The 72,089-nt window shown below is 39.1% G+C and overlaps 2 protein-coding genes and 1 pseudogene across 2 annotated transcripts; 2 read left to right on the forward strand and 1 right to left on the reverse strand.

The window, feature by feature from the left end:
- Positions 1–13,294: 13,294 nt before the first annotated feature.
- LOC104415143 lies at positions 13,295–15,127 on the forward strand (annotated as a pseudogene).
- A 7,692-nt stretch (positions 15,128–22,819) lies between these two features.
- On the reverse strand, positions 22,820–23,355 carry LOC120288116 (acetyltransferase At1g77540-like). Its single transcript, XM_039301498.1, has 2 exons — positions 23,131–23,355; positions 22,820–22,997 (listed from the first exon to the last, which is right to left on the reverse strand). Exons 1-2 carry the CDS (start codon positions 23,348–23,350, stop codon positions 22,990–22,992), a joined length of 228 nt encoding a protein of 75 aa, XP_039157432.1. The 5' UTR covers positions 23,351–23,355; the 3' UTR covers positions 22,820–22,989.
- A 28,377-nt stretch (positions 23,356–51,732) lies between these two features.
- LOC104417513 (inositol 4-methyltransferase) lies at positions 51,733–53,808 on the forward strand. Its single transcript, XM_010028776.3, is given in 6 exon segments — positions 51,733–52,185; positions 52,478–52,788; positions 52,910–52,974; positions 53,318–53,389; positions 53,391–53,546; positions 53,548–53,808. Coding segments are annotated over 6 exon segments (1,095 nt in total). The 5' UTR covers positions 51,733–51,775; the 3' UTR covers positions 53,629–53,808.
- The last annotated feature ends 18,281 nt before the right edge of the window (positions 53,809–72,089 follow it).

The raw sequence follows: 72,089 nt of genomic DNA on the forward strand, positions 1-72,089 counted from the left end.
ATAACATAACAAATAAAATAAACTAAACTATAAAAAGTAAAACAGAATAAAATAAAAAGAACAAAAACTACCAAAAAGGGGTAAACCGACGATGGACGGCAGTGCATCGTCGGGGCTCTGCGAGGGAGCATTTGCAGTGGACGGTGGCGAGCGGGCTTACGGCGGCGTCGTCGGCTGCGGTGCGAGTCTATCGGGCGAGCGGGCGGCGAGGGCTGAACAGCAACGTCGGGCGCGGATCTGGACGTCGGGGTAGAGGAGGGTCGCGGCGACGGGGCACGGGCTGAGGCGCGGCGACGGAGCTGCGGACATCGTAGGCGCGGGCGAGGGCGGCGTGGCGGGCGAGCGAACCAGCGAGGTGGCGGTGCGGAGCGCGGTGGAGCTCGGAGATCGACGGGCGGCGTCGCGGGCGGAGCGGGGGTGTTGCAGCGGCGCGGCGTCGGCGAGGTGAGCGCGGTCGTCGGGGCGCTGGCGTCGGTCTTCTGGTGCGGTGAGATCGGGAGCGACGGGCTTGGAACCCCGGTGTCGGGCTGGGCAGCGGTAGGTTGCGAGGCTTGCGGGTGTTGGTGCGCGGAGGTGGGCGTCGGAGGCGCGCGGCAGCGGCGTCGAGGGGTTGCTGCGTCGGCGGCAAGGCGCGGCAACGATGCTCTCGGTGGCGCAGCGGCGAATAGGCTTCGGGGGGTGTCAATGAGCGAGATCGGCGCGTCGAGCTTCGCAGGGAGGACGCGGTGATTGGGTGCGAGAGGAAGAAGATGCACGGTGATTCTTTTTTTCTTCTCTCCTCACCTGTCTCTCACGTCACTTCTTTGTCTCTTCTCTCAGCACTTTTTACTGACTTTTCCTTCTCTTTTCTTTTCTTTTTCTGAATTTTTTTTCTCCAGAGAAGCCCCCTCCAAAAGAAAACCCTAGAAAAGCCTCTCCTTTTATAGAGCAAGAACAAATCAACGAAGATTTCATATATTGACTCAGCGATTGAAGCTAATCCGAAATTTTTTTTGTGAAGATTTTCTAGATAATTCACTCAAGATAAAGCTCCATTAACCAACTTTAAAATCTTTCGAAATCTCTATCCGCAACAAAATATTTTAGAATATTCCTTATCCTCCTTAATATTCCCAACAATTTTTAAAGATAAGATCACAATCCGATTTTCTCAAATTCCAAAAATCCTCATTTCAAATCTCAATGTCATAAAATGGGCTTGGGCTAATTTGTACTCTTCATGGGCTTAATCCGACCTGTCAATTTAAAACTCAAAAACACCAATTCGACCCATCACCGGTCCGAAAATAAAATGCAAAATATGCAAACTAAATGTAGCTATGCAATTAATATCTTTTTTCAAGGATAAAAATTAACCCCTAATTTTTTTATGCAATAAATGACTAAATAGATCGCCAAAATTTAGGTGTCAACAGCCGGCAGATCTTACTGCTGAGAGTACAGAAGCTCAGAAAGCTCATTTTACTGCCTGAGAAAAGAGTAGTGAAATTTGCTTACTGTCTATGAAGCGTTCCATTCTAGAACACTTGAAAAGTGGTTTGCTTGCGAACTGCACTACTATAAGATAATAGAAGTCTTAGTGGCTTCTAATTATGTCTTGTCTAATATCGAATTTAAGACACATCAAAACAATTACAATTAGTCTTAATAGGTTGTCAGGCTTAATAGTGGTTGTGAGTATTTTTGCAAGTATGACAATGCGAATTAGCTTAAATGGTCATTTGTCAAATATTTGGTAGATTATGGGGTTGTAACTTAATTACTATGCCTGAAAATCCTGACAAAAAGATTTGGCCAAAATGTATAAATGCACCATATTAAACATGGTGATGAGTATGATTAGTAAGATTAATTTATCCGGTCTTCTGTGGGCTAATATTTGAAAGCAACCTTTTTACATACAAAATGCGTTTCTTATTAAAGTTATTTCATAAACTTCTTTTAAGTTATAGACTTGACATAAATTACTTGAATCATATTAAATTTAGAGGTGTCATGCAGAAGTGAGGTTATCTAATCCAATATTAAGTGCGTTGGAATTTAAATCCACTCGGAATTATTTTATATCTTACCAAAATTGTTAAAAAGGTACAAGTATTATGGAATCACATACTGTAAAGTTTCTACAGTTCGATGTAATTGTAGATGATAGCTGCTCTCAGATTATTAAGGATAATAGTACGATGGAAAATCACTATGTCTTTGTCTTTGTCTTTGCCTATATAGATAATTGTGGTACAGACAATTATGGAATCTCCTATACTATAGACTAAACTTGTTGAGATTTAAGATACTATTTTTGATATAGTTTATGATGAAATTTTTTTTTTTAAATTTCTCAAGTATAGAATAAAGTGGTTGTAGCTTTACTCGGAAGATTTGTTAGGGAAAGATGATCAGTTATTCCATTAGACTATATAATCTATTTGTGAGAGTATGACTACAATAATTACATGATTGATTTAGCGACATAAATAAATGTTGTTTTTTACCTTCAATCAAGTATGTGATTAGATGTCATAAAAGACAATATACAATCTATGAAATATCATAGTGTTTAGAAACTTATTGACTTGCCTAAAGATCACAAGTTCATTAGTTGGAAATAGGCGTATAAAATTAAAAGGATGTCAAAGAAAGATTGTGGAATTTAAATCCAAATTGGTAGCTAAAGTTTTAACTTTGAAAGAGGGATGGATAGGTAGTGAAGAAATAATTATTTATTTATAGTATTTGTTTAAATATTCTTTCAAAGTGAACGTGGCATTAATAGCTCTTTTTGATTTGGAGTTACGTTAAATAGATACAAAATCTATATAGTGCAACTGGAGGATTTTGCAGCAGATTCAAGTAAATTTGTTTGTAAACTGAAAAGTTTTATTCATAATTTTTAAGCAAGTTTCTAGACACTATTATTAAAGCATCACAATGTTGTTATTTTGTTCAATTGAGAACAAAATAATTCAATATACTGCAAAGGTCAGTGGGAGGAAATTTATTTTTCTCATACCCTATGTATATGATATTTTATTTACAAGTAGTGACCTTGATGCATCTTTTGTCTTTTGTACTGAGATTCGTAAGGATTGTTCTCGCCATATAAATATTGGATTTTATTAGATTTATCTTAGAGGACATTTGCTGATTATATTTTGGAAATATTCAATATACGTCATTACAAGTCAGGAATTGTTCTTATCGTTAAGGGTGATGGACTGAATCCATTACATTGTCATTATTTAGATATTGAGATAATCTAGTTAAAAATGTACATTGTGTTAGTGCACTTATAAGTATAATATATGCTTGAATTTGCACTAGATTAAATATTATCTTTACGATGAAACTTCTAGGTAGATATCAGTCAAATCTAGGACGCGATTACTGGGTTGCTGCCAAGAAGGTTTTAAGGTACTTAAAGAGGACAAAAGATTATATGCTAATTTATAGACATGTTCAATTCCTGCAGCTAGTAAGGTATTCAGATGTAAACTTTGATGGCTGTTAGGATGACATGTGATCAATAACGAAATACATATTTATGTTAGTAAGAAGTGCAGTAAATAAAGTTCTATGTTATCTTTTACTATGTGAGCAGTGTTAGTAACATTCTTTTAAGCTGTTACTTGGGCTATTAGGCTCCAGAATCTCATGAAAGAGTTGATTGTTGTAACTTTATGGATAGACCATACGGTTGTATTGAAATAATAAATTTGTAGTATTATTTATTTACTACAAAGGTTTCAAGAGGTCTAAATATATGATGGTCAAAGATTTTTTTTACTATAAGGAAACAATACAGAAATGTGACGTAATAATATAACATATTTTCACAGATGATGTGATGATAGATCCACTAACTAAAGGCCTACGCCCATGTGTATTTGAGCAATATGTCATTAGCATGGGCCTAGGAGCATTATAAGATGCTGTTGTTTAATGGGAGCTATTTTGGCTTTACTCTGATAAAGATTTCATCTGTGTTTGTTACACTTTGTGACGGTTTGATATGTATCAACTTTTGCATTCAATAAAATATTTTTGGATGTGTTGTTATTATGTTGAATACATATTAATAAAGTCTCAATGTACTGTATAAACCTTAAGTGAAGGCTAGGGGCATTCGGTTATTAGCCTTGTGCATATACTTTGTTATACATAAAGAAAGGTTAATCATAAGGATAAGGCATATGTGGGTTCATTGGATCCATAAAAACATTCTTTAGTGGCATAAGTTTTTGTGTCGCTTAAGGTAAGAGAATTGTGACTGACAAATGGGATCTCTCTATGAGAAATGTTATCAGTATTCATGACCACGGAAGGCTCTGTGTGTATACATGCAGTTACCGCCATGATTCGGTGTTTAAGACTTTATGGGATAGGATTGACTATTAAGAATTATCTCTAGACCAAATGTGTGCACACATGGTACGATTTCAATTAATATAGTCCAAGTGGGATAATGTAAGAGTTTTCTTAATGTGGATGAAATTAATTGATATTGTAATTTACTGTTTTTATGGTTACCGTAAAACATGGTTGGTCTAAGGTGAGATAGAATGTTTCTTAATTAGTCTAATATGGGGCTGGCTAGTGTGGGTTGAGTTGAACCTGGCTCGTAATGAGGGGGCATAGCTGGAAACTCTATAAATAGTGCTCAAGTCTCTCCTCTAACCCTAATTCTCACATGTATCCTCACCTAAGGAGCGTTTACCTAACGCTAAACGTGAAGGCAGCCGCCTCATTGAGCCAGTAATACGGAGGGCAATAGAGGAGAAGGGCTTGCGCGTGGAACATTGTGTTTCCGCTTCCGCTTCAAGAACGATGGATCCCAAAATAGGTGTGTTAATCTTTCTACTCAACTATGCATGTTGTTGTTCTAATTATGGAGATCTTAGGATGGCGCAATTTGCGTCCAATAGAGCAATGATGATGCATAAGCTGTTTTATGTGTGACTGCTACTTCGTCAGAAGATGAATGGGTGCTAGATTCGGGGTGTTCTTATCATATGATGCCTCATAAGAACTGGTTTACTACTTATCGGACTGCAGATGGTGGTAGGGTTCTTTGGAGAATAATGCAGTCTGTAAGGCTGTGGGGATAAGGACAATTCAGATTTGGATGCACGATGGGGTGGTGCGCACATTGACAGATATGAGGCATGTATCAGGGTTCAAGAAGAACCTTATTTCTCTGGGGACACTCGATGACATCGAGTGTAGGTACACCGCTGAAGGTGGAGTACTAAAGATCTCTTGAGGTGCCATGACAGTGATGAAAGGGAATAAAGTGAATACTCTCTATCATCTAGTGGGAGAAACCGTGACTGGAATCGCTGCAGTTTTATTAGGTGAGTCAGACTCTAACTTGACTCAATTATGGCATATGCGATTAGAGCATATGAGTGAGGCAAGTATGACGATGCTGAGTGAAAGGGGGTTGTTGAAGGGTCAGAAATAAGGGAAGTTGGACTTATGTGAACACTACATCTTTAGGAAGCAGCATCGAGTTAAGTTTACTACAGCTATTCATTCGACCAAACGATCAATTGAATATATTCATTCAGACATCTGGGGCTCTTCTTTGGTTCCTTCAAAAGGAGGTGCCTGATATATGCTGACATTTATCGACGATTATTCAAGGAAGGTATGGGTATACTTTTTGAAGCACAAATATGATGTGTTTGATTGGTTCAAGAAATTTAAAGCATTGATTGAGAAGCAGTCAGATAAACAAATCAAGTGCCTGAGAACCGATAATGACATGGAGTTCTATGGTAAAGATTTTCCTGAATTCTGCGAAAAAGAAGGTATTGTGAGACATTGCATAGTACATGGGACACCATAGCAGAATGGCGTGGCAGAACGGAAGAACAAAACTTTACTTGAGGGAGCTCGATGCAAGCTTTCGCATGCAAGACTTGGCAAGGAATTTTGGGCCAAAGCAGTGAACATGGCATGTTACTTGGTTAATCGATTTCCATAATCTGCTATCGAGTGGAAGACTCCTGAAGAAGTATGGTCAGGGAAACCTGTTGATTATTCCAGATTACGTATATTCAGATGTCCTACGTAATCTCATGCAAGTGATGGTAAGTTTAAGCCAAGGCCGAAGAAGTGCATATTTCTGGGTCTGCACATAGGGTGAAAGGCTACCGATTGTGGTACACTGATCCAAGATCACCTGATTTTCTAATCAACAGAAATGTGATCTTCGATGAGACTGCAATGCTTAAACAAAGGAGTTCTAAGACACAACCAGCAGAGAAGGCAGATCATGGTGTCATTAGTGAGATGGAGTTTCAGGTGGAGACTTCGGAGACCTCAAAGGTAAGAGAAGATGAGACTGCAGATGAAGTTGTAGTTCCTAAAGTCGGTGGTAGTGAACAACCAGCAAAGCCGCATCACATTATAGCCGCAGATAGACAGAAAATGCAAATTAAATCATCGGTACATTATAGTTATACATATATTGCTTATGCATTAACTGTAGGTGATGAGGTGGAGACAGATGAGCCTTCGTCTTACTCTGAGGTGATGACTAGTTCGGAATCATTGCAGTGGCTAGGGGCTATGAGTGAAGAAATTGAATCATTCCATCGAAATTAGACATGGGAGTTGGTCAAAGTACCAAGAGCCAAAAGATTGTCGGAAGTAAATGGGTCTTTAAATGGAAAGAAGGCATTCCCAGTGTTGAGATAGAGAGGTATAAGGCGAGACTTGTGGCGAAGGGATATACACAGCATGAGGGCATTGACTACAATGATGTGTTATCTCCTGTAGTAAGACATACTTCTATTCATGTTTTACTTGCTTTAGTTGCTTTGCAGGATTTTGAGTTAGAGTAACTATATGTAAAAATTGTGTTTCTTCATGGTGAGTTGAAGGAGCAGATTTATATGAGGCAGCCAGAGGGATTTGCTATTCCAGGTAAGGAAGATCATGTTTGCTAGTTAAATAAATCTTTGTATAGGCTAAAATAGTCTTCTAGGCAGTGGTATAAACGTTTTGATATTTTCATGGCTAGTCAAGACGACACAAAAAGTCAGATGGATAGCTATGTCTACTTTAGGAGATTGGAGAATGATTCTTTGATTTATTTACTCTTATATATTGATGATATGCTAATAGCAGCTAAGAATATGTTTGATATCGATGTGCTGAAGAGACGGTTAAATGCTGAATTTGAGATAAAAGATTTAGGTGCTGCAAAGAAAATTTGGGTATAGAGATTTTGTGTGATAGGACTACAGGAGTTTTACGTCTATCTCAAAAGAAATATATTGAGAAGATTGTTGCACGTTTTAATATGGTAGTCAGCAAAATTTGTAAGTACACCTTTAGCGGAACACTTTAAACTTTCAAATAAATTATCACTGCAGATTGAGGAGGAAGAGGATGAGCATATGTCTCGTGTTTCTTATTCTAGTACCGTGGGTAATATTATGTATGTTATAGTGTGCACTAGGCTTGATATTTCACAAGCTGTGAGCATGGTTAGTCGCTATATGAAGCGTCCTAGTAAAACTCATTAGGAAACTATGAAGTGGATTATCAGATATTTGAAAGGGACAACAGATGTGGTGTATAGTGTATCGGAAGGACAGCAATGGCAGTGAGACCACTGGTTTTGTGGGTTCGGATCACGCCGGTGACTTGGATGATCGCAGATCTTTAGCAGGGTACGTGTTTATGCCAGCGGGTGGTGCAGTTAGTTGGAAAGCATTCTTACAGGATCACATTGCATTGTCTTCGATTGAGGCAGAGTACATGGCACTAACTTTTGTAGCGAATGAGGCGATATGGTTACAAAGTTTACTCTCGGACTTTGGGTTAGAACAGAAAAGTGTGGATATAAATTGTGATAACCAATGTGCGATATATTTGGCGTATAATCTAGTTTATCATGAGCGAACGAAACATATCAACATCATGTACCATTTCATCCAAGATGTCTTAGCTAATGGTAATGTTATTGTAAAAAAGATTGCTACAGCAGATAATTCGGCAGACATGATGACTAAGTTTGTTCCTTTGGCGAAACTCAAGCTCTATTAGCGTCTGTGGAGAGTGAGCGCCCATCAGGGCGTTGGGAGAGTAGCAATGGCTTCCTCTCTCTCCTCACCTCCACTAGCAAAGTACCTTTGCTTTCCCTACTAATCCCCGCCGCTAATGTCTAGCTCAACCTGATCGGCAATTTAGTTGCCTTTGATTGGGCTTGAACAAAATTCGGTTTGATTACCTAATCTACGTCAAAAGTGCAATGACAATTGATTTGTTACCATTTGTCCCTAAATTTAGCTTGCTCGATTGAACTGAATGGTAGCTATTTGATGCTGCCTAGGATTTTATTTTTTCTACCATTACAGATGTTTCTTTTATGTGCTTTTGGTTGTAATACTTTCCATGATTGAGCTTGTTTTGAGTAGATTAGTCCATGCTATGATTGATGGTTGCATATACGATAGGTAATGCTGTATGATGATATCAAGCAACTGTTGGAAAATAGGATTTTGAAGATTGATGAAGTTATTTATTCCAGTGAGTCAGTGAATTTCAATAGTTATTTGGTTGATGTTGGAGAGCCTCCAGATGATACTTATATTCATAGCTTGATTACTGTTGGACAATTGGATTTATAAGTTCCCTTTGCTTAGGGTATTGCTTGCTTGTCTTCTTCGTCATAGTGGTTTTGTTGGGTGAAATTATTAGTAGGTGCAATGTGATGAATGCGAAGTTCTTGGGTTTGGTTTGTTAGAAGTTCGAATGGGTTTATATTACTTCTTGTTTGTCTTGGAAAACGGTGTGTTGCTCGCATATATATGCGCATAGATCCTCCTTTGTGATGCTTTGCTTGTTGTTCTTCTAGAACATTAAATATTGTTCTTTTGCTTGCTTAGAACAGCTTCTTGGGTACGATTCAATATATATTTAATTGATTTAGAACCTGAATGTGAACATTTGCAATTGCTCTACTATTGCTTTTGTTCAATGTGCAACTAGTCTTTTGAAACTCCATATTTTTTTGCTAACCTTACTTTCAACTGATGCAGAGTATTGGTTGAGTTTCTGGTGTGAGGTTCACTATGATCCCCTCTTTGCAATACAAGGTGTGTTTTCCTTTTGGCTACTTAAATCCCGTGGCATGGAATATAGAGTTGTATTGCCTACATAAATTTTCATTTTCTACGGGTGCTCCAATTCCTTAGAAATCGGAAAAGAAACATTGGTTATTTTAGAAGTTGGTGGCTCATGATGTTGCAACCTATAGGAAAATGGGAACCAAATATATACCGTCTTTATACCTCACATGTATTGATTTTGTATTCCAAATAGCATAGCTTGCTTTAAAATGCGTCATAAAGACTCCTAACAAGTAGCCTTCCAGGACTGAAGTCATGGAGGAACTGGAATCAATAGAAGCTTCCAGTGCTAATAGAATACTACGGGATGATGCTTTAATTCACTTACTATGTCATTCTTACTTCATGTGATGTAACCAAAGTCTGTTGCTCCACACTTTTCCATTTTTCCCGGGATGAATCTTGGGCTTCGAATGTTCATTTTCATTGTACCCAACAGTTACTAGGAGTTGTCTTCTCTTGTAAGTTCTTTGGAATATGCATGACATGTATATCAATATGCGCGTCGGCTAGTGAATTGAGACGTTGTGATTGTACTATTATTTAAGAGAGGAAGAATTTTTTTAATGCTAATCCTCAATTTTGTCAGCAATATGAGATTCACAAAAGAAGCCCGTTGCTCTTCAAGAGTTCGAGCTCTTTAATTTTCTTGCATGATAAGGCTTTGAACATGAGCAATAGCTCATTATTGTTGCCATCACGAATGTGTTCATGTGGTGCTTGCTTTGCAATCATTCTCCAAGAATATTATGTTGTTTGGTTCATTCTAAAGAGTCCGAAACACTTAGAGTGCCAAAATTTGGCACGAATTGATACTTAAGTGTCAAAAGTCAGGAAAATGACACTTAAGTGTCAATATTGGAGCAAAATAGATTAGTTAAGTGCTAATAGTAAGAAAATCTAGCCAAACAATGATGTGGTGATTTTCCGGTGAGCCAAGTGCAAAATGACGTCATTTTGCATGCTAGCATGGTTAGACAAGTAACAAAACAGCGTTGTCTTGCTACTAATGTGGATAAATAATTAATATAAACATTTATTAAATTTAATTTAAAACCAAAATTTTAAAAAAAAATAAAGAGAGAGAGAGAATGAGGTTCAACTAGTGGTTGAAGGCTGAGCCCTCGCCGAGGGGCCAAGTGGCCGACAGTAGGAGGAACCCTAACGGAAGATCAGAGCCTCGCCACCGTCATAGGAGGAGGGGAAGAGCATCAATGACGCCTCTTCTTCCTCCCTGTAGCAAAGCACGGCAGGAGATGATTGCGAGCCGAGAAGGCCGGAGAGAGAGAGGTTGTTGCGATGAAATGTAGAGAGAGAAAGAGAGAGGAAGATAAATTGACGTTATTTTGGAGTGTAATTGCGATCTTCGTTTTCCCCTTTTCTTAATTTTTCGAAATAATATTGATTAAACGCCTAATTGGGAAAGAAAAAAAAAAGTAAGAAAAAACCGACTGCAACGGGATGCGGTAATTATGTGATTTTGTTAAATTCTTTTTTCTTTTTGCTTTTGGCCGAATGTAATTTTGCCAACGTCTCGTACGGACGAGAAGACGACGAGGCGCTTCGGACGGGCGCCATTTGCTGCGGTTTGGAGTCGGAGGAGAGACGCGACGGGGCCCCACCGTTTGGAGAGAAGAAGTTGCCGCTGGACCAGCAAATTACCACGTTCGTTTCCCCCAAAATTTGAAATTTCATTGCATTCACGTTGTGATTATTTTGCCAAAAAAGAAAAAGTTTCTTTGATCCGTATTTGGAAAATTATTTATCGATGGTGTCATGACGGACGATTTTACGATTTCGATAACACACATCAATCTATTAACATTGTTGATGGAAATTTCTTTTTTCCACGAAAGATGAATGTTGAAAATAAGAACTATAGTTTGGGCATTTTTTTTAAAACTTGTTATGTAAAGAATTGTCACCCATCAAGAAATCCTTGGTTATATAAATTCATGGTTCAATGTGTTAAGGTAATTCATCATAAGAAAAAATGACAAAGTAAGGTAATATAATAAATTCTACATCTATTAATATTATAAAGGTTAGTGGAATTTAGATGCAATCATCTAATTTAAGATTTAAGCTGAAACAGAAGGATAATTATACTACGAGTCTTTGAACTTTTGGGTAATGTTTGTTGTTGTTCACAATGAGGTTATTCCTTTTAACTAAGTATCACCATATTTTGTTCACAATGAGGTTATTCCATATAATGAGTAAAACTTAGTAACAAACATTGTTGGCTCGATGAAAAAATGGATTCTTTCAAAAAAAATAATAGAAAGTACATATTTTTTTCTCTTTTTCCTCTTCCTTTTCTTTTTATTTTTATTTTAAATTTCTTTTGGTTTGTATGAGAAATTTCTTTAAAAAAAAGATGGGAATATACTTTTACCTCTCATGAGTCAACAAGCGTTACGCATCTAACCAAAAATATAACGGAGGGTTCACAGCCACTTAAATGAAAATTCAATTCAATCTTCAATTGGTGAAAGTTTGTAGGCAAACATATATCGTCCCAAAATCGAATCGATCTTACGTAATTAAACCCTCCCTCTTGGGTTATATTGTCGATTTTTTGTAATTTTTTAGGTGGCTTCCTTAAAAATCATGTTAGATTTGCCTATACAACAATCGCATGGTAGAAAATGTGGGATCTTGTGGTGAAATTTACGCACCGAAGCAGCACGAGCCTGATGCAATTTTTCAATAAGGTGTTGTGCATTCGACTAGATGTGCGTGCGTGATTGCTTGACGTCATTAAATCCTATTTCTCCAATTTAACATGGATAAACTCTCAAATTCAAAGCCAAAAAAAAAACACGTACGAGCTTTGTTTCTAGAAGAGTAATGCAAAAAGAAAGAAGAAGAAGAAATGTCATGTCGTGACGTCAAATTCTACAAGTCAGTTGAATGATAAAATCAAATGGAATTATGTGAAGTAATTCAACGTTCATATTTTCAATTTAAAAAAAAAAAGAATCGTTTACTTGAAAGTGAAGTTGGGGTTTCCAGGACAGCTAAGTCCGTACAGTGCACTCAAAGCGGGACAAATATATGTGTACAAAAAATAATGTAATTCCTTTTTGGGGACGGCAAGCGATTTTTAAATTAAAAAATAGATTAATATTACGAAAAAAAATTGAATTAATATAAATTTATCACAAGTTCACTCCAAATATCACTAAAAAAATTAATACAATTATGACAAGTCTATCTAAAATTAATATGAATTTTTTGAATTAATCATGAGTGTACTAGTTTAGAGTTTGTTTTTGTTATAGGTATATTAATTTAGAATTTTTTGTGGTATCAACCCTAAAAGGATAGCAACATTGCTCACACCATTTCTTCCTCACTCCTACAAATTGTCTATCTCAAAAGAAAATTGAGATCGGTTGGCATTCATGATGGGAATATGGAAGTCATTTCAAAATTAAGTAATTTAATACAGAATAGGACAAGCCCATGTGGGGCTTTTTTTTCTTCTCATTTTTTGAGATTGGAAATCCCAATTTCCAATTTATCATAATCGTTTCTTTTTTTCATTTTATTAATTTATCAGCTATAGTGGGCTGTCATTTTTGGTCAAAACATTTCGTGTACCTACGTACCACTTTGGGGAACAAAACATTTCTTTTTTTTTTTTTTTTTTTTGGGCGCACGGGATATCCCGAAAAAGAAGGGGAAGAAAAAAATACTTTATTTGGATAATTAGCTTATATTGTAAAATAAAGAAAACGATCCAGACAATGATTTTTCGTTAGGTTTGATATTTTTGGATTTTTTTTTTTTTTGGTGTTTTGAATTAAACTAGGAGTTGCGTGAGAGAGAGACTACGGGGAAAGGCCAGAGAATCTAACTGACGAGTCCTTAATCATCTTAACAGGTGATTCGAGTAGGCTTTATAATTATAGATAAATGTAATTTTTATAACCTTTTTATAATTTAACTATCTGGAATTATAATTTTCCTACCCAAAAAAAAAATATCTAGAGTTATAATTCCACTATATAATTCAGTGAATTTATTTTGCAGAAAAGGACAGTTCAGCTATATAGATAGATGAAGAAGTCCAACATAATTACTCACAAGCCTTAAGAATTGTCCCTCTCTACTCTCTCGTCAGTGCTCCTAGAAACCCAACAATGGCCAACAACCAAGAACGCGAAGGGCGCGATCAAGAAGACGAAGTCGGGAAGCTGGCGGTCCGGCTGGCTGGTGCGGTGGTGCTTCCGATGACCCTCAAGTCGGCCCTCGAGCTCAGCATCATTGATGCCCTTGTCTCCGCGGGTGGGTTCCTCTCGCCCACCGAGATAGCGAGCCGGGTTGGCGCCAAGAACCCAGGGGCCCCGGTCCTGGTGGACCGGATGATGCGCCTCCTGGCGAGCCACGGTGTGATCGAGTGGCGGTCGAGGAGGGGCGACGGGGACGGAGATGGAGGGGAGAGAGAGTACGGTCCAGGACCCATGTGCAGGTTCTTTGCCAAGGACCAAGAAGGTGGAGATGTTGGTCCTCTGTTTCTGCTCATTCACGACAAGGTCTTCATGGAGAGTTGGTAATATTATTTTTATTTTTGGACTATCACCAGTCAAAAAAGTAGTTTCTATGAACAATGGCCTCTGTGCTTTTGTTCGGCGATTCCAACGGTGAATATTAGGTTACTTGTTGAACGGCTGAAACTAAAATATGATCGCAGCGCTTGATGGGGACAAGTCGCACAGTGTCGTCGATTGTGATTTTTGGAAAAATGCTCAATTCAATGAAATATTTACGATTTTCTTCTGAAGATTATGGATTTCTACTTGTACAGATCTACGGCTGCTTCATTTTTCCGGGACTAATCTTAGGTACCACTTGAACGATGTCATCATGGAAGGAGGGGTTCCGTTCGAGAGGGCATACGGGATGACGGCGTTCGAGTATCCTGCCATTGACGATAGGTTCAATCAAGTTTTCAACCGGGCCATGGCGAGTCATACTTCCCTCATCATGAAGAAAATACTCGATGTCTACAGAGGGTTTGAAGGCATCGAAGTGCTGGTCGATGTGGGAGGCGGAGTCGGGTTCAATCTCAAGATGATCACCTCCAAGCATCCCCACATCAGGGGCATCAACTTCGACTTGCCTCACGTCTTGGCCGATGCTCCTTATCCAGGTAAATCAAATCCAGGACTCCAGCACTCTGCAAGAACACTGAACTCGTTGTTTCTCTTGGTTCTCTTCTTGTGATTATGTGTTGATGTCTCGTGTTTTAGGTGTCGAGCATGTTGGTGGAGATATGTTTGAGAGTGTTCCTAGAGGAGATGCCATTTTCATGAAGGCAAATACGTCAACTTATCTAATGTTCATCCAACTTGTGATGCGTGAGGCCGTGTAGTTGTTTTTTTCATCACTTTGCGAAATTCCTCTTTGACTCTTCAAACCATTTCAAGGACAATAATCTGTTTTTTCCTAAATAGTCTCCACAAATGTCGCTAGGAATCCAGAGAAACCTTAAGGCGAGGGAACAATAGTAAAATTCCCATTACTCGAAAGAGTTGCACCATATCTCTCAGGATTAATTCGTACTATGATTTCAAGATTCTTTTCAACATCAAAACTCATTGGCCTTCACAATCACATTACTTCTTTACAATTCTCTAATCTATGGACATCTAAGTGCAGTGGATACTTCATGATTGGAGTGATGAGCATTGCTCGAAACTTCTAAAGAACTGTTTTGAGGCTTTGCCTACCAATGGGAAGGTGATCCTCGTCGAGGCGATTCTCCCCGCGGTTCCAGAGAGAAATGTCTCTTCAAATAATGTGTTCCAGCAAGACCTCTTCATGTTGGCTTAGACTCTTGGCGGTAAAGAGAGGACGCAGAAGGAGTATGAGGCCCTAGCGGTGCAGGCAGGATTCACCGGCTGTGAAGTCAAGTGCTGCGCTTACAACAGCTGGGTGGTGGAGTTCCCCAAAACGGCGGGTCATTAAGTCTTTCGAGGCCTATTCCTAATTTTTTTGGTAAAGGTAAGTAATATAGATAGACAAGAGAGCCAGGAGGCCATACAAAGAACAGCAGGGAAGAGCCGGCACCAAAAACTTGCACTCAAAATGTCAGAGTACCACTCGAGTGGAAGGGTGCCAACTCGAGCTGCAAAGAAGGAAAAAGGAAACAGAAAAATAGGCAGCTAAAAGAGGCTGACGAACAGCGCAGCCAGGGCAGAAAGCAAGCCAAAAACGAAGAGGGAGGGCAGAAATACAACCCCACAACACCAGGAAACAACCAAATGAAAGCAGCAGCCGGGTGAACTGGAAGCAGCAACAACAACGACTAAAAGACCAAGGGTAAGACGAGATAGAGAACCACCCAAACAAGGGGGAAGAGGGGGCTACCCACGAGCATCATCAATGCAAAGAAAGACATGAACGGAGACGGCCAAATGATCTCTTCGGTAGGAGGCCGAAACGCTTACTCAAAGATAGAAGGGTGGATACCCCAACTAAGCTAAAGACGTTTGTTGCGTGGGATATCCGGGACCTTGGAGAATGTAAGGGCCTTGTCTTTGACAGCTTTGATTAGATGGGCTTTCATGGCTGGGAGGGAGAGCTGTTGGTTGCGGAAGATGATATTGTTTCTCTCCTTCCGACAAGATAACATAAGGTACCAAAGGAAAACCTAGCCATTGATTGATGGAACCCTGAATTAGATAAGTGATTAATAGCCCACAAAAGGTTCACTTTCCAGGTCTGGTTTCTCCAAGGAAGATTAAACTTCGCTGCCCAAAAGGCCGCAAGGCTGCGAGTAATGGAGCAGCCAAAGAAAAGGTGATCGATTGAATCCGGTCTAATTGAACAAAATGCACAAGACACATCTGGGATTCTTCCATGGGTGAGCAACCTCACCTGAGTTGGTAGGCGATTGCGAGTAATTAGCCACGGAGTTTGATAACGAGGAGGGAGAGAGGGGCTCCAAATAAACTTGTAGCAGTGACTAAATGGCTTCCTCGTCCTCAGGAGATTCCAAGCAGAAGCTGAAGAGTAGGTTCCAGACGGGTGACCCAGCCAAACCAGTCGATCATTTTCCCCATTAAGGATCGGAAGTGGCTCCTCCCAAGTCGCAATAACACCCACAAATGAGGAAGGGGTGGACAGGGCTGCCAAACCAGTTCTAATTGTAGCAAGACGTGGAATATCGGAGCTATAGATATCACGATTAGAGAAGATCTTATAGAAAGGGCCACGTGGATGCCAATAGTCAAACCGAAGGAGGTCAAGAGCCATCGCCAACATTCCATCTAAACGAAGCTGGATCAAGTCACGGAGACCAAGTAATTTCTTCCAAGCCCATGAACAGGACGTTGGCTTAGGCACTATCCAAAAATTCTTATGCTTTAAGAAGTTTGAGTGGATCCATTTACACCATAGGGACTCTTTATCAGTAAAGAGGATCCATAAGTGCTTGATCATTGCCGCCAAGTTACTTACTCGAATGGATCGAATCCCAACCCACCTTCCTCCTTAGGTAGGCAAACATCCTCCCAAGCCACCTTAGCCCCACCCGAACTCAAGGTAGGCCCTTTCCAAAGGAATTGTCGAAAGATTTGTTCAATTCGCTTAATAACCGAAGAAGGCAATATAAAGACACTCGATCAATACACCTGGATGGAGTGGAGGACCGATTTTATCAATTGCAACCTGCCTGCCATGGACAAGAATCGGTTGGTCCAAGATTGGACTCTCGAGGTGATAGTATTCACCAACGCAGCACAATCTACTTTCCTAAGTCTAGTAGAAATAATAGGCACACCAAGGTACTTAAACGGAAGAGATCCTAATTGGAAGCCTGAGGCATTTACCAGGGCATCCGTAAGAGAAGGAGGCCCTCCAGAGATAAATATATCACTCTTGCGAAGATTGGGTAATAGGCCTGACCAATCGGCAAAGAGATGGATCCCATCCATTAAGATTCGCACCGAGGTCAAGCTGGCCTTCGAGAATAATAGGACATCATCCGCAAAGAAGAGATGGGAGAGCTTAGTGGCTTTGCATCTCCAAAAGTAATCGAAGCCTGGCTTATTGGATTGGCGGTTAAGGATACCAGTGAATACTTCCATAACGAGAGTGAAGATGTAAGGAGACATCGGGTCACCCTGACGAATTCCCCTTCCGCTTGAGAAAAAACCATGAAGCTCACCATTTAGGGAGATGGAGAACATGGGTGACCGGATACAAGCCATGATGCGGTCAATAAACACACCAGGGAAGCCAAAAGCTTTAAGGGTTAGCTCAATGAAATTCCAATCCACCGAGTCAAAAGCTTTAGAAAAATCAACCTTAACGATGCATTTAGGCCGGTACGGTTCACGATGGAATTCACAGAATAATTCCTGGGCTAGCAGGATATTATCGCTAATCCTTCTGCCTTTAACAAAGGCGTTTTGAGGAGGGCTGATGATAGAAGGAAGAATAGAAGCTAACCTGTTAGCAAGAATCTTGGTGATGCATTTATATATAGTGTTGCAACAGGCTATGGGGCGAAAGTCATTGACTGTCGAGGCATTTGGGATTTTAGGAATCAAGGTGATGATAGTGGCATTCATCTGTCGAAGGAGTTGGCCCAAGTTGAAGAAATCGCGAACCGCCAAAATCACCGAAGGACCAACTATGTCCCACGACCGCTTAAAGAAATCTGCGTTGAATCCATCCGGGCCAGGGGCTTTACCATTTGCAAGGGAGAACATGGTTTCCCGAATCTCATCATCCGTAACAGGTAGAGAGAGGCTAAGAAAATGAGCATCGCTGATAGTATGATTCAAATGAGCACGAATATCATCAGACGAAGGCTTTACAGCAGGGGGGGAAGCCGCCAAAAGGTTACGAAAATGGGAGATAAAGAGTTGCTGAACTTCGGAGGGGTCAGTAATCTGGAGATCTCCATCCATAATTGATAATATTCTATTCCGGAGATGGCTCCGCTTGACCGAGTGATGGAAGTATTTCGTGTTTCGGTCACCTTCTTTAAGCCAGCGCACTCTAGACTTTTGTCTGAGGAAGGACTCTTCTTGGATGCGAAGATCTGAGAAAGCCTGCAGGCGATCCCTCTCTGTATCAGCTAAAGATTGGTTGAGCGGGTCTAATTGAATTGCATTTTGGGCAATCAACAGCAGACTTCTAGTTTCCTCCGTACGAGTTGAGATATCCGAGTAGGCTGTCCTGTTTAGGCCTTTAAGTCTGTACTTTAGAGCACGCAGTTTGCAGCAAAGCGAATACATGGGCGAGCCAACGTAGGAAGAATCCCATACCTGTGCTACCAGCTCAAAGAAGTTCGGATGGACCATCCAAAAGTTGAAAAACTTAAAAGGCTTACGATTGTTTGGAGTAGGGAGGATCCTAACGACCATTGGGGAATGGTCCGATACACCCGGCGCCAAGAAGGAGGCCTCAGAATAAGAGAATGTAGAGTTCCAAGCTGAATTTACAACAACCCTGTCGATCTTCCTTTGCTTGCGATTAGGTCCAGAGGAGGCTGCCCAAGTAAAGCGATTACCAACAAACCTAAGATCATCCAAGCCAGCTTGAATGAGACAATTGCCAAAATCTTCAAAAGCTGGAATCCAGTAGTTTGATCTATCCGCCCTATCAGAGGCATACCGGATAGCATTGAAGTCTCCCACAACGATCCAGGGCTCATTCGTGTACAAAAGGCTGTAGTGATTCAACTCAGCCCACAACGGTCTTCTCAAAACAAAAGAGTGCTCCGCATAAACCACCGATAAGTAGAAGGAAGTGCCATCAGTGATAGATCTCAAGTGGCCATGAATGGCCTGAGAGGAGCAGTCGGACATAACAAAAAGGGCATAAGCAGGGTTCCAACCCACCCAAACTCTACCTCTTGCCGAATGCACATAATTGAAGCACCAATTCCAACTTGGAAGCAAAGCGGCGAGATATCATGAAAAACATTAGGCGAGATCTTAGTCTCCAAAATACCAATACAGCAAATGTTATTGGTTCTCACAAAATTCCTAATTTCGGCCTGCTTAACAGGGGTGCCAAGACCCCTAATATTCCAAACACCAAAAAACATGGGAGCCAAAAAGGAGAGAAAGTTACCTTTTCTTGCCACCTCGCTTTTCGCCGAGGGTGGCATCGGTTTAGACTTCAAAGGGAAACGCACATCACCGACGCAGTCGAAGATTTCCTTTTTGCCTCACAAGTCTTTGCAAGGGTCGGTTCGGGGGAAGATGGGAAGGGTCGGGATCCGCAGGGATGGATGACGCTACTACATCGGGAGAATCCGATTCACTTCCACTAGAACTGATCTCATCTGGGACTTCAACATTCGAGAGGGAGGCGGGATCCACCATAGCATCGCCTGGTGCTCCAATAGTACCGGCTTGGGGGTTATCATCAATACTTATCTTTAGGGGAGCAATTACCTTAGGAACAAGCTCGACTAGAACCATATCTTGAGGTTGCTTGCCACGAGAGGGAGGGATAACATTATGAACCAGCGAGTCTTGATGAATGGCAGGATTTTGAAAGCTTCTTTTACGACGAACTTCACGCCATTCATTAGTGGGCAGAGGAATGGGCCTTCTAGCGGGTGTATTGGCAGCTTTAGGAGAGACCGGGATAGCAGGATCAGCACATCGATGGCCAAAACAAACACGGGATGGGCAAAGGAGGGAACCCATTCGTAATAAATGCACACGGGCGGGGCTCATCATTTAACGTGAATTCAATCACTTCGGGAGAGTAGTCGAAGCATCAATCTCCACACATACACGGGCAAAAGCCACAACAGTCATTTCTTCAGTTCGACTATCCACATAGAGAGGCTTACCTAGAGCACTTGTAAGAGCACTAATACCTAAGGCTGACCAAAGAGAGACCGGAACATTTCTGAGTCGGACCCAAATAGGGACTGAACTGTGGCTGGCCTTCTTGAGTTCCATCGATGGATACCATTGTTGGAAGACCAAGGGAATCTTGGAAACCATAATCGGTTCTCCTTCAAGAACCTTCCGCCTAAAAGCACGATCCGGTATATGGAAGAAGTAGTAACCGGATCATCGGTATTACTTCAACTAGCTGGTGACCCCAAGCAAAGCCGAGAGCAGCCTTTGTCATATGAAGGGGGAGTCTCTTCCCAATATAATGGCCAACAAGGCATTCCTCCCATTTTGGGTGAGCAGCTTGCATAATCTCCTCAGAGATTTGCACAACAATTTTATTATCAATAACGGCAGGAGGAAAATAGGATAAGCTATATCCTTTTGTACTCGATCGAGTAACCGCCGCCCAAGAACGGGTGGGGGGAGGCTGAGGAGCTTCTGTAGAAGGGCCTTGTTGAGCGACAAAAGCCTTACCAGAAGTGGAAGTCGATCCTTGATGAACAGCAGTGCGCTGAGCCTGAGGAAGACGATAGGAAGGCACGGGAGTACCACTTGTGGTTGAACCTTTAATCTTTCCATTCGGAATCATGGAGGTGGAGGGGTTCGCACCACTAGGTTGAGTGAAAGGAAGCCCATCAAGCCGAAATCGAGCTTTCCTTGCTCTGCTTCGACCTCTGCTTTGCGATCGGCCTTTCTGGCCACGGGCATCCCTCAATGCAGAATATTGATGGCCATGAGGGATGCTAGAGGAAGGGGGAGGGGCGGAGGTTTCCTTCAAAGCCTCAGGAAGAGGCTTACCCAGGATTCCATCCGGGATCGAGGAGGACGACGCCATTACAGCGGGCGTAGACCAAAACCCGGAAACCTAATCACATAGCTCATGAAATCCGAAAGAGGAGGCCATACCGGGCGAAATCCTTCGGTGAAGATGTAGATCGGGCACAGGCGAGGTTCGTCTCCGAAAACGAGCTCAAACGGATGGGCGAGCTGGCCGGAGCCAACAACGGCCATCCGGTGAACGGTAGCGTGCGAACCGAGGTAGAGAGAAAAAGAGATGAACAGTAACTCTTTTGCGGGTTTAGATAATATATATAAAGTTGCCTATTCCTAATTTTAGGATGCATGTTTCGCAAAAAACTCAATAATAAAGGAAAATGTTTTCTCAGAAAGCATTTTCCATGAGTAAGATTTGTTTTTATTTGTTTAGTAATGTATAATTGAAATGTTTCACGTTGTTTGGATCCTATTAGAAAATAATTTCACACTTTATCTCAACAACAAAAAAAATCAAAATTTTTAATTTAAAAATTCGTATTACTTATTTATTTATTATTATTATTTTTTGTTTCTGTCTTTCTCTTTTCCTTCTTCTTCTCCTTCACTCCTCTACTTCCTCATGTTATCCCTTTTGCTTCCTGTGGCGGTTCATCCCTAGCCGCTTACGAGTGGCAAGCTCGAGTTGTCACTAGAGGCCGCGAGCTCGCCTATTAGGTGAGGCTTGAGGCTTGTCATCAAAGGCCGTGAGCTCGCTAGCGTTAAGTGAGCTTGAGCCTCACCACCCAAGGCCGTGAGCTTGCCCGATCTAGCAAGGCCCTAGGTTCACTGGCCTTTGGTGGCAAGGCTCGAGCCTCACCAGCTTGCCGTCAGAGGTTGCAAGCTCACCTAATTTGGTGAGGCTTGAGACTCGCCATCAGAGGCCATGAGCTTGTTTGATATGGCGAGGCTTGAGGCTTGCTGGCCTCGAGTGAGCTTGAGCCTCACTATCGAAGGCTGTGAGCTCGCCCAATCTGGTGAGGCCAAAGCTCGCCAATTGTCTCCATGGCTGGTGATAGGTGGAGAAGAAGCAAAAAGAAAATGCAAAGAAAAGAAAAAGAAGAAAATAAAAATAAATAATTGATTTTTAAAAAAAAAAGAAATTCGAATTTAAAAAAAATAAAAATAAAAATATATATATTGTAAACCAAACACCAAATCTAACCTTTGGTAGATTCAGAGAATGTTTTCCGGTTCTTTCAAATTGGAAATTATTTCCTTAAATTTAAGCTTTGGTAATAAATTTTTTCTTGTTGACTAGGAAGGCGATTTCCGCTAACTCATTTTCCTGAACGAATCAAACGCTGGAAAATGATAAAAATGTTTTCCCTGAAAATGTATTCCATCAAACAAACACACCTTTAGTTCAAACTCTGATAGATGCGGAACCAATTGTTGGATTGGATTCTGTTTTTATCGTCCCGTTGGTGGTGCGAAACAGATAATCGCCTTCTGTAATATTTAAAGCGTGACTCTTCAAAATGTCATCCCCTACAAATTGGCCAAGAAGTACTTCACACTCAATCCTCTTAGCATTGTCTCCCACTATACTATACCATACCATAAAGACAGGTGATAACATCTAGTAATCAGGGCCATGAGAAATTCCCAACGTTCCGTTGCAAAAGAGAAAATGGGATATCTTGTAATCAGAGCTTAAATAGCATTACAGAAGAGAAAAAAATAGAGAGCTATTTAAAACTAGAATTATAGCAAGTTTTTAATCTCTCTCGAAGAATCTGTAAATGCGATATGGGGACAAGCATCTTTATGCGGGGGGAACCATTCCCTGCTACAAGTTATGGGACAGGTTCCCAGGAAGACCTCCGAATAGAGCAGTTCAAGCTAGCGGCTACATCCACTAGACACTCAGAGACTTGCCTTTATTTTCGCCGAACATTTAGAAGAAAATTTACATATGAATAGCAATTCCAAACAATTCTGTACATGGTGATTGAAGAACTCAATGCAGTAAGAGTAACCAACAAGAGAAGATATGGATCCGCGTCTACTGATTATAAGTAGAGAAAGGGGATTAGGGAAAGAAACAGCACGGACACGAGCAATTCTGTGGGTTACAGGAAGAACGAGTGATGCTAGACAACAAAAACAGGAATTGAACTACAAAGTTGGATTGCTTCATTCCTTCAAATCACTAAGCAACACCAAAGAAATTACAAAAACCCAGGTCCATCGTCAGATCAATTTCATCAAACGGTTCGTGGGCATAACAAGGAGACACGTCCGGAAACAGAAAGAGAGGACAAAGAAGGGTTTCGAGAACGGACCGAGACGTAAGAGCAGGTAGGGACGACGGACATGGAGTTGGTCTTGGCGCGTCGGAATGCGGAGACGCAGAGGTGGGAGGCCAAGCCCAGGCCCCCGCTTCGAGGGCGGGACGAAGGTGTGGACGATGTCCATCACCCTGCCCCCGTCGCGGAGCGCGTACCGGAGGTAGGCCTTCTTTTCCTCCGTCTCGAACCTCTGCTGGGGCTGGTTCCACACCATCTTCGGGCCCTTGCCGGAGGTTCCGCCTCCGGTGGTGGTGGTCGCCGCCATCTCTCTCTCTCTCTCTGTGGGACTTCCGCTTCCTCGGTCCGGTGAGCGTGGAACTGCAAGTATGCTGTTCCACGGCGGTTCCACGGCGGTCAGGAAGACTGGATCAACGAAGGTGCCTCGGTCAGTTTTCGGGAGACAGGACATGCACCCCACCACGTGAGCATGCGTGGGCGCTGTAAATTGCAATATAAATTCTTGTTTCCTTTTTCACCTCATATTCTAGATTTTTATTTTTATTTTCGAATATCTTGGCTGAAAAATTGAAGAAAATAGTAAAGGAAAAAAACCATAAAAAACCTAACATATTTATCTTAAACTTTTTCTATGACTTAAAACATTTCAAACTTGTCTTTTGTAAGATACATTTACTTTTTGTTCGAATTGCATCAGTAAATACCATTAAAAACCTACCTATGTAAACGTCGGAGCACGGTATTGACATAATGTCCACGTGAGTTAAGTGAAATTAAAAAAATCATTCGATTTAATATTGATGGAGGATAAATGTGATACATAGACATAAGTTTTGGATTTTTTTATATCACAACAAAAAAAATTAAGGTAAATGTGTTAGTATGTGTATACTTCAAGGTTTTTATGTCATAATTTTATTTTGGGTAAATTATATCATAATGAATATAATTTTTTTGTGACTTTTTTTTCTAAATAATAATATGCATACACATATTTGCTCTTATGCGAGATTATGGTAATGATAACAAATGAAATAAAGTAAATGGATTCATCCTGTATATTAAAATATCTAGCAATGAAGAATATCTTTTCTTTTTTTCATCATGTATTGATAGGCGGGAATCATATTAATCATATTCCATAACATCCCTGTCGCGACCAAATTTTTGGGGTGTAAACCACCTAAGGTTTGGCTAATGGATTGTTAAGCTAAACTTAACTCGAGCTCTCCCAAGCCCATACCAATTCGCGACATAGGTTCAAGTTCTTAATATGCGATTGACTTTTAATTAGGAGTCGCCATTAATCCATTTTTAGTGGGTCGATTAGAAACCCAAGTAAAATAACGGGAGATTTACTTTACTCTTACGAACCAGAGATTTATGGATTCGGGGACTTGATTACGCTAGATTTCTCTAACGCCCTTTCGGTACGTTTCTTTTTATTTTGAAAAATGTTTGGCAAGCAGTTTGGATTGATTTTAAATTTATTTCCCTAACATGCGAGGTGATCATCAATTTAACACCTAGATAACCCCATGTGCTGGCTGCATTGGCTTGGGCTTACATCCCCCTCACGAAGGAGACGAGTTCAAATCCCAGCGTAGTCGCTAGTGGTCTTAAATGTGATGCCGTGGTGGTGGGTCTGCGCTAGCGTCACTTGGGGGTTTCTGCTGGTTGTCGGTTTCAAGTTGGTTCCTCTTGTCCAAAAATAATAATAATAATAATAAAATAATAATAAAATAATAATAATAATAATAATAATAATAATAATAATAATAATAATAATAATAATAATAATAATAATAAAATAAATTGTAGGACTTACCTCATAGCAACGAAAGTATTTGCATGGTTAGATTAAAATTCACATCAACAACCTAGATATGATTTCTAATTAACACACAATTTCTTCTTCTTCTTTTTCACTTGATTAATGAAAATCATGCAATATGCAATGCAATATTAACTAAATGAACTAACTCTAATGATATGCAATTTCTAATTAAATGTACCATGTAACAATCACTAAATGACATGCACTTCATGAATCTAATCCTATATGACATGCGCATGATTTTTTGTATTTTTTATTCGTAATTAAAAATAACTAACAATAAAAATCTAACTAAAGTGAGATATTATCTATTTTAAGTTAGGAAATAGACTTATCTGAATCCTATCTTAACTTAGAAATTTATCTCGACATGCAATTTAATTCAAAGAAATTATCTAGCCTAAATACCATCTAAACATGCATTCTAATGTAACCAGAAAAGAATCTAATTATTCTATCATGCAATTCTATCCAGGCAATTAATTCTAATATATATGATATGCAAATGCAATCTTTTGTATTTTCAAGATAAATAAAGCAATTAAAAAATAAACATTAAATCATTCAAAATCACCAAAGATATCATACATCGTTCAAATAAGGGAACAATATCCAAATCAGCTTGATTATCTTGTTAATAAAATCGATAAATTAATCTTAGGCCTTAAAGATCAAGATATCAATTTTATTCCCGCTGAATCAATAATTTCATCTAAAACCTTATAGATGAAATCAAAGACTATATGCGTTTGCGAATTAGGCAATAAATTATAATTAGAAATATGCCTATCATTCAAATATGCACGCAAAATAATGAACATATATATATATATATTCGGAGATTCAATCAAGATCACAATAGTTCAAACGAGGAAACAAAATATTCAAGAATTAAATCAGAAAGGATTTTAACCTACCTTGATTATTTGTTTCCAAGTTCGGACAAGCGACAGATCGCGAGAGTCATGGATCGATGACGCTTCATGGTGGCGATGTGTGGACTCCACAAATTACAGCTGGCTCAGGATGCTCGACAAGGGTGCTGGCTTGCTGTGTTGCTAGCTACAGTAATGGTAGATCATGGACATTGCTGCCATTGGGCTGGAACGGAGGTGATATTGCATGAGCTATTGAACCGCGTTGAGTCACGACAGAATGGGACTGATCTGAAGTGTTGTGGTGCCACCGGGCTCGCTGAATCTCGTTCGCTGGTCACCAGCAACCCTGGGAGTTCGCTGCTGGGGTGTATCGATGGAGGAACAGGGGAGGTGTAGTAGCTTGGGCACTTGCTGGCCACCAAAATTTGTCGAAATCAGCGAGCTTTCTCGGCGAAGGAGTGGACATCGAGAGAGAAAGTCTTCGTGTGTCTTTCGTAGACTTCAGGAGGCATGCGTCTTAGGAAGAATATCTATGCCCACGATTTTTCTCCTCTGTCTTCATGTGTGGATTTTATGAGTTGGGTGCTGCAGAGAAGTGAAGGAGGCATGCGTCCTCTCCCTTTTGTTGACTATTGACTCTGGACTTTTTTTAAAAAAAGAAACCTCCTCCTCCTCGATTCCCTCATGAACCGACGTGCTCTCATAATGCGCCACCTGCCTTTTTGTTGCCTTCTTTCCTTTGGAGTTTTCTACTTCAGATCACGTGGCCATGGGTTTCCCTGACTTGGTATTCTCGACCTTGGCCGACAGCTTGTGATGATGGGACAAACGAGCAGGAAGCAGCAGCAAAGACACGTCACGGCCATCGGTGGCGCACGGCGAGGGGCTAGGAGAATGCGAAGCTGCGACTGGCTTCGATCAAGAGGGCCTTGACCGTCTCCGCGGTTCACTCTTTCGTTCGTGTATTCTCGATGTGCGCTCCAAAATTCTGAGTTGCCGACTCTCACCGTGGAGAACGTGAGTTCTCCTCTTTTTTTTTTTAGCTGTGTATTCTCAATTGTGTGGCCTTTTGTTCGGCATTGAATTGCCTGCGACCACAACATCAGAACAAAACAAAGTAAATACTGAAAATATGGAATGTACAACTTTAATAGGGAGAGAAACAACTTGGTTTTATCACAGTGAAATCACTGGATGGCAATTAGTGCTTGGGTACACTGGCCACTTCGATGTCTCGCTGTTGGAATTATCGTCGGAGATGTAGGAGTTTGATCTAGGCAAGAAACAAAAATAAAATCACCTTAGTTCGAATAACAAATTGGAATCGCACACAATCAAACTTATAAAAGGAAACTCGACTTAGCTTTATGCTTGTCGTCAATATCCATGACGCATGATGAATGTGGGACGTCGTCAAGAGGACTGCACCATCCAATAGACCAATCGGAGAATTCTCGAGATCATCCACACACCCAGTCATGAAAAATGAGCCTCTCTTTTATAGTGATTCGAAACGATATCTTTACATGGCATTTCCCGAGTTACCATTTCTTGTCACATTAAATTAAATCTGTATGATTTGGCAATCAGCTCAATTCTTGCTCATTTTTCACTTGATTTCAAAATTGTTGCTGCATTTAATAAAATCCGGACATCCATCAGAATTCCATATTTCCTTGCATAATTCAATCAAATCAATTTCCCCCATTTTCATTTTTTTCTTTTTATTTGTTCAAAATGTAATTTTATTTTTCCAAAATTAGGTGTCAACAATCCCTCACCTTTCTTTTGTTAATCCAACTTATTTTTCAAATTTTTTAAAATTTATTGATAAAGTACAATCAAGCTCTAAAATTCTAAAAAAATAATCGAATCCTATTATTATTTAATTAGTGCAATTAAGTTTTTTTTTTTTTTTTTTTTTTTTTTTTTTATAATTACCTTCTCTTTCAACGTGACCATGCCAATGAAGAGCCTAGATGACGAGAACGATGCTTTTTTTGCTCCTATCATAATTAGAGTTAGATTTAAAAAAATTAAAAAAAAGATTGAAAATTAAACCAATAAAATTACAAAACACACCTCCACAAAATAGAGAGCAAGCGCCGAGGGGGACTAAGGCATAAGGATCAACGAGGGTTGGCCACCTCATCAGCCACAAATAATGTCCTTTGTGTGGTGTTTTTTTCTCCATTAACATTTGAAGCGTTTTCTATTTAATCTCGATGGCAAGTGTGAAAGACCAATGTGAAACAATTTCAAGCAGGGGCAAGCATCGGGTCCAATTTGTTAACATATACAAATAACAACATAACTACTTTTTTTTTTTTTTTTTTGGGTCTGAACATAATAATTGACTCGCACATGAAATTATATTATTTTATTTTTTATACTTAATTATAATACTTTCTTTTTTTTGCCTAAAATATAAAAAAACTGATTTTTTTATAGACTTGGGAACCGGACCAAAACCAATAGTTTTAGAAACCAATTGTTTGGGGTCCCGTAGATTCATACGTAACAAAATTAGTCTAACTTTCAAATCGATCACTTCCAGGAGATACCGTGCACAACTCAAACCGCCCATATCAACCAAAAGCAAAAGGCCAGCACAGAAGATGAATCAACCGTGTTAGGCTGGGTGGGGCCACATAGATGGGAAAATGATGGACGATGGTGATCGGTGGGGGGAGGGGGTATTTTATAAACGTAGCCTTCCTTAACCTATCATATCTTGCGTTACACTTCTGTTGAAATAGAGCCTCGCTTTAACTTAAAGCATGTGACGAAGAGTCTTGAGTAATGAGGTCCAACTAATTAGAGATTGCAAACTTGAAATTAGGGCATTCATCCCTTGTGTTTTAAAGTTCACATTTTTGGAATGGAGAGGCATTTTTATTCAGGCATTGTTCGGTTAGTCTTGGTTGACCAAGTAGGACTACAAATGAAGGAGTCGAATGTAAAAGGGGATGCCACAAATGATCTCTAAATTTTTGTCCATTTGATTTCTGAATTTTTAATTTATTCAATATAGTCCCTAAACTGCGTATTGTCCATTAGCCTAGACTTTTGGTACGTGTTCAATGTAATCCCTAGAGTATATAAAAATATTCAATATTATTCTTAAACTTAAATTAATAGAAGGATTATATGGAATATTTTTATATAATTTAGAGACTTCATTGAATATGTACCAAAAGTCTATACACTGTATTGAACAAATTAAAAGTCCATGGACGACATTGTACATTGGGATAAAATTCGAGAACCACATTGAACAAATTAAAAATTCAATGATCAAATAACATATCGAGCTAAAATTTAAGAACCATTTATGTTATTATCAAAAAAGAAAGTCATAATAATGGATACTTGTTCACTCTATTTCTGCTACAATAACTCAACAATTGCTTATGCGATTAAGATATTATTGATATATTGTAATGGCCGTAATGCTGCAAGAATTGATGATCCGGTCTCATATAATACAAGCTCATCTAGTGCTCAGTGTACAAGCATCGATGTACGTTCCTATTTTAGAGTCAAAAGTGTGATCATTGATCTTCTAAAAGAAAGATCTTTCGATCAATACTCTCATTTACCTTGCCCCTACCAATCATTCTACACAATGATCTACGATTCAATTATCATATTGAGATTTGAACATATGCGGGACGACTTGACTTGCTTTGCCGGTTCGGAGGGAGAATGAACTCCGACCATTACAAAAACCAAATGTGACTATGCGTACATCACCTAAAACCCGTAGCGATGTCCTTTTCTTGCCCGTAGATTCTCTCCACGGAGACGAGCTTCGTCCTTGCGGAAGCGGGGGCAATCAATGCCCTGATCTTGCGGGTCCAAGTCCTTTACGACGTTATTCAATTTGAGAAATACCGGGGTGTCTCCTTTTCTGGACCACCTCCAAAGCTCTACGGAAGTGGCGTTTTGGGAGTTGTTCCATGCATCATCATGATTAACTTGATTATGAATCTCCATCTACTAGTGAGGGTTGGCCAAGTTTTGGACTATCTAGGTTCGTTTATTACTTCATTACTAGGCCGGCGAGAGACACCGGTGATTAGAATGGTTGATGGCCCGGACATGACGGAGAGCGAAATTGAGTTGGGTTTGCTTTTTTGCATGGTAAAATTGCTGCTTTCTGGATCAATTGATCATTGTATTTGATGTTTCGTTTGAGTAGATCTTTGAGAGATGCGTGTGATTGAACATTTTTGTTGAATCATTCGATGATGATTTGGCTTGTTTGCTCGATGAATAATTTATCAACAATTACTAAAGTTGGAACACATACATAGATTACTCTGAATGTGGTTTTTTTTTTCTAATCATGTATCTTCAAGTATCCATCTTTTTGCAATAAGAGAGTAGAAAGATTGGGGTTGGACCAAAGTTCCAATTAGAATATTTCCATCCTTTTGGTTCAAAACCTTATTTTGATGACTCAAATGTGAGATTGTTTGCTATTAGTGAATTAAAGGATTGAACTTATACCGTGTGCCTAATCACATTAGTTCCACCAAACTCAAGACGAGTTCACCTCATCAAATTTGAGCCTATACAACCAAAATATCATCGCTCGTCTATGAACAGTCCACACAGAACACCTATTCTCAAACCATGACCTCGCTTTTCCTTATGCTTCTTCTTTCAATTCCACTCTGACCACAAAAAGAACCTTATCCTCCCAATCGCACCTTTGAATTAAGTTGCCCCAGTATTCGGTCGAGTGGTGGCGAGCGGAGGAGAAAGAGGCCGGCGATGGCAGTGGGAGTGGACGAGAGCAGCTATGGCTTGTACGCCCTTGAGTGGACTCTCGTGATTGCTTCTTCACTCATCAGGAGCCAAGGTAGCCCTACCCATGTCATCATCGTCCACATCAAGCCCTCTCCTTCCTCGGTCCTCCATATCTCCTGCCTTGGCACAACGGCTGTTTTTCCATGTTCCGCATGTTCATATTTTTATCTTCAATGCACCGCGACAATATGTTGGAAGTACTAATTGAGATTTTTTTTGTCCCTAATTTTGGAAATTTCCTATAATATAGGCTTACTTTAATTGATTTTCTATTTTAAATAATCGGATTAATGGATATTCCAACATTTGTTAATACTTAAATGATCTAATTGAATTGGGTTTTAGCATCTATTAATAATAGGCCTGCAATTGTGTTTAACTGAAACCCGTAATGGGAGGGACCCAGTTGACACGTTATTGATTAAGGTTTGCTAGGTCCCCTTTCTAGCTTATAAAAGAGTAGGTTATGCCTATTAATTGCTTAATCCCATTAAAAGTTGCTATACTGAAATAGGTCATAGAGAGAAAAATCTGGCATTCTAATAGATCTTTGATTATCAGATTAATCTATTTTTCTTCGAGTAAAGCAATAGTTTAAACATATATGTTTTAATTTTGCTGTGCTTATCGATTTCGGTGTTTTACAGTCATATATGAATCCAATTATTCTCGATCAATTGATTATTTATGTGAATAAATTTCTACATGTGATATCATAGTATGTCATATATGATTATAGAACCCAAAATTATTTTCTTTTTATGTACAAATTCGAAATTTTCCTCTTTGAGCCGAATATTGTCTTTATTTTTTCGTGTGGATTTTTTGCTCGATTAATCTTGAAACCTTATGGCTTTTGTTCTACATGTTGAGATCCTTTCAACCATATATAATTTATATAATTTCATTGAGAATTGAGTGAGAATTTTGAATTTGAAATTCTAGAGTTTATACATTGAAAAAGTTCTAGAATTTTAAATCACATGCAATTGATTGATGTTTGCTATAAAGTGTTGCATGGGTATTATTTTATATATGTTTTAGCACCTTTCGGTTATATTAAGGTAAGTTTTTTAGCTTAAACAAGAGAAAATCGAATTTTGGCCATGGAGGTGTAAAATCCGAAATTTTAAATCTTGAATATGGTTCATTATTTCGTTTGTTCTTCATTTAATTAATTATAGTCAATTATATTAATATTAGATGTAAGATCTATGAAAAAATTTCATCAAAAATCAACTATTATATGTGTTTTTTGACCCTCTTGGAGGTTGAAAAAGACCTCTAGCTGGGCTGAGCCAATAAATTGGGCTCACGCCCATTAAGAAAAAAAAAAGGTTCTGGGGCCCAGAACCAAGAATAAAATAAAAGTTCTGGGCTCACGCCCATGAACCAAGGAAAAGAAAGGTTATGGGCGTGATGCCAAAACCAAGAATAAATGGGTCTAAGCCCATTTTTTTTTATTCATGGGCATGAGCCCAATTCTTCCAGCTGGGCTTGGGCCAAAATATGGGCTTTTGCCCATATTCTATTCAAAATTCGGATTCTGGGCTCACACCTAGAATCTTAGGGCTATAACTCACTTGGGTTGAGGCCAAACAAGCCCATATTTCTTTTAGCTTATGAGCATGGGCTCTTGTGGGTCTAGGCCATAATTTTGGGCCTCACGGGTCTAGTCCCGCGATCTAATCTGGGCTACTTGTGAGTCAGGGCCTGCGGGAGAGTCCAAAATATTAAAAAAATAATAAAAATAAAGAAATAAAAAAAAAGATTTAAAAAATTGTGGCAAAAATTGTCTTTTGATAAATGCAATATAATATTGGGAAGCACATGTTGTAAATCGCTTTATATTGTTAAATGAATTTTGGGCATAAATTTTTTGAGTTCCCTATTGATAAAAATTAGTATATACAATAACTCACCCAAATGGGGTTATTGTGTATGTTAATTTGGAAAATAGCATGAAGATTAATTCTCAAATTTAAAAGATGGGGATATATAATTGAAAAATATTTATCCGCGTAAAAGGGATAAATGTTTTGAAAATTATATATAATTCTTATTTATATTGATATTATGGAGATGTATAATTTAATGGATTTATTTGCCCAAAGGGGATGGATTCTTAACAATTATATGTAATTCTCCTTGTTGTTATTTTATAAACTTCATGCTATGGAAAATAATGACACATTATACACTCTGCCCAAAGAGGAGTTTAAAATCTACTAATTATTTTTGTTGAATTGCTTATTGCTCATAATTGATCTTATTGCATTATGTGTGACAAAGGGTTATAAACAACAACAATGCCACGGTTGAAATGTTAATTGGATCAAATATTATACTATTAAAGACTTGGTCAAAAAGGGAGATATTGTGATTGGGAATATCAGAACTAAGTCCATGTTGGCTGATCCTCTAACAAAAGGCTTACAATCCATTTTGTTAAAGAACCTGTGAAGAATATGAGTGTTTTAGATTCTTTTGATTTCTTTTGTTAGTGAGAGTTATATAATTTGTATTTCTTGATATTATAGTTATATACAAACTGATAATACTTTCATGATGTCTATTAAAGCATTTATTCTCAATAATTATTATTGTTGATTTTATTGTTATCCTTTCTTCTGTTGACTGAGAAATGGAAGTATAAAACAGTATCTTTAAATAAATTTTAGTTTAAAGACGACTGAATGTCACTAATTATGAGATCTCATGTTGGATTGTGACCTAGTCATGTAATTTCTTGTTGTTTAGAAATTGCGCTAATATAGTTTCACGTTGTCGAGAAATTGCATTGAGAACCGAGAAGAAATAGTGTATATTTTGATAACATGTTGGCACTATTTCTTACTACACTATTAAGCTCATAATCTATGAAAATATAATGCTTATTATATGTGATTATAAAAGGTCATGTGTTGTGGTATTTTTTTAACACATTGATCCACATAGTCTTATACTGATGTTATATAGGATTAGATTGATTTTTAGATGTCGTTATTGGGATATTATTGTTGATACCTAAATTTTGGCAATCTGATCATTTGTTTATTGCATAAAAAATTATGGGTTAATTTTATCCTTGAAAAAAATAATATTAATTGCATATCATATATAATTAGGTATATTTATTTTAATTTATATTTTTTTACATCTTGTCGCGACCAAATTTTCGTGTGAACCACCTAAGGTTTGGCTAATAGATTGTTAAGCCTAAACTTAACTTGGGCTCTCCCAAGCCCATACCAATTTGCGACTTAAGTTCAAATTTCTTAACATGCAAATAAATTTTATTTAGGAGTCGCTACTAATCAGTTTATGGTAGGTCGATTAGACACCTAAGTAAAATAATGAGAGAATTACTTTACTCATATGAACCACAGACTAAGGGTACGAGGACTTGGTTACATTAGATTTCTCTAATGTCCTTTCGGTACCATTCCTTTTATTTTCAAAATGTTTTTTTTTTTTTTGCAGGCAGCTGATTTATTTTAACCTAAATTACTATCATGAAAAAAGTGACCACACGGATGCTCAAACATTCAATAAATAAATTGCATCACACAAAGCAAACAATTTTTTGGGTTTTCTTAGATTTTTTTTCATAAAAACATGCATTTTAACTACATGACCTAAACTATATGACATGAAGAAATGCAATAATTAAATGCAATCTAAATGACCTAATTCTAATGACATACAATGCAATGCAATGGCATACAAAATTATTTCAACTAAAATGTCATGTAACATGCAATTTAATATGCGAGCTATATGTCATGCGACATTTATTAAATGACCTAGTCTAATGATGAGCAATTCCTAATATAATGAAATTAACAACAATTACTAAATGACGTGCATTTCATGAACTTAATTCTATATGACGTGCATATGGTTTTTATCCTAAAAATGCAATCTATTCTAAATAATGAAGTGAATTTAAAATGAAACTTGCAATTTTATCCTAAGATGCCATGACGTACAAAGAATGCCCTAATTCTACATGATATATGCAAGATGATTCTTTTGTGTTTTGATTTTTATAAAATTCGAAATTCGCAATTGCCAAATAATTAAACGTGCAATTTAAATTTGAAAAAAAAACTAACAACCTAAATGAATGCACTTTTTTGTTTTTATATTTTTCTAAATTCGAACTAAAATTCCTATTCTAGATATGCAAGATAACAAGAAATATTCCAAAACAAAGTAAATCCTAATTCAAATATTTTTTGGATTTTTTAGCGGTTCTCCAAAACAAGCAATTATCAAATAAACATTGTATTTAAACTAATCAAGGCATCCAATCAAATAAAGGATTCGAAAGAAATAACTTGTTATCTCACATGTCAAATTAACGATTATTCTAACCTAATTATCACGACAAAGAGTTCAAAATAACTAAAAATCTGATCCAAATTCTTACGGATCAAATTAATAATTATATTGATTCAAGAATTAAAGTACTATAAACAAATCCCAAGAATTAATATAATTAAAAAAATGACTCGACATCTTACGGGTCAAATTAATAATTACAATAATTTTAGGGATAACTCTTGCCGATAATGCCTACAATATCCATAACCTAAAGGTCAACTCACAATATTCAAACTTAAACAATAATACCAAAACTAACTAAAAATAAAGTAAAATAACATAAAATAAGAAAAATAAAAATAAAAGAAAATTGAGCAACCTAAGGAAAATAGGTGACAGCAAGTTCGTCGGCGCCGGGCGGACGATGGAGACTAGCGGCGGGTATGCTGCAAGGACAGCGGGCGGATCTCAGGCTGGTGCAATGTCGCAAGGGGCGGCGTGGTGGCGTCGGTGGTGTCGGATTGCGGAGCTCGCGGGCAAAGGAACCTCAGTGGTGTCGTAGTAAGGCGGGTCGATTCGGGCGTTGTGGAGGCGTGGGATCGCAGCGGTGCGGGGTGCGGGATCGTAGCGTAGCGGTGCGGCGTCAGACGGAGCGAGCTGTCGGAGCGGGGCTCAGGCGGAGGCGCGGGCAATCGCAGATCGCCGGTGTGAGGCGTCAAGTCGTGAGGTTGAAGCCGGGATGGGTCACGGCTCAGAGCAACATCAGGTCGTCGGGAGCAGCAGAGGCTTTGCAGGTGGTTGCAGACGGAGCCGCGGGAGCAGACGAGTCGCGGCGTCGATTGATCGGGGTGGATCAATGGTGGCTTCGCGAACAGGGACATTGCAGGGGCGTTGGCTCGGCGTCCGGTGGGGCGCAGACAGCAGCGACAGAGGCACGTCGAGGCAGGAGCAGCTTCGTGAGTTGCTGGCAGATCGGCGATGGACTTCGGCTACGGGGACGCCGAGGTGGAGCTTTGGACGATTGTGGGGCGCGGGTGAAGAGAAACTGGTGATTGGGGCAGCGAACGTGGGGAAGAAGATGAACAGTAAATGTCCAATCACTTCCTCCCCTCTGCTGCTTTGGCTTTTGCGATTCCCTTTTCACTTTTCTTCACTTTTTGTTTTCTTTTCTTTTCAGTTGACCAAAAGAAACCCTAGAAAAGCCCCCCTTCCATTGAACTCCAAACGCATCCTTTTATAAACGAAACAAAACGTGATCTTTTTTGTTAATATTTTCATCTCACGAATATTGTTTATTGATATTGCTAGTATAAGTACCTAGAGGGGGGTGAATAGGTATATAAAGGATTTTTCTTCGATATTTGCACAATACTAGACAGTTGATGGATTTGAGACAAACGATAATCAAAGTAAGACTGAGAGAAGAGAAAATCGAACACGCGGTTTATAGTGGTTCAGCTTATATCAAGCCTACGTCCACTCTTCTTCACTGACAGCCTATTGGCTGGATTCCACTATGAACAAAAGAGAAGTTACAGCACATCTTTGCCTTGATTCCACAGTGTAGATGTTCTACCACACCTCCTCAAGATTTCTCACAAATATAGACTCTCTTTTGTATACAAGTATTCGCTCAGAGTAATTGTCTAAACAAAAAGGAGCTTCAGACTTTGGAATTCTTCTATCGCGCACACCTTGAACAACTAAGACCGTCTTCCTTATATACTCCTTTATGCCATCATACCCGTTGGCACTTACCAAAGGAATTCCTCCAATCTACCCGTTGGATGGAATCAATTAGGAAGATTGTTCAAGCTATTAAAGGAACGTGTCGATAGCCCATCAATCCTGTTCGCCCATACAATCAGGATCTCGGTTTCCATAAGTAGAACCTTCCAATAATATTTAAACAATCACCGGATCTTCAATTATCGAGTCAATCTTCGATCAATCAAAGGACTCCGTTATGTCTTTTCCAGCCACGAGATCTTCTCCAGTTGATAAGGTTAAATCCTTAACGAAACATCCAGTTCTGGATAACCTTTCTTCAACGGATTAGAGACTGTCAATGAGGATAGACTTTGAGTCTTGAGTCTGGCTGTCCAGCGGTCTTCAGACTTTAAATAGCAGAGTCTGCAAGCCTTCAGACTAGATTGATGGAAACGTTTTGTCAGCTTCAAAACACTTCAAGAAGATTTCTCCAACACTTATAACCTCTTGATCACAAAAATCCCTATCTCATGAATATTCTCCCCCGATTTCATCATCTATTGATAAAAATAAGATTACAATGCGACTTTCTTAATTTCCAAAAATCATCATAATATCGCATCAAATCTTAATTTTCCACAAGATAATTAATTAAATATAACGACGGGCTTGGGTTAATTTTCTCCTTTCGTGGGCCTAGCCCAGCCTGCCGAACTAGAGCTCAGAAATATTAATTCGAACCCATCCACCACCAGTCCTAAAAATAAAAAATAAAAAAATGTAAATTAAAAATAAATGCACCTAAAAATTATATGCTATGCAATTGAATTATAATATTTTGTCTTATGGGTTAAAATTTAATCCCTAATTTTTATGCAATAAATGACTAAATGGGCCGGTGACGGAGGGGGAAGGGTCGGCCGAGGGCTCGCGAGCCCTCGCTCCGATCGGGCGAGGGTCGGTGGCCCTCACCTGCCGAGCCAAGGGCCGCCGACCCTCATTAGATCCGGGCGAGGGGCTGCGAGCCCTTGCCACTCGCCACGAGATCCGGGCAAGGGCCGCCGACCCTTGCTGGATTTGGGTGAGGGTTGCAACCCTCGCCGCCGGTCGGCCGAGGTCGCCGGCCCCTGGCCAGGGCCTAGTGACCCTGGCTGACCCTCCCCCCTCCATTGCCGGCACTTCCCGGCGACGGCGAGGAGGCGGCGGCGATTGAGGGCCCCCTCTTTTTTTTTTTTTAATATCAAAATTATTATTTTTTTTAATATTTTAACTAAATTCAATTTTAAATTTAATTTAATTAATTTTTATATATTTTTTTACCACGCCATTCCAAAACGATGCCGTTTTTGCATTATTTGGCCACGTCAGTATGCAAAACGGCGTCGTTTTGCACTTGCTTCACCGGAAAATTGTCATGTCAGCGTTTTGGCCGGATTTTGGCCGGAGTAGCACTAAAGTGATCCGTTTTTCTTCGAATGTGGCACTTAAATGTCACTTTTGTAAGTTATGGCACTTAAGTGTCCATTTGTGCTAAGTTTTGACACTTGAAGCATTCTTCTGCCTCCAATATTTGTTAAACCCTCAAGTGATCTTATTGAATTGGATTTTAACATCTATTAATAACGGGCCTAGTTGAACAGCAAAGTGTAGGTAATTGTATTTAACTGAAACTCGTAATGGGAAAGGCCTAATTGACACGCTATTGATTAGGGTTTGTTAGATCCCCTCTCTAGCCTATAAAATGGTAGGTTATACCTAGCAGTCGTTTTAATCCCATTAAAAGCTGCTATACTGAAAGATGTCATAGAGAGGAAGATCTGGTATTCCAATAGATCTTTTACAGTCATATATGGATCCGATTTTTCTTGATTGATTAGTTGTCTATGTAAATAATTTTCTACATTAGGCACATCGTCTATGTTTGGGCAACAAGTTCCCCCATGGGGTAAAACACGGCAACAATGTCCTCGGAGCGTTGTCTCTAATCTTCTACTCGATCATTGTCATTGGCTTGATCAAGTATGTCTTCAATGTTCAAATGACAAACGACAAAGGTGAGGGCAACCCATTTGTCTCTCACCATTTCACAAGCAAGTTTTATTTTTATCTATACAAATTAACGTACTTTTGTGTTAGGTTTCTGGCTATGACAAATATCAGAGGAACGTTTTCTTTGTACTCTCTAATATGCCCCTATGCCAAGGTGAGCTTGATTCATAATCAGCAAGTCAAAACAAGAAAGTTTCAAATTCTTGCCTTAAATTGATGAGCCGCCGCCTCGGGTGGACCTTTACGATGAAGTTGTTGCTCGAGAATGGTAAAGCAACCAAGTACTTGCTCTTTTTTGACCAAGTTAGGCACCGCCATGGTCGGAGATAATATCCTCACACCATCCATATCAAGTAGTAATTATGGTATCGAGATTTTTCTTTAGAGCAAACATTATCTACATTCATGAAAATAATTGTGCAAGGAAAATGGGACATTAATAAATGAAATCTCCTTGCAAACAAATTGTTAAATTAATGTATCGAGTTTGAATTCGGATGACGATTTATTATACCGAATTTTGTTGATAAAGATTTCCCAAGTAGAAGTAATTCACTGGACTTCTTAAAGCTGCACAAAGAGAAAATAAAATAAATAAATAAAAAAGCAGCAAAATTTTCTTAGTTTATCTACGGGAGGTTTTCAATGTGGGGCTTGCAATGTGGGGGCTCAAAGTCAAATATTTGACTTTGGGCACACATATTCCACATCGAGGGAATGAGAGACGCACGTAGGAAGTCTCCCACGTGAAGCCAAGGTTTTCAACGTGGGGCCCAAAGTCAAATATTTAACTTTGGGCACACATATTCCACACTGAGGGAAAGAGAGAGGCACGTAGGAAGTCTCCCACGTGAAGCCAAGGTTTTCAACGTGAGGCCCAAAGTCAAATATTCCACGCCGAGGGAAGGAGAGACGCACTTAGGAAGTCTCCCACGTGAAGCCAAGGTTTTCAACGTGGGGCTTGCAACGTGGGGCCCAGGCACACATATTCCATGCCGAGGGATGGAGAGACGCACGTAGGAAGTCTACCACGTGAAGCCAATGTTTTCAACGTGGGCCTTGCAATGTGGGGCCCAAAGTCAAATATTTGACTTTGGGCACACATATTCCATGTCGAGCGAAGGAGAGATGCACATAGGAAGTCTCCCACGTGAAGCCAAAAGTGATGGTGGGCCCAGGTCAAAGTTTGATCTGGGCACACGTATAAAACAGAAGTATTATGCAGGGTTTCTTTTTTTTTTTTTTTCATGAGTGCTGCTGCACCCCTGCGAAGCCGCGTCATCCACGATCGTTGAACCCACAAGTCGCGCGAAGCTTTGAAGAGATACGCGAAGCCGTATGTAGAGCGTATTGTTTTAAACTTGAACACGCGGTATTTTTGTGTCGTAAGTTTATGTTCAAGTGAGTTGTTTATTTATAAACACTTTGGGTTTGGGGTTACATCTAGGTGTGGGAAATACTTGAGCGTGTGAGTGATTGTAAAATCTGATTCTCCGATTATAGTTGATTATTTGCTGTTGGCTCTCCCCGTGGACGTAGGTACCGATACTTGGACCGAACCATGTAAATTTCTGGTGTCCTTATTATTTCTCGTTTATTTCTCCGACGATTTCGCGTTGACGTAAATTGCAAGATCCTGTCATTTCTGCTTATTATATCCCAATAATTGGGTATTAGAGCTTGGGGTTGAATTTCTTGATTGTGATTTGGAGCTTTTGCTTATCTAATTATTATCTGGAAATTCTGTTATGCAATTATGTCCGAGAGGAAATCTGAAATTGAGAAGTTTAATGGGAGCAACAACTTTGTGTTATGGAGCATCAATTTGCGAGCATTATTGACAATATAAGGTTTGGCCAAGGCACTGGATGGTGAAGATGAGTTGCCGATCATAATAAAAGCCTTAGAGATGGTAGAGTTGATGGAAAGAGTAAAAAGCATAATTCTATTAAATTTGTCGGATGAAGTCTTAATAGAGGTTGTTGAGGAGAATGATGCTGCAGCATTATGGGCAAAACTTCAAACGCTCTATGTGAAGAAAGGTTTGAATAATCGCTTGTACATGTTGAAGAAGATGTTTCAATTTAGATATACTAAAGTTATGTCTATCAGAACCCACCTAAATGAATTAAATAAACTCATGATGGATTTAAAGAACGTCGGTAAGATACTTGATGATGAAGAACGGGGCATGATGTTGTTAGCCTCTTTATCAGAGTCATGAGAGCACTTTACTGATTAACTGTTGCAGGGGCATACTGCAATTACCTCAGAAGAGGTAAAGTCCGCCTTATTCTTTAAGGAGTGATAAAGAAAGTTACGAGATGACGATATGGCGCAAAGAGTAGCGTAAGCACTGGCAATGTAGGGTAGAGAACAACATCGAGGGCCTAGTAATAGTAGAGGTAAAAGCAGATTGAAATTATGCCATAAAAAGTCCAAGGGACGCGTGAAGTGCTTTGAGTGTCACGATGAGGGGCACATTAAGAGTGATTGTTCAAAGTGGAGGAATAAAGCTGATAGGCAGAATGCCACAAGCAGTGTGGCAAACGTTGCCGAGGGGAGCAATGGTGATGCGGAAGCTGTTTTATGTGTGACTACTATTTCGTCAGAAGACGAATGAGTGCTAGATTTAGGGTGTTCTTATCATATGATGCCTCATAAGAACTGGTTTACTACTTACCGGACTGCAGATGGTGGTAGGGTTTTTTTTGGGGAATAATGCAGTCTGTAAGGCTGTGAGGATATGGACAACTCAGATTCGGATGCACGATGGGGTGGTGCGCACATTGACAGATATGAGGCATGTACTAGAGCTCAATAAGAACCTTATTTCTCTAGGGACACTCGATGACATCGGGTGTAGGTACACCGCTGAAGGTGGAGTACTGAAGATCTCTCGAGGTGCCATGACAATGATGAAAGGGAATAAAGTAAATACTCTCTATCATCTAGTGGGAGAAACCGTGACCGGAATCACTGCAGTTTCATTAAGTGAGTCAGACTTTGACTTGAATTAATTATGACATATGCGTTTAGAGCACATGAGTGAGGCAGGTATGACGATGCTGAGTGAAAGTTGGTTATTGAAGGGTCAGAAAATAGGGAAGCTGGACTTATGTGAGCACTACATATTTGGAAAGCAGCATCGAGTTAAGTTTACTACAGCTATTTATTCGACCAAACGATCAATTAAATATATTCATTCAGACGTCTAGGGCCCGTCTTTGGTTCTTTCAAAAGGAGGTGCCTAATATATGTTAACATTTATCGACAATTATTTGAGGAAGGTATGGGTATACTTTCTGAATCATAAATTTGATGTGTTTGATCGGTTCAAGAAATTTAAGGCATTGATTGAGAAGCAGTCAGATAAACAAATCAAGTGCCTGAGAACCGATAATGACATAGAGTTCTGTGGTAAAGATTTTACTGAGTTTTGCAAGAAAGAAGGTATTGTGAGACATCGCACAGTACATGGGACACCATAGCAGAATGGCGTGGCAGAACGGAAGAACAAAACTTTGCTTGAGGGAGCACGATGCATACTTTCGCATGTAGGATTTGGCAAGAAATTTTGGGCCGAAGCAGTGAACATGGCATGTTACTTGGTTAATCGATCTCCATCATCTACTATCGAGTGGAAGACTCCTGAAGAAGTATGGTCGGGGAAACCTATTGATTATTCTAGATTACATATATTCTGATGTCCTACGTAATTTCATGCAAGTGATGGTAAGCTTGAGCTGAGGGTGAAGAAGTACATATTTCTAGATTATGCACATGGGGTGAAAGGTTACCGGCTGTGGTGCACTGATCCCAAATCACCCGATTTTCTAATCAGTAGAGACGTAATCTTCGATGAGACCGCAATGCTTCAACAAAGGAGTTCTGAGATACAACCAGCAAAGAAGACAAATCATGGTGTCATTAGTGAGGTGGAGTTTCAAGTGGAGACTTTGAAGACCTCGAATATAAGAGAAGTTGAGATTGCAGATGAAGCCGTAATTCCTGAAGTCGGTGATAGTGAACAACCAGCAAAGCCGCAGCACACTATAGCCGCAGATAGATAGAGAATGCAAATTAAATCACCGGTACGTTATGGTTATACAGATATTGCTTATGCATTGACTGTAGGTGATGAGGTGGAGACAGATGAGCCTTCGTCTTACTCTGAGGCGATGACTAGTTCGGAGTCATTGCTGTGGCTAGGGGCTATGAGTGAAGAGATTGAATCACTCCATCGAAATCAGACATGGGAGTTGGTCAAAGTACCCAAGAGCCAAAAGATTGTCGGAAGTAAATGGGTCTTTAAATGGAAAGAAGGCATTCCCGGTGTTGAGACAGCGAGGTATAAGGCGAGACTTGTGGCGAAGGGATGTACATAGCATGAGAGCATTGACTACAATGATGTGTTCTCTCCTGTGGTAAGACATACTTCTATTTGTGTTTTATTTGCCTTAGTTACTTCGTAGGATCTCGAGTTAGAGTAATTAGATGTGAAAACTGCGTTTCTTTATGGTGAGTTGGAGGAGTAGATTTACATGAAGCAGCCAGAGGGATTTGCTATTCCAGGTAAGGAAGATTATGTTTGCTTGTTGAAGAAATCTTTGTATAGGCTAAAACAGTCTCCTAGGCAGTGGTATAAACGTTTTGATACTTTCATGGCTAGTCAAGACGACACAAAAAGTCAGATGGATAGCTGTGTCTACTTTAGGAGATTGGAGAATGGTTCTTTGATTTATTTATATGTTGATGATATGTTAATAGCAACTAAGAATATGTCTGATATTGATGTGCTGAAGAGGCGGTTAAATATTGAATTTGAGATGAAAGATTTAGGTGCTGCAGAGAAAATTTAGGTATGGAGATTTTGCGTGACAGGATTGCGGGAGTTTTACATCTATCTCAAAAGAAATATATTAAGAAGATCATCGCACGTTTTAATATGCAGTCAGCAAAATCTATAGGTACACCTATAGCGAAGCACTTTAAACTTTCAGGTAAATTATCATCGTAGATTGAGGAAGAAGAGGAGGAACATATGTCCCGTGTTCCTTATTCTAGTACCGTAGGTAGTATTATGTATGCTATGGTATGCACTAAGCCCGATATTTCACAAGCTGTGAGCACGGTTAGTTGCTATATGAAGCGTCCTAGTAAAACTCATTGGGAAACTGTGAAATGGATCCTTAGATATTTGAAAGGGACAACAGATGTTGGTACAGTGTACTGTAAGGACAGCAATGGTAGTGAGATCACTGGTTTTGTGGATTCGGATCACGCCGTTAACTTGGATGATCGCAAGTCTTTAGCAGGGTACGTGTTTATGCCAGCAGGTGGTGCAGTTAGTTGGAAAACATCCTTACAGGATCACATTGCATTGTCTTCGACTGAGGCAGAGTACATGGCACTAACTTTTGTAGTGAATAAGGCCATATGGTTACAAAGTTTGCTCTCGGACTTTGGGTTAGAACATAAAAGTGTGGATATACACTGTGATAACCAATGTACAATATATTTGGCGTATAATCTAGTTTATCACGAGCGAATGAAACATATCAACATCATGTATCACTTCATCCGAGATGTCTTAGTTAAGGGTAATGTTATTGTCAAAAAGATTGCTACAGTAAAAAACTCGGCAGACATGATGACTAAGTCTGTTCCTTTAGTGAAGTTCAATCTCTACTTGAGCTCAATTGGCATCTGTGGAGAGTGAGCGCCCATTAGGGCGTTGGGAGAGCAGCATAGATGATGAGCACTATAACTTGGCTTCAAATATCGAGCCAATGTGGAGAATTGTTAAATTAATGTCTCGAGTTTGAATTCGGATGATGATTTATTATACCGAATTTTGTTAATAAAGATTTCCCAAGTAGAAGAAATTCGCTGGACTTCTTAAAACTGCACAAAATAGGAAATAAAATAGAATTAAAAAAAGCAACAAAATTTTCTTCTTTTATCTACAGGAGGTTTTCAACGTGGGGCTTACAATGTGGGGCCTAAAGTCAAATATTTGACTTTGGGCACACATTCCATACCGAGGGAAGGAGAGACGCACGTAGGAAGTCTCCCACGTGAAGCCAAAAGTGATGGTGGGCCCAGGTCAAAGTTTGACCTGGGCACACGTATAAAACAGAGGTATTACGTAGAGTTTATTTTTATTTTATTTTTTATTTTATTTCGATGAGTGGCTGCTGCACCCCTACGAAGCAGCAACATCCACAATCTTTGAAGCCGCAAGCCACGCGAAGCTTTGAAGGGATACACGAAGCCGTACGTAGAACGTATTGTTTTGAGCTTGAACGTGCGGTATTTTTGTGTCGTGAGTTTATGTCCAAGTGAGTTATTTATTTATAAACACTTTAAGTTTGGGGTTAAATTTAGGTGTGGGAAACACTTGAGCGTGTGAGTGATTGTAAACTCTGATTCTCTGATTATAGTTGATTATTTGCTGCTGACTCTCCCCATGGACGTAGGTACTGATACTCGGACCAAACCACGTAAATTTCTGGTGTCCTTATTATTTTTTGTTTATTTTTCTAGCGATTTTGCATTGACGTAAATTGCAAGATCCTGTCATTTTTGCGTATTATATCCCAACACAAATTATGGAAAATATATAATTTGCGAATTCATGTTTTCCTTTTGTACCATATGAAGACATTTTTCTGTATGATGCATATATCACATGACATTATTATTCCATCACAAAGACTAAAATGACCTAACTCTTTTGTCTTTGGTTGCCTACTTATTAAGGTTCAAGCGATAGTTGCAAAAACGTCCCATGGCAATAAGGAGGGCCATTCTTTTGAATCCTCGCTGACTTGCTTGAATATTGTATTGGATATGATAATCTATTCCAACTTCTCTGGCTACTTTTCTGTCAAGTTAGTGTAATCACTTGAACATGAATTGGGAGGATGATTTAGTTTTAGAGTCCCATATGATACGTGGAATCCTAACTAGAATGTAGAATATTGATATGACTAGTTGCTTTTAAAATTCTCTCTTAATTTAAAAGATATATATATTTTATTCTAACTAGATGCAATATACTAATGTTTGATAAAAGAGTAAAATGAGATCGAGTAATTCTCTAAATTATTTGGACATGGATGGATCTCTTTATCGTTGCTCTAACTCTATTGTTGTGAGGCTTGCGCTCGACTCAACATCATTGTGCCTAGGGTCTGGTGGCCTCGGAGCCAATGCCTGGGCTTTGAACATATCCCTAGAAATCTTTTTCATCCCAAATGCAACGACCATGGAAGCTCCAAAGTAATAGAGTATTACCTTCATGAAGCACTTGAAGTAGAAGCAGAAGTACAAGGTCTATCGCAATGGCTTCCTCTCTCTCCTCACCTCCACTAGCAAAGTACCTTTGCTTTCCCTACTAATCTCCGCCACTAATGTCTAGCTCAACTTGATCGGCAATTTAGTTGCCTTTGATTGGGCTCGGACATGATTTGGTTTGATTAGCTAATCTACGTCAAAAGTGCAGTAACAATTGATTTGTTACCATTTGTTCCCGAATTTAGCTTGCTCGATTGAACTGAATGGTAGCTATTTGATGCTGCCTAGGATTTTACTTTTTCTACCATTACAGATTGTTTCTTTTATGTGCTTTTGGTTGTAATACTTTCCATGATTGCGCTTGTTTTGAGTAGATTAGTCCATGTTGTGATTGATGGTTGCATATACGATAGGTAATGCTGTATGAATGTATCAAGCAATTGTTGGAAAATAGGATTTTGAAGATTGATGAAGTTATTTATTCCAGTGAGTCGATGATGTTCAATGGTTATTTGGTTGATGTTGGAGAGCCTCCAGATGATACTTATATTCACAGCTTGATTACTGTTGGGCAGTTGGATTTATAAGTTCCCTTTGCTTAGGGTATTGCTTGCTTGTTTTCTTCGTCATAGTTGTTTTGTTGGGTGAAATTATTAGTAGGTGCAATGTGATGAATGCGAAGTTCTTGGGTTTGGTTTGTTAGAAGTTCGAATGGGTTTATATTACTTCTTGTTTGTCTTGGAAAACAGTGTGTTGCTCGCATATATATGCGCATAGATCCTCCTTTGTGATGCTTTGCTTGTTGTTCCTCTAGAAAATTAAATATTGTTCTTTTGCTTGCTTAGAACAGCTTCTTGGGTACGATTCAATATATATTTGATTGATTTAGAACTTGGATGTGAACATTTGCAATTGCTCTACTATTGCTTTTGTTCAATGTGCGACTAGTCTTTTGAAACTCCATATTTTTTTGCTAACCTTACTTTCAACTGATGCGGAGTATTGGTTGAGTTTCTGGTGTGAGGTTCACTATGATCCCCTCTTTGCAATACAAGGTGTGTTTTCCTTTTGGCTACTTAAATCCTGTGGCATGGAATATAGAGTTGTATTGCCTACATAACTTTTCATTTTCTATGGGTGCTCCAATTCCGTAGAAATCGAAAAAGAAACATTGGTTATTTTAGAAGAAGTTGATCGCTCATGATGTTGCAACCTGTAGGAAAATGGGAACCAATTATATACCGTCTTTATACCTCACATGTATTGATTTTGTATTCCAAATAGCATAGCTTGCTTTAAAATGCGTCCAAAAGACTCCTAACGAGTAGCCTTCCAGGACTGAAGTCATGCTTTAAAATGCGTCCAAAAGCTTTTATTAAAGCATAGCATAGCTTGCTTTAATAAAAGCTTCTAGTGCTAATAGAATACTACGGGATGATACTTTAATTACTTACTATGTCATTCTTACTTTATGTGATGTAACCAAAGTCTGTTGCTCCACACTTTTCCATTTTTCCCGAGATGAATCTTGGGCTTTAAATGTTCATTTTCATTGTACCCAATAGTTACTAGGAGTCGTCTTCCCTTGTAAGTTCTTTGGAATATGCCTGACGTGTATATCAATACGCGTGTCGACTCGTGAATTGAGACGTTGTGATTGTACTATTGTTTAAGGGAGGAACAATTTTTTTAATGCTAATCCTCAATTTTGTCAGCAATATGAGATTCACAAAAGAAGTCCTTTGCTCTTCAAGAGTCCGAGCTCTTTAATTTTCTTGCATGATAAGGCTTTGAACATGAGCGGAAGCTCATTACTGTTGCCATCACGAATGTGTCCATGTGGTGCTTGCTTTGCAATCATTCTCCAAGAAATATTATGTTGTTCGGTCCATTCTAAAGAGTCAGAGTGCCAAAATTTAGCACGAATGGACACTTAAGTGTCAAAAGTCAGGAAAATGACATTTAAGTGCTAAAATCAAAGCAAAATAGATTAGTTAAGTGCTAATAGTAAGAAAATCCGGTCAAACAATGATGTTGTGATTTTCCGGTGAGCCAAGAACAAAATGACGTCATTTTGCATACTAGCATGGTTAGACAAGTACCAAAACAGCCTTGTCTTGCTACTAACGTGGATAAATAATTAATATAAAAAATTATTAAATTTAATTTAAAACCAAATTAAAAAAAAATTAAAAAAGAGAGAGAGAATGAGGTTCAATTGGCGGCTGAAGGCTGAGCTCTCGCCGAGGGGCCAAGTGGCCGGTGGTCGGAGGAACCCTAACGGAAGATCGGAGCCTCGCCACCTTCATAGGAGGAGGGGAAGAGCATCAATGACGCCTCTTCTTCCTCCCTATAGCAAAGCACGACAGGAGATGATCGCTAGCCGAGAAGGCCGGAGAGAGAGAGGTTTTTGCGATGAAATGTAGAGAGAGAAAGAGAGAGGAGGATCGCGATCTTTGTCTTCCTCTTTTTCTTAATTTTTCGAAATAATATTGATTAAACGCCTAATTGGGAAAGAAAAAGAATTAAAGGAAGAAAAAACCGACTGCAACGGCGACGTGGTAATTATGTGATTTTGTTAAGTTCTTTCTTCTTTTTGCTTTTTTTTTTTTTTTTTTTGCCTTTTGGCCGAATGTAATTTTGCAAACGTCTCGTACGGACGAGAAGACGACGAGGCGCTTAGGACGGGCGCCATTTGCTGCGGTTTGGGAGTCGGAGGAGAGACGCGACGGGCCCCCACCGTTTGGAGAGAAGAAGTTGCCGCTGGACCAGCAAATTACCACGTTCGTTTCCCCCAAAATTTGAAATTCCATTGCATTCACGTTGTGATTATTTTGCCAAAAAAGAAAAAGTTTATTTGATCCGTATTTGGAAATTTATTTATTGATGGTGTCATGAGGGACGATTTTACGATTTCGATAACACAAACATCAATCTATTAACATTGTTGATGGAAAATTCTTTTTTCCACGAAAGATGAATGTTGAAAATAAGAAGTATAGTTTGTGCATTTTTTATTTATTTTTAAACTTGTTATGTAAAGAATTGTCACCCATCAAGAAATCCTTAGTTATATAAGTTCATGGTTCAATGTGTTAAGGTAATTCGTCATAAGAAAAAAATGACAAAGTAAGGTAATATAATAAATTCTACATCTATTAATATTATAAAAGTTAGTGGAATTTAGATGCGATCACCCAATTTAAGATTTAAGCTGAAACAGAAGGATAATTATACTACGAGTCTTTGAACTTTTAGGTAATGTTTGTTGTTGTTCACAATGAGGTTATTCCTTTGAACTAAGTATCACCATATTTTGTATATAGAGCTATATATATATATATAAAATAATGAGTAAAACTTAGTAACAAACATTGTTGGCTTGATAAAAAAATGGATTCTTTCAAAAAAAAAAATTAGAAAGCACATCTTTTTTTCTCTTCCTTTTCTTTTTATTTTTATTTTAAATTTCTTCTGGTTTATATGAGAAATTTCTTTCAAAAAAGATGGGAATATACTTTTACCTCTCATGAGTCAACAAGTGTTACGCATCTAACAAAAAATATAACGGAAGGTTCACAGCCACTTAAATGAAAATTCAAGTCAATCTTCAATTGGTGAAAGTTTGTAGGCAAACTTGTATCGTCCCAAAATCGAATCGATCTTACGTAATTAAACCCTCCCTCTTGGGTTATATTGTTGATTTTTTGTAAGTTTTTAGGTGACTTCCTTGAAAATCATGTTAGATTTGTTTATACAACAATCGCATGGTAGAAAATGTGGGGTCTTGTGGTGAAATTTACGCACCGAAGCAGCACAAGCCTAATGCAATTTTTCCATAAGGTGTTGTGCATTTGACTAGATGTGCGTGCGTGATTGCTTGACGTCATTAAATCCTACTTCTCCAATTTAACATGGATAAACTCTCAAATTCAAAGCCAAAAAAAAAAAAAAAAAAAAAAAACACACATACGAGCTTTGTTTCTAGAAGAGTAATGCAAAAAGAAAGAAGAAGAAGAAATGTCATGTCGTGACGTCAAATTCTACAAGTCAGTTGAATGATAAAATCAAATGGAATTATGTGAAGTAATTCAACCTTCATATTTTCAATTTAAAAAAAAAAAAGGAATCGTTTCCTTGAAAGTGAAGTTGGGGTTTCCAGGACAGCTAAGTCCGTACAGTGCACTCCAAAGCGGGGCAAATATATGTGTACAAAAAATAATGCAATTCCTTTTTGGGGACGGCAAGCGATTTTTAAATTAAAAAATAGATTAATATCGTGAAAAAAATTGAATTAATATAAATTTATCACAAATTCACTCCAAATATCACTAAAAAAATTGATACAATTATGTCAAGTTTATCTAAAATTAATATAAATTTCCATGTTGATTTGTCATGTTAATTGGGTTATCATCATGTATCATCTAATTTAATAATTTCATGATAAAATTTGACGGAAATTAGTGAGGGGTAAATTCATCATGAGTACACTAGTTTAGAGTTTGTTTTTGTTATAGGTATATTAATTTAGAATTTTTTGTGGTATCAACCCTAAAAGGATAGCAACATTGCTCACACCATTTCTTCCTCACTCCTACAAATTGTCTATTTCAAAAGAAAATTGAGATCGGTCAGCATTCACGATGGGAATATGGAAGTCATTTCAAAATTACAAAAATTACCCGATTACAAAAATCAAGACAAAAATCAGTAACGCATGGCCGGGGAACACGAGAAGCAACAAGAGACGTGACAAAACTTGTTTTGGTTAGGGCCTAGTGCTTGTTTTCTTATTCCTGTACTATTCCTTGTGGGTCCGAGGGACGGAGGAGGCTAGGTTAGCTGAAAGATGGTTATTGGTTCGCCGCACCTTTCAGTACGGCTACCTTATTATGATTGGCCCTTGCGGATAGCTTGATGCACTATCTCCAATGTTGATTGTTTACTTAAAGAGGTAACATGTGCATGGGAGGACGGCACTAATCTTGGAAACGCCTGTGTAAATGTGCGCCCAACGAGTGTCTCGGCGCCCACAAACATAAGTCAAACGTAATTTTATATTATACGGAACGGGACAAGCCCGTGTGAGGCTTTTTTTTCTTCTCATTTTTTGAGATTGGAAATCCCAATTTCCAATTTATCATAATCGTTTCTTTTTTTCATTTTATTAATATATCAGCATTTGTGGGCTGTCATTTTTTGGTCAAAACATTTCGTGTACCTACCTACCACTCTGGGGAACAAAACATTTCTTTTTTTTTTTGGGCTTATGGGATATCCCGGAAAAGAAGGAGAATAAAAAATTACTTTATTTGGATAATTAGCTTATATTGTAAAATAAAGAAAACGACACAGACAATGATTTTTCGTTAGGTTTGATATTTTTGGATTTTTTTTTTCTTTTGGTGTTTTGAATTATTAAACTAGGAGCTGCGTGCAAGAGAGACTGCGGGGAAAGGCCAGAGAATCTGATTGACGAGTCCTTAATCATCTTAACACGTGATTCGAGTAGGCGTTATAATTATAGATAAATGTAACTTTTTATAACCTTTTTATAATTTAACTATCTGGAATTATAATTTTCCTACCAAAAAAAAAAATCTAGAGTTATAATTACACAATATATTTCAGTGAATTTATTTAGCAGAAAAGGGACAATTCAGCTATATAGATAGATGAAGAAGTTCAACATTACTCACAAGCCTTAAGAATTGTCCCTCTTTATTCTCTCGTCAGTGCTCCTAGAAACCCAACGATGGCCAACAACCAAGAACGCGAAGGGCGCGATCAAGAAGACGAAGTCGGGAAGCTGTTGGTCCGGCTGGTTGGCGAGGTGGTGCTTCCGATGACCCTCAAGTCGGCCCTCGAGCTCGGCATCATTGACGCCCTCATCTCCGCGGGTGGGTTCCTCTCGCCCACTGAGATAACGAGCTGGGTCGGCGCCAAGAACCCGGGGGCCCCGGTCCTGGTGGACCGGATGATGCGCCTCCTGGCGAGCCACGGCGTGATCGAGTGGCGGTCGAGGAGGGGCGACGGGGATGGAGATGGAGGGGAGAGAGAGTACGGTCCGGGACCCATGTGCAGGTTCTTTGCCAAGGACCAAGAAGGTGGAGATGTTGGTCCTATATTTCTGCTAATTCACGACAAGGTCTTCATGGAGAGTTGGTAATATTATTTTTATTTTTGGACTATCACCAGTCAAAAAAGTAGTTTCTATGAACAATGGCCTCTGTGCTTTTGTTCGGCGATTCCAACGGTGAATATTAGGTTACTTGTTGAACGGCTGAAACTAAAATATGATCGCAGCGCTTGATGGGGACAAGTCGCACAGTGTCGTCGATTGTGATTTTTGGAAAAACGCTCAATTCAATGAAATATTTACGATTTTTTTCCGAAGATTATGGAATTCTACTTGTACAGATCTACGGCTGCTTCATTTTTCATGGACTAATCTCAGGTACCACTTGAACGATGTCATCATGGAAGGAGGGGTTCCGTTCGAGAGGGCATACGGGATGACGGCGTTCGAGTATCCTGCCGTTGACGATAGGTTCAATCAAGTTTACAACCGGGCCATGGCGAGTCATACTTCCCTCATCATGAAGAAAATACTCGATGTCTACAGAGGGTTTGAAGGCATCGAAGTGCTGGTCGATGTGGGAGGCGGAGTCGGGTTCAATCTCAAGATGATCACCTCCAAGAATCCCCACATCAAGGGCATCAACTTCGACTTGCCTCACGTCTTGGCCGATGTTCCTTCTTATCCAGGTAAATCAAATCCAGGACTCCAGCACTCTGCAAGAACACTGAACTCGTTGTTTCTAATGACATCATTCGACAATATCTTGGTTCTCTTCTTGTGATTATGTGTTGATGTCTCGTGTTTTAGGTGTCGAGCATGTTGGTGGAGATATGTTTGAGAGTGTTCCTAGAGGAGATGCCATTTTCATGAAGGTAAAGACGTCAACTTATCTAATGTTCATCCAGCTTGTGATGCGTGAGGCCTTGTAGTTGTTTTCTTCATCACTTTGCAAAATTCCTCTTTCACTGCTCAAACCATTTCACGAAACAATAATCTGTTTTTCCTAAATAGTCTCCACAAATGTCGCTAGGAATCCAGAGAAACCTTAAGGCGAGGAACAATAGTAAAATTCCCATTACTCGAAAGAGTTGCACCATATCCCTTGGGATTAATTCGTACTCTGATTTCAAGATTATTTTCAACATCAAAGCTCATTGGCCTTCACAATCACATTGCTTCTTTACAATTCTCTAATCTATGGACATCTAATTGCAGTGGATACTCCATGATTGGAGTGATGAGCATTGCTCGAAACTTCTAAAGAACTGTTTTGAGGCTTTGCCTCGCCAATGGGAAGGTGATCCTCGTCGAGGCGATTCTCCCCGTGGTTCCGAGAGGGAATGTCTCTTCGATTAATGTGTTCCAGCAAGACCTCTTCATGTTGGCTCAAAATCCCGGCGGTAAAGAGAGGACGCGAAAGGAGTATGAGGCCACAGGCGGTGCGGGCGGGATTCACCGGCTGTGAAGTCAAGTGTTGCGCTTACAACAACCGGGTAGTGGAGTTCCCCAAAACGGCGGGTCATTAAGTCTTTCGAGGTCTATTCCTAATTTTAGGATGTGTGTTTTGCAAAAAACTCAATAATAAAGGAAAATGTTTTCTCAGAAAGCATTTTCCATGAATAAGATTTGTTTTCCTTTGTTTGGTAATGTATAATTGAAACGTTTCCTGTTGTTTGGATCCCATTAGAAAATAATTTCACACTTTATCTCAACAACAAAGAAAAATCAAAATTTATTATTATTATTATTATTATTATTATTATTATTATTATTATTATTATTATTATTATTATTATTATTTATTATTATTATTTGTTTCTCTCTTTCTCTTTCTCTTTCTCTTTTCCTTCTTCTTCTCCTTCGCTCCTCTACTTCCTCATGCTATCCCTTCGCTTCCTGTGGCGGTTTGTTCCTAGTCAGCTTATGAGTGGTGAGCTCGAGTTGTCGCTAGAGGCCGCGAGCTCGCCTATTAGGTGAGGCTTGAGGCTTGTCATCAAAGGCCGCAAGCTTGCTAGCATTAAGCGAGCTTGAGCCTCACCACCCAAGGCTGTGAGCTTGCCCGATCTAGCAAGGCCCTAGGCTTGTTGGCCTCTAGTGGCAAGGCTCAAGCCTCACCAGCTCGCCATCAGAGATTGCAAGCTCACCCAATCTGGCGAGGCTTGAGACTCGCCATCAGAGGCCATGAGCTTGCCCGATATGGCGAGGCTTGAGGCTTGTCGGCCTCGAGTGAGCTGGAGCCTCGCTATTGAAGGCCGTGAGCTCGCCCAATCTGGGTGAGGCCGAGCTTGCCAATTGTCTCCATGGCCAAGGTGACAGGTGGAGAAGAAGCAAAAAGAAAAAGCAAAGAAAAGAAAAGAAGAAAATAAAAATAAATAATCGATTTTTTAAAAACAAAAAAAAAGGAAATTCGAAGTTTTAAAAATATATTTATATAATATATATATATATATATTTATATTTGTAAACCAAGCACCAAATCTAACCTTTGGTAGATTCAGAGAATGTTTTCCGGTTCTTTTAAATGGGAAATCATTTTCCTGAATTTAAGCTTTGGTAATAAATTTTTTCTTGTTGACTAGGAAGACGATTTCCGCTGACTCATTTTCCTAAACGAATCAAATGCTGGAAAATGAGAAAAATGTTTTCCCTGAAAATGTATTCCATCAAACAAACACACCCTTAGTTCAAACTCTGATAGATGCGGAACCAAGTGTTGGATTGGATTATGTTTTTATCGTCCTGTTGGTGGTGCGAATCAGATAATTGCCTTCTGTAATATTTAAAGCGTGACTCTTCAAAATGTCATCCCCTACAAATTGGCCAAGAAGTACTTCACACTCAATCCTCTTAGCATTGTCTCCCACTATACTATACCATACCATAAAGACAGGTGATAGCATCTAGTAATCAGGGCCATGAGAAATTCCCAACGTTCTGTTGCAAAAGAGAAAATGGAATATCTTGTAATCAGAGCTTAAATAGCATTACAGAAGAGAAAAAAATAGAGAGCTATTTAAAACCAGAATTATAGCAAGTTTTTTAATCTCTCTCGAAGAATCTGTAAATGCGATATGGGAACAAGCATCTTTATGCGGGGGGAACCATTCCCTGCTACAAGTTATGGGACAGGTTCCCAGAAAGACCTACGAATAGAGCAGTTCAAGCTAGCAGCTGCATCCACTAGACACTTAGAGACTTGCCTTTATTTTCGCCGAACATTTAGAAGTAAATTTACATATGAGTAGCATTTCCAAACAATTCTGTACATGGTGATTGAAGAACTCAATGCAGTAAGAGTAACCAACACGAGAAGGTATGGATCCGCGTCTACTGATTATAAGTAGCGAAAGGGGATTAGGGAAAGAAACAGCACGGACACGAGCAATTCTGTGGGTTACAGGAAGAACGAGTGATGCTAGACAACAAAAACAGGAATTGAACTACAAAGTTGGATTGCTTCATTCCTTCAAATCACTAAGCAACACCAAAGAAATGACAAAAATCCAGGTCCATCGTCAGATCAATTTCATCAAACGGTTCGTGGGCATAACAAGGAGACACGTCCAGAAACAGAAAGAGAGGACAAAGAAGGGTTTCGAGAACGGACCGAGACATAAGAGCAGGCAGGGACGACGGACATGGAGTTGGTCTTGGCGTGTCGGAATGCGGAGACGCAGAGGTGGGAGGCCAAGCCCAGGCCCCCGCTTCGAGGGCGGGACGAAGGTGTGGACGATGTCCATCACCCTGCCCCCGTCGCGGAGCGCGTACCGGAGGTAGGCCTTCTTGTCCTCCGTCTCGAACCTCTGCAGGGGCTGGTTCCACACCATCTTCGGGCCCTCGCCGGAGGTTCCGCCTCCGGTGGTGGTGGTCGCCGCCATCTCTCTCTCTCTCTCTCTCTCTCTCTCTTCCGCTTCCTCGGGCCGGTGAGCGTGGAACTGCAAGTATGCGGTTCCACGGCGGTTCCACGGCGGTCAGGAAGACTGGATCAACGAAGGTGCCTCGGTCAGTTTTCGGGAGACAGGACATGCACCCACCACGTGAGCATGCGTGGGCGCTGTAAATTGCAATATAAATTCTTGTTTCCTTTTTCACCTCATATTCTAGATTTTTATTTTTTATTTTCGAATATCTTGGCTGAAAAATTGAAGAAAATAGTAAAGGAAAAAAAACCATAAAAAACCTAACATATTTATCTTAAACTTTTATCTATGACTTAAAACATTTCAAACTTGTCTCTGTAAAACACATTTACTTTTCGTTCGAATTGCATCAGTAAATACCGTTAAAAACCTACCTATGTAAACGTCAGAGCACTGTGTTGACATAATGTCCATGTGAGTTGAGTGAAATTAAAAAATCATTCGATTTAATATTGATGGAGGATAAATGTGATACATAGACATAAGTTTTGGATTTTTTTATATCACAACAAAAAAATTAAGGTAAATGTGTTAGTATGTGTATACTTCAAGGTTTTTTATGTCATAATTTTTTTTGGGTAAATTATATCATAATGAATATAATTTTTTTGTGACTTTTTTTTTCTAAATAATAATATGCATGCATATATTTGCTCTTATGCGAGATTATGGTAACGATAACAAATGAAATAAAATAAATGGATTCATCCCGTATATTAAAATATCTGGCAATGAAGAATATCTTTTCTTTTTTTCATCATGTATTGATAGGCGGGAATCATATTAATCATATTCCATAACATCCCTTGCCTTTCTTTTGTTAATCCAACTTATTTTTCAATTTTTTTAAAATTTATTGATAAAGTACAATCAAGCTCTAAAATTTAAAAAAAATAATCGAATCTTATTATTATTTAATTAGTGCAATTAAGTTCTTTTTTTTTAATTACCATCTCTTTCAACGTGACTATGCCAATGAAGAGCCTAGATGACGAGAACGATGCTTTTTTTGCTCCTATTATAATTAGAGTTAGATTTAAAAAAAAATAAAAAAAGAGAGATTGAAAATAAACCAATAAAATTACAAAACACACCTCCACAAAATAGAGAGCAAGCGCCGAGGGGGACTAAAGGATAAGGATCAACGAGGGTCGGCCACCTCATCAGCCACAAATAATGTCATTTCTGTGGTGTTTTTTTCTCCATTAACATTTGAAGCGTTTTCTATTTAATCTCGATGGCAAGTGTGCAAGACCAATGTGAAACAATTTCAAGTAGGGGCAAGCATCGGGTCCAATTTGTTAACATATACAAATAACAATGTAACTACTTTTTTTTTTTTTGGTCTGAACATAATAATTGACTCGCACATGAAATTATATTATTTTATTTTTTATACTTAATTATAATACTTTCCTTTTTTTTGCCTAAAACATAAAAAGACTGATTTTTTTGATAGACTTGGGAACCGGACCGAAATCAATAGTTTTAGAACTAATTGTTTGGGGTCCCGTAGATTCATACGTAACAAAATTAGTCTAACTTTCAAATCGATCACTTCCAGGAGATACCGTGCACAACTCAAACCGCCCATCTCAACCGAAAGCAAAAGGCCGGCATAGAAGATGAATCAACCGTGTTAGGCTGGGTGGGGCCACATAGATGGGAAATTTTTTTTTTCTTTTGGTGTGTTGAATTAAACTAGGAGTCGCGTGCAAGAGAGACAACGTGGAAAGCCCAGAGAATCTGAGTCCTTAATCATCTTAACACGTGATTCGAGTAGGTTTTATAATTATAGATAACTGTAACTTTTTATAGCCTTTTTATAATTTAACTATCTGGAATTATAATTTTCCGACCAAAAAAAAGTATCTAGATTTATAATTCCACTATATATTTCAGTGAATTTATTTTGCAGAAAAGGGACAATTCAGCTATCTAGATAAATAAAGAAGTTCAACCTAATGTCCTTTGTGCGGTGTATTTTTCTCCATTAACATTTGAAGCGTTTTCTATTTAATCTCGATGGCAAGTGTACGAGACCAAAGTGAAACAATTTCAAGTGGGAACAAGCATCGGGTCCAATTTGTTAACGCACACAAATAACAACATAACTACTTGACTCGCACAGGAAATCATATTATTTATTTTTTTATACTTAATTATAATACTTTCCTTTTTTTTTTGCCTAAAATATAAAATAAACTGATATTTTTGTTAGACTTGGGAACCGGACTGAAACCAATAGTTTTAGAAACCAATTGTTTGGGGTCCCGTAGATTCATTGGTAACAAAATTAGTCTAAGTCGGGATTTCGGAAATTGTCCACTTTCGAATCGATCACTCCCGATTTCAAGGTAAGGAGATACCGTGCACAACTCAAACCGCCCATCTCAACCAAAAGCAAAAGGCCAGCATAGAAGATGAATCAACCGTGTTAGGCTGGGTGGGGCCACATAGATGGGAAAATGATGGACGATGGTGATCGGTGGGGGGAGGGGGTATTTTATAAACGTAGCCTTCCTTAACCTATCATATCTTGCGTTACACTTCTGTTGAAATAGAGCCTCGCTTTAACTTAAAGCATGTGGGTAAGAGTCTTGAGTAATGAGGTCCAACTAATTAGAGATTGCAAACTTGAAATTAGGGCATTCATCCCTAGTGTTTAAAATTTCACATTTTTGGAATGGAGAGGCATTTTTATTTAGGCCTTGTTCGGTTGGTCTTGGTCGGCCAATTAGAGCTACGAATGAAGGAGTTGAATGTAAAAAGGAGATGACACAAATGGCCCCTAAATTTTGGTCCATATTATTTCTGAATTTTTAATTTAGTTTAATGTGATCCTTGAACTGCGTATTGTCCATTAGCCTAATGAACATTGTCATCCCTAGACTTTTGGTACATGTTCAATGTAATCCTTGGAATATATGAAAATGTTCAATATTGTCCCTAAGCTTAAATTAATAGAATGATTATATATAAATTTTTTATATAGTTTAGATACTACATTGAATATGTACCAAAAGTCTATGAACTGCATTGAACAAATTAAAAGTATATGGACGACATTGTGCATCAGGATAAAATTCAAGAACCACATTGAACGAATTAAAAATTAATGATCGATGACATATTGGGCTAAAATTTAAGAACCATTTGTGTTACTATCAAAAGAAAAATCATAATAATGGATACTTGTTCACTCTATTTTTGCTACGATAACTCAACGACTGCTTATGCAATTAAGATATTATCGATACATTGTAATGGCCATAATGCTGCAAGAATTGATGATCCGATCTCATATAATACAAGCTCGTCTGGTGCTCAATGTACAAGCGTCAATGTACGTTCCTATTTTAGAGTCAAAAGTCTGATCATTGATCCTCTAAAAGAAAAAAAGAATCTTTTGATCAATACCCTCATTTACCTTGCCCCTACCAATCATTCTACACAATGATCTGCAATTCCAATTATCATATCGAGATTTGAACATTTGCGGGACAATTCGACTCGCTTCGCCCGTTCGGAGGGAGAATGAACTCCGACCATTACAAAAACCAAAGGTGACTATGCGTACATCACCTAAAACCCGTAGCGATGTCCTTTCCTTGCCTGTAGATTCTCTCCACGGAGACGAGCTTCGTCCTTGCGGAAGCGGGGGCAATCAATGCCCTGATCTCGCGGGTCCAAGTCCTTTACGACGTTATTCAATTTGAGAAGTACCAGGGTGTCTCCTTTTCTGGACCACCTCCAAAGCTCTACGGAAGTGGCGTTTTGGGAGTTGTTCCATGCATCATCATGATTAACTTGATTATGAATCTCCATCTACTAGTGAGGGTTGGCCAAGTTTTGGACTGTCTAGGTTCGTCTATTACTTCATTACTAGGCCGGCGAGAGACACCGGTGATTAGAATGGTTGATGGCCCGGACACGACGGAGAGCGAAATTGAGTTGGGTTTGCTTTTTGCATGGTAAAATTGCTGCTTTCCTGGATCAATGGATCATCAGTATTTGATGTTTCGTTTGAGTAGATCTTTGAGAGATGCGTGTGATTGAACATTCTTGTTGAATCATTCGATGATGATTTGGCTTGTTTGCTCGATGAATAATTTATCAACAATTAAATTACTAAAGTTGGAACACATACATAGATTACTTTGAATGCAGTTTTTTTTTTTTCTAATCATGTGTCTTCAAGTATTCATCTTTTTGCAATAAGAGAGTAGAAAGATTGGGGTTGGACCAAAGTCCCAATTAGAATATTTCCTTCCTTTTGGTTCAAAACCTTATTTTGATGACTCAAATGTGAGATTGTTTGCTATTAGTGAATAAAAGGATTGAACTTATACCGTGTGCCTGATCACATTAGTTCCGCCAAACTCAAGACGAGTTCACCTCATCAAATTTGAGCCTATACAACCAAAATATCATCGCTCGTCTATGAACAGTCCACACAGAACACCTATTCTCAAACCATGACCTCGCTTTCCCTTCTGCTTCTTCTTTCAATTCCACTTTGACCACAAAAAGAACCTTATCCTCCCAATCGCACCTTTGAATTAAGTCGCCCCAGTATTCGGTCGAGTGGTGGCGAGCGGAGAGAAGAGGCCGACGATGGCAGTGGGAGTGGACGAGAGCAGCTATGGCTTGTACGCCCTTGAGTGGACTCTCTTGATTGCTTCTTCACTCATCAGGAGCCAAGGTAGCCCTACCCATGTCATCATCGTCCACATCAAGCCCTCTCATTTCTCGGTCCTCCATATCTCCAGCCTTGGCGCGACGGCTGTTTTTCCATGTTCTGCATGTTCATATTTTTATCTTCGATGCACCGCGACAATATGTTGGAAGTACTAATTGAGATTTTTTTTTTTTGTCCATAATGTTGGAAATTTCCTATAATATGGGCTTACTTTAATTGATTTTCTATTTTAAATAATCGGATTAATGGATATTCCAACATTTGTCAAACACTTAAATTATCTAATTGAATTGGGTTTTGGCATCTATTAATAACAAACCTAGTTGAGTAGGCAATTGTGTTTAACTAAAATCCTAATGGGAGGGGCCCAGTTGACACGCTATTGATTAAGGTTTGCTATATCCCCTTTCTAGTTTATAAAAGAGTAGGTTATGCCTATCAATTGCTTAACCCATTAAAAGTTGCTATACTGAAATAGGTCATAGAGAGAAAAATCTGGCATTCTAATAGATCTTTGATTACCAGGTTAATCTATTTTTCTTCGAGTGAAGCAATGGTTTAAACATATATGTTTTAATTTCGCTGTGCTTATCAATTTCGATGTTTTACAGTCATATATTGATTCAATTATTCTCGATCAATTAATTATTTATGTGAATAAATTTCTACATGTGATATCAGAGTACGTCATATATGATTATAGAACCCAAAATTATTTTCTTTGTATGTACAAATTCGAAATTTTCCTTTTTGAGCCGAATATTGTCTTTATTTTTTCGTGTGGATTTTTTGCTTGATTAATCTTGAAAATTATGGCTTTTGTTCTACATGTTGAGATCTTTTCAACCATATATAGTTTATATAATTTTGTTGAGAATTAATTGAGAATTTTGAATTTGAAATTCTAGAGTTTATACATTGAAAAAGTTCTAGAATTTTAAATTACATGCAATTGATTGATGTTTGTTATAAAGTGTTGCATGGGTATTATTTTATATATGTTTTAGCATCTTTCGGTTATATTAAGGTAAGTTTTTTGGCTTAAACAAGAGAAAATCGAATTTCGGCCATGGAGGTGTAAAGTCCGAAATTTTAAATCTTGAATATGGTTCATTATTTCGTTTGTTCTTCATTTAATTAATTATAGTCAATTATATTAATATTAGATGTAAGATCCATGAAAAAATTTCATCAAAAATCAACTATTATATGTGTTTTTTGACCCGGCTGGAGGTTGAAGAAGACCTCCAGCTGGGCTGAGTCAATAAATTGGGCTCACGCCCATTAAGAAAAAAAGAAGGTTATGGGGCCCAGAACCAAGAATAAAATAAAGGTTCTGGGCTCACACCCATGAACCAAGGAAAAGAAAGGTTATGGGCGTGATACCAAAACCAAGAATAAATGGGTCTAAGCCCTTTCTTTTTTATTCATGGGCGTGAGCCCAATTCTTCCAGCCGGGCTTGGGCCAAAATATGGGCTTTTGCCCATATTCTATTCAAAATTCGGATTTTGGGCTCACGCCCAGAATCTTGGGGCTATAACTCACTTGGGTCGGGGCCAAATAAGCCCATATTTCTTTTAGCTTTTGAGCATGGGCTCTTGTGGGTCTGGGCCAGAATTTTGGGCCTCGCGGGTTTGGCCCCGCGATCTTATCTGGGCTACTCGCGGGTCAGGGCCTGTGGGAGAGTCCAAAATATTAAAATAATAATAAAAATAAATAAATAAAAAAATATTTAAAAAATTGTGACAAAATTGTCGCTTGATAAATGCAATATAATATTGGGAAGCACATGTTGTAAATCGCTTTATATTGTTAAATGAATTTTGGGCATAAATTTTTGGAGTTCCCTATTGACAAAAATTAGTATATATAATAACTCACCCAAATGGGGTTATTGTGTATGTTAATTTGGAAAATAGCATGAAGATTAATTCTCAAATTTAAAAGATGGCGATATATAATTGAAAAATATTTATTTGCGTAAAAGGGATAAATGTTTTGAAAATTATATATAATTCTCATTTATATTGATATTATGGAGATGTATAATTTAATGGATTTGTTTGCCCAAAGGGGTTGGATTTTTGACAATTATATGTAATTCTCATTGTTGTTGTTTTATAAACTTCATGCTGTGGAAAATAATGGCACATTACACACTCTACCCAAAGAGAAGTTTAAAATGTACTAATTATTTTTGTTGAATTGCTTATTGCCCATAATTGATCTTATTGCATTATGTGTGACAAACAGTTATAAACAAAAACAATGTCACGGTTGAAATGTTAATGGATCAAATATTATACTATTAAAGACTTGGTTAAAAAGGGAGATATTGTGATTGGGAATATCAGAGTTGAATTCATGTTGGCTGATCCTTTAACAAAAGGCTTACAACCCATTTTGTTTAAAGAACATGTGAAAAATATGAGTGTTTTAGATTCTTTTAATTTCTTTTGTTAGTGAGAGTTATATAATTTGTATTTCTGGATATTATGTTATACGCAAACTGATAATACTTTCGTGATGTCTATTAAAGCATTTATTCTCAATAATTATTATTGTTGATTTTATCGTTATCCTTTCTTCTGTTGACTGAGAAATGAAAGTATAAAACAGTATTTTTAAATGAATTTTAGTTTAAAGACAACTGAATGTCATTAATTATGAGATCTCATGTTGGATTGTGACCTAGTCGTGTAATTTCATGTTATTTATAAATTGCGTTAATGCAGTTTCACGTCGTTGAGAAATTGCATTGGAACTGATAAGAAATAGTGTATATTTTGATCACATGTTAGCACTATTTCTTACTACACTATTAAGCCCATAATCTATGAAAATATAATGCTTATTATATGTGATTATAGAAGGTAATGTGTTATGGTATTTTTTTAACACATTGATCCACATAGTCTTTTATTGATGTTATATAGGATTAGATTGATTTTGAGATGTCGTTATTGGAATATTATTTTTTAAAGTTGTGGCCACATAAAATAAAATTTTCAATTATTAACCTGATAGTGTCGTTTTCAATATAAAATCTTTTTCAAAATACAAATAAGTTAATTAATGTAATCCAAGTGGGAGAATATTGGAAATTTCCTATAATATGGGCTTACATTAATTGATTCTTCATTTTAAATAATCGGGTTAATGGATATTTCAATATTTGTTAAACCCTTAAGTGATCTTATTAAATTGTGTTTTGGTATCTATTAATAAGGGGCCTAGTTGAGCAACAAAGTGTAGGTAATTGTGTTTAACTAATTGTGGTACCTTTTTGCCCTATTCCCTTAATAACTTGTCATGATTAGGAGAAGATAACTCACACCACTTAATCGCCCGTGCTTATACTTGTCACATTAGTTTCCATATGTAAGCTTTTTATCACCCTTATTGTGGCAACATTAAATTCCGACTTCTCCTTCTACAACTGCTTTCCTCGCCCGAGCTTACTTTTTATCAACTCTTGAACTTTTTTTGGTCGATGAAGGAATTAACTTTGAGTTGAGAATCCTTACCAAAAAAAAAAAAAAAAAAAAAAAAACTTTGAGTTGAGAAGTAGGTAGAGCTTCGCCCTTCTCCGTTGAATTCTTGGTTGAGTACTTCTACGTCGAGGTGTGAGTTTGAGATCACAATCTCACCTAAGAAGTGTTTGGTCAAATCTAATGCAATCACGACATTACATGACTTAGATACTATTTTTTGTTTCAAAGGATCCTTAACAAATTATGGGCTAAAATTGGGTGCCAACGAAATGACACTTTGATTTTCTAAGAAAGAAGAAGAAAGAGATCATGTTTTGATATACGGGGCGGTTTGTCCATGATCTAAATCTGTATCCTCTAAATCTGTATCCTCCAAATCTTAAAAGATCATGGACTCCAGTTTTTCTGGGAAAAAAAATGAATAAAGGAAATGATCATTCGTTATCCTGTGAATTTGAAAATGGTACTTTAACAAACAAATTTCAACATGAAATGTCACCTTTTGTTATCAAGCAGCAAATTATTGCATGGAGGAATCAATATCTAGACATTAAGCCAAGAGGCAATTGTCTAGGCATAAGAATAGTAGGGGCAACAAAACTTTCGTACGTCGCTCAATTGAGTGCTAAAACTGTTTTTTTTTACTCTCTTGAGTGCCACATCGAAGAAAAGTCAATCACTTGAGTCCCAATTTCGACCAAATGTCTTATATAGATATTTTTTTAGTTTTTAATTTTTAATTGTATTTTGTATTTTTCTGTAGGGCCAATGAGGGTAACTGGTTTCCCATAAAAAAAAACAAGTCAAGTCAAAGTGTTAGTTGGTATTCATTTCATATGGGAAGAATTGCTGGAAATCGTTCGATAACAAGGATCCCTATTTATTAATGATATCTGACGATCAAGATGACCCTCGCCGGTCACGAAGGCCTTAGGCAAGGCCGCAAGGGCCCTCACGGGCCGCTAGGTGGCTGCGGGCAACATTGCCCAAAGTAGGCAAGGGTCGTCGCAAGGCCTCGCCCAGGACCTTCGCCCCCAGATCTAGGCGAGGTCATTAGGGCCTTGCTGTTATGATTATGAGTTGGCTATGCCATGCTAAATGCAGAATTTGGCATGGCGGCTAATACGAACGCTCAAAATTTAGGGCCCGTTTGGTTCAACTTTGGGAAAATGCAAAGCCATTTCCCCAAGTATCTTTGAGTGAAGAGGCATTTTGTGAAAGCAAGTGTGTTTGGTTGTGTATATTTTGTAAAGTAACTTTAAGGTGAAAAAAAAAGGAAAAAAAGAAATGAAAAGGGAGGAGGAGATGCAGTTGGAGAGGGAAAATCGTGGGGAGCGGCTAGTGGCAGCGGCGGCAATGGTGGCAATGGGGGAGGTGGACGCCCGGGTCTCACAACCCAGCCGCCCGGGTCCCTCAACCTCGGTCTTGTGATGCCAAGGTCGCACAGCCTCGGCGACATCGCTTGAGGTCGAGCAACCCAAGTGACGTCGCCCGAGGTTGCGTGGCCTCGGCGACGCTCGAGGTTGCCCGACCTCATGCAAGGCTTCCCGGTGGCCAGATTTGGCCCATAGTGACCAAATATGGCCACTCACGGCGTCGACTGGTTTGCGCACGCCAAGCGACGCCGCCTGAGGTCTGCGCTACCTCAAGCGGCGTCACTTAAGGTCCGCGCGACCCATGCGATGCCACTTGAGGTCGTGCAACATCGCCTAGGTCGCGAGTCACGCCACCCTAGGCGGTGGTCACCAGGGACGTGCGACCCTAGGTGGCGGCGGCGGCTGCCGGAGAAGCGCAACTCTCGAGCAGGGAAGAAGATGAACAATGAAGCGATGACCAGTGAAAATTGTATCTCAAAAATGCCAATGCTCAAAGCATCTCTTCCCTAGCATTCAGCTTTCAACATTGGGAATGCTCACATTTGGCAAATGAACTTTCAAAAATATTTGTCAAACACAAAATTTTTCCCAAGAGGCTCTGGGGGCCCAAAGCCCATTGGGAAAGTTGAACCAAATGCGGCCTTAGAGCATTGGGGTGGTGTATGGTGATTTAGGTTTTGGAAATTTTCTATAATATGAGCTTACATTAATTAATTAATTTTTCGATTTTAAATAGTCAAGTTAATGGATATTCCAATATTTGACACGCAGACCCCTTTTGTGCCATAACTTGACACAATGGGACATTTAAGTGCCATAAAGTGACACTTGAGTGCCAAAATTGGAGAGAAATGGATCATTTAAGTGCCACTCCGGCCAAAATGCTAATGTGTCAATTTTCCGGCAAGCAAATGCAAAACGATGCCGTTTTGCATGCTAATGTGGCCAAATAATGCAAAAACGGCATTGTTTTGGGTTGACGTGGAATAAAAATAATATAAAAATTAATTAAATTAAATTTAGTTAAAGTATTTAAAAATAATAATTTTAATATTAAAAAATTAAAAAATTAAAAAAGGGGGGGGTGGGAGGCGGTTGAGGGGTCCCCGCCGTCGCCCGGGTCGTCGGGCCTTGGCCAAGGGCTGGCGACCTCGGGCCGAATGGTGGTGAGGGCTCGCGAGTCCTCGCCCGAGCCGACCGCGCCAAATGGGCGAGGGCTGCGAGCCCGCTACTCGCCACGAGATCTAGGTGAGGGCCGTTGACCCTCGTCGGATCTCGGTGAGGGCTGCAACCCTTGCCTTGATTTGGGGCAAGGGCTCGTGAGCCCGCCGCCGCCGGCGGGGTCACCGGCCCTGGCCAGGGGCTGGTGACCCTGGCTGACCCTCCCCTTCGTCGCCGGCTCCTCCCGGCGAACGCGGGAGGCGGCGGCGGCCGAGGGCCCCCTCTTTTTTTTTTGTTTTATTTTTTAATATTAATTTTTTTATATTTTAACTAAAATTAATTTTAATTTTAATTTAATTAATTTTTATATTATTTTTTTACCACGTTAGCCTAAAACGATGCCGTTTTTGTATTATTTGGTCATGTCAGTATGCAAAACAGTGTCGTTTTGCACTCGCTTCGCCGGAAAATTGACATGTCAGCATTTTCGCCGGACTTTGGCTGGAGTGGCACTTAAGTGATCCATTTTTTTTCGAATGTGGCACTTAAGTGGCACTTTCATAAGTTATGACACTTTAGTGTCCATTTGTGCCAAGTTATGGCACTTGAAGCATTCTTTTGCCTCCAATATTTGTTAAACCTTTGAGTGATCTTATTGAATTGGGGTTTAGCATCTATTAATAACAGACCCAGTTGAACAGCAAAGTGTATGTAATTGTATTTAACTAAAACTCGAAATGGGAAAGGCCCAGTTAACACGCTATTGATTATGATTTGTTAAATCCCCTTTCTAGCCTATAAAATGGTAGGTTATACCTATAAGTCGTTTTAATTCCATTAAAAGCTGTTATACTGAAATAGGTCATAGAGAGGAAGATCTGGCATTCTAATAGATCTCTGATTATTAGGTTGATTTATTTTTCTTCAAATAAAGTAATGGCTTAAACAGGCATGCTTTAACTCCGCCGTGCTTATTGATTTCGGTGTTTTACAGTCATATATCGATCCAATTCTTCTTGATTGATTAGTTGTCTATGTAAATAATTTTCTACATTAGGCACATCGTCTATGTTTAGGCAACAAAAACACGGCAACAATGTCCTCGGAGCATTGTCTCTAATCTTTTACTTGATCATTGTCATTGGCTTGATCAAGTATGTCTTCAATGTTCTAATGACAAACGACAAAGGTGAGGGCAACCCATTTGTCTCTCACCATTTCACAAGCAAGTTTTATTTTTATCTATACCAATTAACGTACTTTTGTGTTAGGTTTTTGGCTATGACAAATATCAGAGGAATGTTTGCTTTGTACTCTCTAATATGCCACTATGCCAAGGTGAGCTTGATTCCTAATTAGCAAGCCAAAAACAAGAAAGTTTCAAAATCTTGCCTTAAATTGCTAAGTCGCCGCCTTGGGTGGGCCTTTGCCATGAAGTCGTTGCTCGAGAATGGTAAAGCAGCCAAGTACATGCTCTTTTTTGACCAAGTTAGGCACCGTCATGGTCATTGGAGATAATATCCTCACACCATGCATATCAGGTAGTAATTATGGTATCGAGATTTTTCTTTAGAGCAAACATTATCTACATTCATGAAAATAATTGTGCAAGGAAAATGGGACATTAATTAATGAAATCTCCTTGCAAACAAATTGTTAAATTAATGTCTCGAGTTTGAATTCAAATGACGATTTATTATACCGAATTTTGTTGATAAAGATTTCCCAAGTAGAAGTAATTCGCTAAACTTCTTAAAGCTGCACAAAAGAGAAAATAAAATAGAATAAAAAAAAGTAGCAAAATTTTCTTCTTTTATCTACGGGAGGTTTTCAACGTGGGGCTTGTAATGTGGGGCCCAAAGCACACATATTCCACGCCGAGGGAATGAGAGACGCATGTAGGAAGTCTCCCACGTGAAGCCAAGGTTTTCAACGTTGGGCCCAAAGTCAAATGTTTGACTTTGGACACACATATTCCACGCCGAGGGAAGGAGAAACGCATGTAGGAAGTCTCCCACGTGAAGCCAAGGTTTTCAACGTGGGGCTTGCAACGTGGGGCCCAGGCACACATATTCCATGCCGAGGGAAGGAGAGATGCACGCAAGAAGTCTCCCACGTGAAGCCAAGGTTTTCAACATGGGGCCCAAAGTCAAATATTTGACTTTGGGCACACATATTCCACACTGAGGGAAGGAGAGACGCTCGTAGGAAGTCTCCCACGTGAAGCCAAGGTTTTCAACGTGGGGCTTGCAACATGGGGCCCAGGCACACATATTCCATGGCAAGGGAAGGAGAGATGCACGTAGGAAGTCTCCCACGTGAAGCCAAGGTTTTCAACGTGGGGCCAAAGTCAAATATTTGACTTTGGGCACACATATTCCACGCCGAGGGAAGGAGAGACACGTAGGAAGTCTCCCACGTGAAGCCAAAAGTGATGGTGGGCCCAGGTCAAACTTTGACCTGGGCACACGTATAAAATAGAAGTATTACGCAGGGTTTCTTTTTTTTTTTTTTTTTTTTTTCAATGAGTGGTTGCTGCACAATTACGAAGCTGCGTCGTCCACGATCGTTGTAGCTGCAAGCCGCGCAAAGCTTTAAAGAGATACACGAAGCCGTACGTAGAGCGTATTGTTTTGAGCTTGAACATGCGGTATTTTTGTGACGTGAGTTTATGTCCAAGTGAGTTGTTTATTTATAAACACTTTGGGTTTGGGGTTACATCTAGGTGTGGGAAACACTTAAGCGTGTGAGTGATTGTAAACTCTGATTCTCCGATTATAGTGGATTATTTGCTGTTGGTTCTCCCCGTGGACGTACATACCGATACTCGGACCGAACCATGTAAATTTCTGGTGTCCTTATTATTTCTCGTTTATTTCTCTGGCGATTTTGCGTTGACGTAAATTGCAAGATCCTGTCGTTTCCGCGTATTATATCCCAACAATTGGTATCAGAGCTTGGGGTTGAATTTCTTGATTGCGATTTGGAGCTTTTGCTTGTCTGATTATTATCTGGAAATTCTGTTATTGCAATTATGTTTGAGAGGAAATTTGAAATTGAGAAGTTTAACGGAAGCAACAACTTTGTGTTATGGAGCATCAAGATGCGGGCATTATTGACAATACAAGGTTTGGCCAAGGCACTAGATGGTGAAAATGAGTTGCCGATTATAATGAAAGCCTCAGAGAGGGTAGAGTTGATAGAAAGAGCAAAAAGCACAATCCTATTAAATTTGTCGGATGAAGTCTTAATAGAGGTTGCTAAGGGGAAGGATGCCGCAGCATTATGGGCAAAACTTCAAGCACTCTATATGAAGAAAGGTTTGAATAATCGCTTGTACATGTTGAAGAAGATGTTTCAATTTATATATACTGAAGGTACGTCTATCAGAACCCACATAGATGAATTTAATAAACTCATGATGGATTTGAAGAATGTCGGTAAGATACTTGATGATGAAGAACATGGCATGATGTTGTTAGCCTCTTTACCAGAGTCATGTGAGCACTTTACTGATTCACTGTTGTAGGGGTTTACTACAATTACCTTAGAAGAGGTAAAGTCCGCCTTATTCTCTAAGGAGTGGCAAAGAAAGTTGTGAGATGACGGTCTGGCGCAAGGAGTAGCGCAAGCACTAACAATTCGGGGTAGAGAACAACATCGAGGGCCTAGTAGCAGTAGAGGTAAAAGCAGATCGAAATCACACCATAGAAAATCCAAGGGACGCGTGAAGTGCTTTGAGTGTCACGAGGAGGGGCACATCAGGAGAGATTGTCCAAAGCGAAGGAATAAAATGTTACCGAGGGGAGCAATGATGATGCATAAGTTGTTTTATGTGTGACTGCTACTTTGTCAGAAGATGAATGGGTGCTAGATTCGAGGTGTTCTTATCATATGATGCCTCATAAGAACTGGTTTACTACTTATCGGATTGCAGATGGTGGTAGGGTTCTTTTGGGGAATAATGCAGTCTGTAAGGCTATGAGGATATGAACAATTCGGATTCAGATGCATGATGGGGTGGTGTGCACATTGACAGATGTGAGGCATGTATCGGAGCTCAAGAAAAACCTTATTTCTCCGGGGACACTCGATGACATCGGGTGTAAATACACCACTGAAGGTGGAAAACTGAAGATCTCTCGAGGTGCCACGACAATGATGAAATGGAAGAAAGTGAATACTCTCTATCATCTAGTGGGAGAAACTATGACCGGAACCGCTGCACTTTCATCAGGTGAGTCAGACTCTAACTTGACTCAATTATGACATATGCGTTTAGGGCACATGAGTGAGGTTGTTATGACGATGCTGAGTGAAAGGGGGTTGTTGAAGGGTCAGAAAACAAGGAAGCTGGACTTATGTGAGCACTATATCTTTAGGAAGCAGCACCGGGTTAAATTTACTACAACTATTCATTCGACCAAACGATCAGTTGAATATATTCATTCAGACGTCTGGGGCCCGTCTTCGGTTCCTTCAAAAAGAGGTGCCTGATATATGCTGACATTTATCGACGATTATTCGAGGAAGGTATGGGTATACTTTCTGAAGCACAAATATGATGTGTTCGATCGATTTAAGAAATTTAAGGTATTGATTGAGAAGCAGTTAGATAAACAAATCAAGTGCCTGAGAACCGATAATGACATGGACTTCTATGGTAAAGATTTTACTGAGTTCTGCGAGAAAGAAGGTATTGTGAGATATCGCACAAGACGTGGGACACCATAGCAGAATGGCGTGGCGGAACGGAAGAACAAAACTTTGCTTGAGGGAGCTTGATGCATGCTTTCGCATTCAGGACTTGACTAGGAATTTTTCGCATCCATCATCTGCTATCGAGTGGAAGACTCCCGAAGAAGTATGGTCGGGAAACCATTGATTATTCTGGATTACGTATATTCAGATGTCCTGCGTAATCTCATGCAAGTGATGATAAGCTTGAGCCGAGGGCGAAGAAGTGCATATTTCTAGGTTATGCACATGGGGTGAAAGGCTACCGGCTGTGGTGCACTGATCCCAGATCACCCGATTTTCTAATTGGAAGAGATGTGATCTTCAATGAGACTGCAATGCTTCAACATAGGAGTTTTGAGACATAAGCAGCAGAGAAGACAGATCATGATGTCATTAGTGAGGTGGAGTTTCGGGTGGAGACTCTGGAGACCTCGAAGGTAAGAGAAGTTGAGATTGCAGATGAGGCCGCAGTTCCTGAAGTTGGTGATAGTGAACAACCAGCAAAGCCGCGGCACACTATAGCCGCAGATAGATAGAGAAGGCAAATTAAATCACTGGTATGTTATGGTTATACAGATATTGCTTATGCATTA

This window comes from Eucalyptus grandis, chromosome 9 (assembly GCF_016545825.1).
Source record: "Eucalyptus grandis isolate ANBG69807.140 chromosome 9, ASM1654582v1, whole genome shotgun sequence".
NCBI classification, from domain to species: domain Eukaryota; kingdom Viridiplantae; phylum Streptophyta; class Magnoliopsida; order Myrtales; family Myrtaceae; genus Eucalyptus; species Eucalyptus grandis.

What these genes read in the sequence shown, in the direction of transcription:
- LOC120288116 (XM_039301498.1), bottom strand. Translation starts at nt 23,350, where the DNA reads ATGGTGTGGAACCAGCCCCAGCAGAGGTTCGAGACGGAGGAAAAGAAG.